This window comes from Perna viridis, chromosome 14 (genome assembly GCF_037379345.1).
Source record: "Perna viridis isolate PV_CMFRI_1.1 ecotype Kerala chromosome 14, ASM3737934v1, whole genome shotgun sequence".
Lineage (NCBI taxonomy): Eukaryota > Metazoa > Mollusca > Bivalvia > Mytilida > Mytilidae > Perna > Perna viridis.
In genome coordinates, this window is record NC_142458.1 from 12742684 (window position 1) to 12814772 (window position 72089).

The 72089-nt window shown below is 32.0% G+C and overlaps 1 protein-coding gene and 1 long non-coding RNA gene across 2 annotated transcripts; one reads left to right on the forward strand and one right to left on the reverse strand.

Moving 5' to 3' along the window:
- Window positions 1-7015: 7015 nt before the first annotated feature.
- On the reverse strand, window positions 7016-8794 carry LOC148598243 (uncharacterized). The gene is made up of 2 exons (XM_088561562.1): window positions 8635-8794; window positions 7016-8355 (listed from the first exon to the last, which is right to left on the reverse strand). The coding sequence occupies exons 1-2, from the start codon at window positions 8670-8672 to the stop codon at window positions 7770-7772; spliced, it is 624 nt and encodes a 207-aa protein (XP_088417688.1). The 5' UTR covers window positions 8673-8794; the 3' UTR covers window positions 7016-7769.
- Window positions 8795-42356: 33562 nt separating this feature from the next.
- On the forward strand, window positions 42357-48378 carry LOC148598244 (uncharacterized). The gene is made up of 4 exons (XR_015918504.1): window positions 42357-42471; window positions 43542-44643; window positions 46921-46995; window positions 47542-48378. It is a non-coding gene; the product is annotated as an uncharacterized LOC148598244 (long non-coding RNA).
- The last annotated feature ends 23711 nt before the right edge of the window (window positions 48379-72089 follow it).

Below are 72089 nucleotides of genomic sequence, written 5' to 3' on the forward strand. Positions count from 1 at the left end.
AAACGAAGTTTCTTTCATTTGTACATTTCTATCAATTATGTCCTTTGCTCTCCAACATAAAACTCCTCTCGCCCATTATTGAAAGATAGAAGTTATGTTGTAACTATAAACTTAGCCTTTGAAGTATATTAAAAGTAATGCAAAAAGCCAAAATGTATGAATTAACGACCGGCCAAAACACTTGTCCACTAAATGCAGACCAGGCGCACAACGCCGTGGGTAAGCCAACATTTAATCGGTAACGGCTAGGCGTTGTCTAGATAGAGTGGACAGTAGAACATATGTAAGAACTACTTAATTTATATTGGAAAGAGGTTGACCCTTACTCAGGTACTAAGAACAATTTACATTTGATAGACGTTGGCCCGAGTATACATATATTGCATGTGTTACATGTAGTTAAATATCAGCATACAATCAGCATAGCTACATGAATATGCCGATATTGGCCCAATATCGCGCCATTCATTAGGTATAATATCGGCCCGATGCCGTCGACCGACATCGAGCCAACCCGACTACCAAGCCTCGGCCAATATAAACCGATGCCTTACTGCCATCTGGGAACCACCTGCCTGAACACTTTTCTAAGGTACAATTATCAGAAAATCGTTCAGGGATATACATGTACACATGTTCAATCAGATGTACGTGTATCAAAGGGGGTATTCTAGAGATTTTTGACATCCCCTTTAGGTTGGAAAATTTCGTTATTTTTTTTTTCAAACATGATCGAGCAATCAGTTATCTGGAATCCCCTTTTACAAGTATTAGTTTCACTGTCGAGACAAACTAATGGGACAATGTTCTGCATTTGCCGCCGGTGTATTTAATTTTCAGAAACGTGTCTTGGAAAGATTGTCAGACTGGAATTCTTTACTAGCACAGTTTTTCTTGTTCGTTACCTCATAAGTTTTTTTTTGTTTTGTTTCCAAGATATTGTATGGACTTCAAATACCAACTCAGAGGGATGATCACTTACACGTATGTTTTTTCATCAAATTACCCAAAACTGAGATTTCCCTTACATATTTACTTTCCGGCCATCTGGTTGGTCGAATTTTCATTTGAAGAAGGATTTCAGGAAATTCTCCTACGGAGAGTTGTTTTAATACCCGGACTCTGCTTATTGTCAATATTCAAGTTCTTTTTTTATCTTTCTCAACACGTGTCTTTTTTCCTATGAACACTTTTTATGATATATTTCATTATTTGAAAGAATGATACGTGAAAATGAAAATGTACATGTATATACATCATACACGATAGAGTGTTGATGTACTCGAGTTTTAGTTCGATCTAATTTTTAAAACGGCGAGGTGTTATCTTTTATTTTATCATACAAGACATAGGTTTTCACAATACTTTTAAATGAAGCCTTTTTGGACAAGAAGCTCCGTGCGGTCTCTCGTATTGAATCTAGAAGTCTAAGTAAACTTTATTTGTTCTATATATAGTTAAACAGACCCACAGTGGAAAATCTATGATATTTTATATATTTATGTAGCAGGTGGTATCAATAAAGTTCAATGTAAGTTCGAACGTTACTTAAAGGTGTTAAGTAGCTGTCTTTGTAAGAATCATGCAAAATCTGAAAAATGTGATACACCCAAAAAAAGGCTACATATTTTTATTTTTGTAATTAAGTTGTTTTATGGGCCTATACTATGAAATGGGGTATTATTCATTCAAATCCGCCTGCTCTTAGGAGATAATCAACATTGAAAATCCAGTAGATTCTATTGTATTTGAGCGTCATTTACAGAGTTATCTCCCTTAATTTTGAAATATACTGTGCATTCTATATCATTTTTGTCTCCTAAGAGCACGGGTAATATGAAAAACCACATGTTATTTTCTGTTTACTATGACATTTCAAACAAAATATCAAAAATAAAAATATGTAGGCTTTTTACCCATGAATCACATTTTGCATGATTCTTAGCTGGAGTGCAACTTCATTCTAAAATCGACCCATTGAAGAAATTTAAAACCTAGCACCGTGTCCAAATATTATTTTATTTAATATGTTGAATGAGTGGGATGACGTATTGAAGGCTGGAAACAATTAGAGGAAATAACGACAGGGTAACGAATGCCTACAGCAGCAATATTGGATTCGTAAAACATTTGTTTTCTTAAGCACCATTCTGTGTAAGAATCAGGTCGCGGGTGTATACGAGGTATATATACTTGGATAATGCAAACAAATCTCTGCGTTTCTTTCTTAATGTGCCACACCTTATTCACACTTTGCCTGATTCTTAGACAGAGAAGTACTTATACATAAAGATATGTATTGCTTCTTTATAGGTACAATATAATACATGTATCACAGTTCTGGTATTTACAATCGTTTAACCACTTAACCATTTCAATTTTGTATAGGTCTCAACTTTACTTCGTCCTTGATTGAACTACGCCCTGCTGATGTCCTTAAGACAGAAAACAGACTGAGGTTATTACATGTACGTAATGTACATTGTAGTAGATTTCTGGAATTAACATTTCGTGTGGAGAAATAATGATTACCAAGATGGACGATGAACGACAATTTTTTTTCGGAATAATGTGTAAAATCAATTTGAAAAAAAAAGAAAGATTTGCTGCATTTTTTTTATAATTTTCCGAAGACGACCATTGTACAACGGATCTTCCAAATCCCCGTCTTTCCCATGTAGGCCTTTATTCCGCTGATTCAATAATTTCACTGGAAAAAATATAGATATACTAACCATGAAGCAAATTGTAATGAATGCATACATATATTTTGTCCTGACTTTGAACTTGCATAGAGGGACTGAGGGGGTAAAAAACGTAAATTCAGGAGAGGAATGATGTTGATGAAATTTCTTATCGTTTTCAAGTTTGAAAACTTGCTTTATTCCGAGCAAAATTTGCGCAATTACATTTGTACTACCCCGGAACACCCCCTTTCTTATTCAAAACTAGGGCTGGCTCCGCCCTGGGATAGTTTTGCTATATCCTTTTGCTGATTTGTGACTGAGGAATTATGATAACTACATTGTATATGTATAGTATATTTGTATATATATATATGTTATCATTCTACGCCCGTTGATATATTGCCATATTCTTGGTTTAATACTTTAAATGTCAAATGTACATGTACAAATTATTACAAAAAGGTGGTGGTATTTTTATTGCTTTTATATTGGAATCTTTTGTAAAATTCAGATTTTGTCTGCATATCATACATTATTAAGTTTCGTTGCGACAATTTATGGCAACTGCTCAAAGCTTTAATTATTCAAATACTCGTTAATGTCATTTAAAATGTGTTTACTATTGCATTTACAACCTCTCTACATTTAAGTGCAGTGGTTCATAACTGGGACACGATATACGCTTTAATACAAATAATAACTTTAACAAGCCATGATAGAAATTACAGTTCATTCCGTAATTATTCACCGACATGATTCTGTCAAATAGAATCTTTACAACAAATTTAAATGGTTGCAGCGTCGCATTGTCCGCACTCAAATGTAAACAAACCAAACTGTATTTATCAGTTTATTTTTGTAGCTGTATCAAATATCATTGGGGATAATTATTAAAAGTCGAAATCTTGTCTAAAATCGCTTAAATTGTTTTAATATATTTTAAAAGACAGTTCAAGTTCTTGTTCAAGTTAGCTTTGATCTCCGATCCGTCCTTTTTTACATGTTACAGCATTGTTGATCTTGCCGCCTTCTGATTTATAATTGCAATATTCATGCTCATTGCTGTTTTGTTTTTATACCCTGCTTGACAAATCATACTAACATAGGTGATTTAATGCGTTCGTTCGTCACTCGTGCATACATTTGTAACTATATCCTTTTTATACCTGTTGTTGACGATATAGTACAGAAAAAAATATAGTGTACATTGCATTTACTGCCCCGGAATTCTGGCCCGCAGTTTCGTGAAAAGAATCTTGACAATTCTTGAGTTGTTTTGTTTTAATTTTAAATTTCGAGTAATTTTGATGTTTAAAGTTTTGATTTGAGGAAGGATTGTAGGAAGATCCAAATTAGAAAGTGTTAATGAAAATGGGCCCTGGCTCGTCCTGTACAGATGAGATCAACTATAAACTATTATAAAACTGCCCTATAACTGTCAGAGGAACAGTTCTATGACAAATTTAGAACAGTCTGCGGACAGTTCTAGAGCCGGTTCTTATGGAAGCTCTGTTCTCTTAGAGCCGGTTCTCCTAGTAGAACTGTCCTAGAGCCGGCTCTTCTGACAGTTCCCCTGAGAGGTTAGGACTGTATGTCCAAAACATCGAATAAAAAATCTGGAGGATGCGGTATTTGATCACTAATTTGACTGTCTAGTTTAAAATTTGTGGATGGTACTCAGCATATCTCTGACATTGAGCATCTCGGATGCATATAAATCTTGTACGATCAGCCCCGTCCTTCACTGTACGAAATCTGTAGGGTAGAGAACTTACATCTAGTCTTAAAATTTACAATATAGTCATACTAGACCTACTATGTCAAACATAAAACAGTCGTCAGAGAAACAACGTGACGACAAGTATAACAAGGTGAGTTAAAAATGACGACATAAATTTCATCTGTTCGAATTATGTTAAATTATTGCTTTTTCTGCATATCTTAATACGAGTAGTAGGTCATACATCGCCTGATAACTTTGTACAGTCACTGTTCCAATTTTCGGACAAAACGTTAAAAATGGTGAAGAGATTAACTTGATTTAAGAACATCTTATTTTCAACTGTATTTACGTCAGTTGCAGCTTTAGTCCAAGGTCTTGTAAATATTCCATGCACAAATATACATGTCAAAGTCATTTATGTAATGCTTAAGAGACTCTCCACGGAAAAAAAAACATAAATATGGGCGACACAGGGAAACTTTACCTCAACTATTTGTTTGTTCCACTTTATTGTTAAACTTATTATGACATCAGGAAAAAAAAATGTTCTTGTATCAAATTCAGTGGACAACTCGGGATATAAGTTTCCTGACAAATCAACTTCTATGGTTGTATACCAATTACAAGTCAAATGGGATATGGGCGAAGAATGGTGGTTAATATGTTATGTGTTATGAGACTCAAGAAGAGTATTCAGTTTTTCTATAACCTATAACATGGCTTAGTCAACCTTGATCATGACGGTAAGCCGTCACGTTTCAAATATAGAAATATGAACATGTACAATGTACAGTGTACCATGATTTGTAGCAGCTTACATGTACACATGTACAATAGTAACGTACAACACATGTACGTGTATGCATCTATATATAGATAGAATGTACAATGTTGGTATAAGCACAGATTGCGTTTTATATGTACATGTACATGTGTGATTGATGTACTCATCTTTAAGACTAACCACTAACATCATTTAAGTTCTTCTCCGTCTAAGAATCTGGCAAAATGTATATAAGTTTTGCACATGAAGAAAAAAACGTAGAGATTTTATTTCATTAACCAATTAATTATACCTGATAACCACCAGAAATTAACAATAAAGGGTTTTTTTTTAAATTGCCTTTTTAAGATATTGATAGGTCAAATTTAGTTGAAATGTACTACGGAAAAATAGCGGGAAAATTTTCCGGCACTCTTTCCCTATATAAGTAGTAAAAAAAAATCTACGTCACTGATGCTTTAGGATAAACTTAAATAGCTTTTTGGTTGTTTTCTAGATGTACGGAATATATTTTAGGCAAAAATGACTAAATTAGGGGAAATGATGTGCCATCCATTGCCCGATTCTCACACAGAATGGTACTTAGAAATCTTAATATTAACGTTGTATGTCATGACACTTTGTATTGTATTTGTTAACTGAGACTCAAAGAGTCAATTTTATAAATTACTTCATCCAAGTAATAAGATTCCAATTGAAATATCTCACCACCAGTCTATATCATATTTCTAAAAAAAATCATTTCCATTAATTTTCATTTCTATCGAACCTTTAAAAATCAACCCTCTTGTTTTTCCATTTTACACAACGGTTATTTACATGCACATATACCACGAACGCGGCTGCTTCAACAGAGACATATAAAAAAGGAACCGTTTTACTCAATAAATAAATGACAGATTAAATGTAACTGATGCCGACGACAATGACGGCGACGAATACCATTATACATGTACGTCCGCATTTTGTGTGCAGCCATATAAATACCAATCAGTTCATCGTCCTCGTTTTTATACCAACATTCTTCTGTTAGTAAGTAAAAACAAAACAGTTACCAGGGAAATGATGCAATCTGTCTTGTCATACATCATACTTTCTACATATAACGGTGTACCGGTTTTCTATTTACAACCAAAGTGCACTGTAATAAATGTTCATAAATACGATCATGTTAAAATGAATCATGAGCAACGCCAAATGTCGCCCCGGTATTTAGGTCAGGAAGTAGGGATGTATATATGAATATGGATTTTTTTCGGCGTACAAACATAAGTAAATGTACATTTGTTTGTAGAGATGCAACATTCTTTGTAGTATCGATTCGCTGATTCTTTGTCTCGAGTGTTAGCTGACGCAACGGGATTTCAAGTAGACGGACTGAAATTAGTCCATATCAAGAACTTTTGAATTGTTGACCCGAGCTGATGTCTTCCCTCAATAAAGATCGTGGAAAAATATTTCCTCTAAAGTACCTGTGTTTAATTTATAAGTTACAAATATGAATATGTCTTAATAAGAAAGAAACGCTCCAACCCTAGCCAAATCTAGGGAACAAGAGAATTGATCGACAGACAGACGGACATACAAACTGAAATTTGTATACACCGAGCAAAGCAAACTCAAATATCTGCATTTAGTAAAGAAATATATTTCTTCAAGGTTATTGGTTATGGATTTTGCAAGGATGACTACAAAATAGACGGGTGTTTGTTGACTGAAGTGGGGGGAAGGGGGGATTACTTCATTGCTGTATCGTAATCAATGGGTTATCCTCAATCAATAAGCAGGGAATCAAAATTAAAACGATAAATTCATAGAAAGTAGTTTTAAACTTTTATTCATTCAATTGTAAAATGACATGTATTCATTCTCAATTGTAAAACACTTTGAAACTAGTACAAGTTTGTTTTTTTTTTGTCTATTGAGCATGTTTAATAAATGCTGTTGACTACATTTGAAGCAGATGTAAATATCAGCACATTTACATTTTAACTCGTTACTAAATGGCAAGTTTCAAATGGCAAAAACATAGTACCTAATTGTGTAGACTATCAAATAACAGCTATACATGTAATTTCGATCTTCCACTGACACTTATTTAATTTACATCTTTAAACTTAAAATGTCTCTAAAATCTTCCAATATCATGACAAACGTGCGAACGTTCTTCCACTGTCTATATACAAAAGTATGCGACTCACTCGGCAAACATTCTTCACTTTAAACACTATGAAAATTAAAATGTTATGCAATGTAGTACAAGGTCTACGTGACAAAAACGCATTCATTTACATTTTTTACAAAAATGGCACGATATGTTCTAATAGTGAACACAGCTGGAAACTCTTGTAAATAAAGCGTGGTATCTCTTTTTTATGCTGGTCTTCCATTGCTTGTTCCATGCATGTCTATGGCTATATCTTTTCGCTGCTTTGTACAAGTTCTGGATATCATTTCGTCTTCACGACTCAGTTCTATTTACCACCGGATGTTTCAGTGCACTGGCTTTCAAATAGTTTCAGTATAACTGAAAACTTCGCTTGATGAAGTTTGGCGATACTAAAAACAGTTTTGATCAGGTCCCCCTTTTTAAACCGTTCAACTCCTCTAAGTATTTGATGAAAATGATTGAGCTGATAATTTGTCCGTTGCACAATTTTCCACCAACCGGAAGCACTCCTACTTTCTGGAATCCTCCGATCTTTTCAAGGATTCTGATCATGCCTTTGTTACTACTGAAAGTGTCCAAATACATTCCTATATATCCCAAATGTTTTGCGAAGTCTACAGCAGTACGCAAGGAAAATTCTCCCAAACTTTGTTTTCGTTCCGTCCTTTTTACTATGATAAACGGATCCGCCATTTCGTTATGTCCACGATAAAATTTGCTAACTGCAAGAATGAAACTTGCCAAAAGTTCTCCCGATTCTTTGCAAGTAATAGCAAAACAGTCACTTTCCTTGATTTCCATTCGAAACTCATCTTCATTATCGAATTCGTCCACACCATACCCCTCCCCACATTGGGAGGCTTCCTGTATCATGCAAAAGGTTTCGGAAATTTGGTTTTCTGTCATGTAATCCACGATTACAGAACGCCCGGTTTTCAGTCGGGCGACCATTGGAACCTGGGGCAATTTTCCATTCAATGTATCGGGTATTCTGAAAACGTAAATATGCACAAAATAAGTAACTTAAAAATACTATTCTAAGTTCTAAATGTTGGCAACCGGTACAATGTGGTTTTACATGTTTTGCATTTTTACATTTAAAGCTGCATGCAGCAAAAATAGAAAAAAAGGTATGGAAAACAACTCTCAAGTAATTAACCTACATATCGTTGTAGTTGTTCAGTATGTTGTTTACATGAAGTATCTAACGGAAATATTTGCTTACAGTCTGCAAAAAATGTTTTTTGATAAACTAAAATAAAATACTTACATTTCCATGTCGGAATAACTTAAATCCAAGCAAGGCATTTTCCCTCCAAAACGTAAGAAGTCAGCGATAGTATTTCAACTACCACCAGACAACGCGTTTACAGTCTAAAAGAACTTAACGGAATGATTGTTTGTGTAGCGAACTGCCTTGTTTATATCCGCCTACCTCCGAGTTGATCGTTCGGCAACTGCCGAGAACACCCGAGATTATTTTTAGTGTCAAGGTCGTCGATTTTTGTTGTCACTAATTGTATTGATCGATGGTTCAGTTCGCCACGAGGTAAACACTCTGTTAAAGGTACAGGATTCAAATGTGCTATTTGAGAGGGTTAAGCAACCAGTTTCGTACGAAATTGTAATAGGCTTAACCAATAATATGAGTCATAAACAAGTTAATACATACTGATGTCAACAACCATGTATTATTTATTATGCCGATCAATAATATATTGTTTATTGCTCACCATTCGGAAGATCCTTCACATTTTTGTTTACAAGTGATTTACCGAATGATCAATTTATCTAGCGGTTTTCGTGATATGATAATTAAATCGGTGCGTTCTTTATTAATTTATGCCAGTGTAGTTTAACAGAGGAGTTCATTTATTTTGGTAGTATTGCTGGTTGTGTTAATTATTTGCAGTTATTTTGGATTTCTGGATTTTATCTTTGCCATGGCGTATAATCTTTTAATCATATGTAATCTATAGCCTCTGTTCCAAACAAAAACAGCCCTGACCTTCAAACATGTATGTGAACAATGAATAAGATTAAACAAGGACACTCGAGTACAGGCAAGCCGCGACCTCTGCCTGAGATAATTTACGTTAAAATTTCAGTGGAGGAACCAGGGGTCCCTTATTTCTGGACTTCCCCTTCCAACATTGTTGGATGCCCCGAAATTGATACAGCGTTGAAAAAATATCGGTTTAAACGGTAGTATAGGTGTTACAAATATACATTCATGTAAAGTCTAAAGATATATATAAATATATACATATATATATATATATATGTATATATTTATATATATATATATATATATATATATATATATATAAATATATATATTATATTTATTTATTATTTTTTACGAACATTAATAATATTGATAATGCGTATTCTTTGCTCTTACTACCACAATGGGTTGTCACAATTAATGATTATATTTTCCCATTTGACGTGTTTCTACTAAACTTCTTGACAAGTTTTGGAAGTGCATTATCGTTTTTAAAATTACACCAAAATATAAAATAAGACAGCTAAGTGGATTTGAAAAAATGTTTATGTTACAAATTTGCTATGTTAAGGCCTTAAGTACTACTCCAGCTAAGAATCATGGAAAATGTGATTCATGGCTGGAAAGCCTACATATTTTTTAATTTTGATATCTTGTTTAAAATGTGATAGTAAACAGAAAGTAACGTGTGGCTTTTCATATACATGTAACCCTAGTCCGTAGGAACTAAGACTGCTATTTCATTAATGTCACTATATCTTTACAGAAACGGGTCCTTACACTTCGAAAATGAGGGCTGCCAAGTCGGGGTTTCTCTGAAAAATGGGGGTCGCTAGGACAATATTTGACATTTTGTCAATTTTACACATAAAATGAGAAATTTTCCAATAAAATGTTGGTTGACAACCCCCTGCACCCCTCTGTATGCGTCACTATTTTAGCACTTTAACGCTTTGTACTTCCTTCGGGGCAGATTTTTTAAACAATCTGAAGTACTCTATCATTACATGAAAACAAAATAGGATGGGTCAATAAATTCAAAAGTTCCGGATGACATTTTTTTCACGACCAGTGCTGAAAGTTTAAATTTCTATAGGTAATTGCACGTATTTATATTTAGAAATTGATTCATACATGTAAATATACTGATGGAGGCGCCCATCGAACAAACAAAATGAATACATGTATAACCTAGCATATCGTATTAGTCATCACTTATCATACATTATACAACCAATAAGTCAATTCACTAAAATCAAAGTTAACGGTCTTTGTGTGTTGGGTTAACTAAAAAACTAAATAAGGTCATTTTCATTGTGTTCAACGTATGGTAGGACATAGACCTAACATAATTCGTCAAAGCGTAATGAAACGTGGAATTTGGTGACAATGTAGACTTAAGTTTAATTCTAAACTCGGACTCTTAACATCGCTTAATGAGGTGATTTAAAAACGTTCAAAAACTTGACAATACATATAGTTGTCATACTTAAGTTAAAATCAATTATTGACCTTTTAGCATGCGAAATTTCGGCCTTCAATACGGAGCATAGCAGTAATGTTTAATTATTTTTACGAATATCGAAAAAAAAAAAACTTATCCTGATTTATTGCAGATATGTGAAATTAATAGCTTTCGATCCCAAAACAAACCATCATTTTTGGTATAGTGATTGCCCGTTAATATTTGACGTTTCACAAGTTCTATAACGTCTCCCCCTCTTTTCTTACAAAATGTAAATAATAAACAAAGTTTCTATGGGAAGTACATAGTGAAAAAAAGTGGAAACAGGGAATGCACAAAGAAACAAACCATACCATACCGCCAAAAACTTAAATGAAAGATGTCTTGACTAAATTTGAATTCCATACTGATGTCTGTGGCAAATGTAATGCACTTCAGACTTTGACTTGTATTTTTTTTTATCCTTGGTCGATATTTCTTAACGCAATTCAATGTAATTTATATGAATTTGTATCTATGGTGAATTTGTTATTCCGTTATTCTTTTTTTTCTTGGTTTGATTTGGTTTTTGTTTTGTTTTTGTTTTGTTTTCTTATTTGTCACAAACACCTGTTAGTTTCTCTATCCCTACAAATAATTTGACATAAAAAATACCAAACTAAAAGATGATTTGTTGAATTTTCCAATCATTGAGTCACAGCTAGCCATGTACTAGGTGAATATCATTTGACCCTGCTCTGGGTCATCAACCTCATGCACCGTGTGAATGTACTTACACACATTATATCTTTTCCCTGACAGAACGTTCATGATATTTTTATTTTATTTTATTTTTTCAATAAACATAACTAATCTTTGATCACTAATGTTAAATGATTTATGTGTTAGTTAAGCATTTGCTTTGCATATGAAACATTTTACACGCATAATATCTACTAATAGAAAAAAATTGCATGTGTCTGATTTTGAAAACGCCAGAACGAGAATAAGCACTAGATCTCGAGATAAAATGATTTGCTACCAAGTCATTTCTGATTCCGATGTAGGAAGTCAAATTAAGGGAAACAAATTCGGAAAGCCTAAGCTGCTTGAAGTCTTCTTTATGCGCGAGATTTGTTATGAAATTGCTGTGAAAAATTAAATTGCGCCGCGGAATCTCGAAGCTAAAACGAATCGTCCATTTATGGCCATTTTATCACTCAAAGGGAAACAACTTGAAACTCAAACTGTCACTGAACATAAATGTAGGCGTATAAACATAGTATATACAAATAGTCAGTTTTTGTACGTTGAAATTTCCACTTTAGATTGCAGTCGAGTTTATACGGGTTGCGCATATATATACAGTTACAACTTAGTCAGGTTTGGTATTCGGAACCGTCAGTTTTATTGCACTCTTTTGTCAGTTGTGCATTGGTAGGCATGGCACAATTTTCTGCCTCTGTTAACATTTAACTACACGTATTGTTTTAGCGGTATTTATATTAAAACAGAAATTTAAGTGTTAACCAATGCAGAACTGTGGCGTTACTATTTAAAACTAGTTAGGATATATAGGCTAACTACGTACATGTATTATCCCGCGTTTAACAATGCATGAACAAAAATTGTGTTTTTTTTTTTCAACTGTTCGTGAGTGTATTTATGATTTTGTATTTATAAAAAAATGAGATTATTTAAGGATTATACACATTTCAAATGTACATGTACATGCACACATTCTTTGAGAGGGACTCAGCGTCAGCGACGTCCTATACTTGTATACATGTATGTAAAGGCTCTGAAATATATGCATTGTTCAAAACCGGTCTGCTAGAAAGACGTACATGTATACAATACGGTGATTGTTTGAACTATTAACCCAGGCACAGGCGGATGTTATAGGAAGTATCTCATTTCCCAGTTTTCGAGAGATACCTGTATCGCCTATAGCAACATGCCAGTACAACATAAAGAAATTCGTAATTTTATTACAAATAGCTTCGTCCATCATAGGAACAATATACAACCATACTATCATATTTACATTTTCAACGCGACTTTTTTATACTAGACATTTAAATGTTGAACAAAATTTCCAGGGGTTCTTTTAATTAGAGTGTTTAAATGAAATATACATCGTAATTGACATATATTTGTAACAGATGGGAGTGCCTTAATTACAAAATGCTACTAATAGGTTATATTAATATAAGAGTATGGTGCACATGTATGCTATTGAGAAAAGGGATTGGGATGTGGGTCTTAAGTAAAAAATGAGATTGTTCTGTTTTTGTATGGAAAAATCAGTTGAAACGAATGTTTAGGAATAAATTCTTAATTCTCACTGATAATAGGATAAATAATGAAACATCTAATTTAGCTACATAAAAACCCTTTTATTTTGTTCATGAATGCTATCTATAATGCTGTATGAAAAAAAAAATGGCTGCTTTGGAAACACGTGGTTGACCGTGTGTACCTTTTTTGAACACAGTACTGTGCCTGATTCGTTAGTTTAAAACGTAAGATAACCTTCATATTTTGATACGTTTGTCGTGCAAAAATGCCCATTTTTATTAAGTAGCACTCCAAATAAGAGTCATGCAAATTATGGTTCATGGTTAGAAAGCCTACATATTTAAAAAATATATTTTGTTTGAAATGTTATAGTAATCAGAAAGTATAATGTGGCTTTTCATATAATCCTTGTTCTTATGTGATAAAAAATCTATAATAAAATGTACAGTAGAATTTAAAAAAAGGGAGATATCTCTGTAAATGACAATATCATATAATATAATCTTTTGAATTTTCAATATGAAAAATATTTTAAGAGCGAACAGATTGAAATGAATAATTACACATTTTATCATATAGATCTGTAAAGGAGCTAAATTACAAAAATACAAATGTGTAGCTTTTGTTGGGTGTATCATATAAAAATTACGGAATTTGCTTGTTTCTTTTCTAGAAAAGCAGAGGATGCTTACCCTACCGGTGCACCTGGTCCATCCTTCCAGTTTTTAGTGGAGTCCGAGTTTTGCTTTCGTTACTTTCTATGTATGATTTTATTTACTTTATGTTCTTTGTTGTGTATGTCTGTTTTCCGTGTCTGGTCTTTGTACCGGGATTATTCTTTTGATTACCGCTATAACCTTGGTTCCCTTGATTATTCTTACAAAGACTACTTAATATTTTACTATTGCTTAATTTGGTGTCGATGCATATGCGATATATTACACAATAAAATGCCTCAAAGGTATAGATGATCATGAGTTCCAAATTTACTGTAAATTGTTGATGAAAAAAAGTCGACCTTGCTTCAAAGCATGTTTCAAACCTATTTGTCACAATTACATACCAGTTGTTACATAATATACACTATAATTTATCGCCTATTTAGAATGATATATTTAGTTGACATTCTATAGTTTATGAAAAAAAGTTCAGAGACATTTTTTTTCAAGAATCGACGATGAAACTTCACATTCAAATATTTTAAAATAGAAGATAAACAACAATAAAAACAAATAAACAAGGTAAACAGGGTACTTAATATACTGAAATGGTAAAATTGTATTAAAAACAGAGCGCAATTTATTTCATTTGGTGATTAAAAACTCAACACAAAATGGCTAAGTTCAGCCAGCTAAAAAGTAGGAAAAAATTGTTGATTCTTTTTTTTTAATCGACAACATATTTGTCCAGTGTGGTGGACGTCTTTTTCAACAAACGGTCGGTATTCCAATGGGAACAAATTGTGCTTCTTTACTTACTGATCTATTCCTTCACTCTTATGAAGCTGACTTTATAGCTGATCTGAGCAGAAAGAAAGAATATCGTTTGGCTAGATCCTTCAATCTCAGTTTCCGCTATATAGATGACGTATTATCTTTAAACAATCCTAATTTCGGGGATTTGATACATCACATCTACCCAAAAGAACTTGAGATAAAGGATACTACAGACACTGTGAAGTCAACCTCATATCTTGACCTACACTTAGAAATCGATGGTAAAGGAAAACTATTGGGAAAACTTTACTACAAACTTGATGACTTTTCATTCAGAATTGTCAAATTTCCTTTCATCTGTAGCAACATCCCTTCGGCCCCTGCGTATGGAGTGTTTATATCACAACTCATACGTTATGCCAGAGCTTGCCGAAACTACGCAGACTTTTTGTATCGCGCTAGAACTCTAACAAATAGGCTTCTGGAACAGGGTTACGTTGCTACGATTGAAGTCATCACAACAGAAGTTTTATGGTCGTCATCATGAACTTGTGGATCGTTATGGTGTATCCATCAGCATCATGAAAACTGATTTATTCAACGGGTCATAGTTTTCCTTTCCTCATTTGTCTACCCCGGACTTGACTTTGTATGAGCAACTCGGCGGGTGTTTATAGAAAAGCAGAGGACGCTTACCCTACCGGTGCACCTGGTCCATGCTCCCAGTTTTTAGTGGAGTCCGAGTTGCTCATTTACTTTTGTTACTTTGTATGTATGATTTTAGTTACTTTATGTTCTTTGTTGTGTATGTCTGTTTTCGGTCGAATTTGATATTACATGTAAATTTAAATTATAAGGAATGACTATTATATTTCTTTCGGTCTATTTGAAAGAACCTTTACGCAGGTTATTTAGTCACGTGTTTGAGGTTCTTTCTTCATGGTTACCGCTACAACCTTGGTTCCCTTGATTACTCTTACATATACCGAAAAAAAATATATTTCAGTCAATTCTAAAATAAGTTCGTGTTTTTTGTTCTTTCATATACTTATCTGTATTTGAAACTATCGGCGGTTTGTATTACTTTTACTCCCAGAGTCGACATCACGTAACTTTTATCCGGGGCTACTTGTGAAGTATAGCATATATCCCAAGACATGGGATTTGTTTATGCTCTGATTTTATCAAATCATGAGTGGTTCGGTCTACGATTTAAATCAAAAATCTTCTGTGACGTGTAATACGTGACTTTCTTCAGTTTCAAATTGTATAATTGAGATATTCGCGATTTATATTTGATTAAACAAGTTTTTGACATTATACAATAGAAATTAGACATAACAGAAAGAAATAAAAATAGAGTATAGAGATATATAAAAATGAACATGCTAAGTGTCTTTGTAAGAATTATGCAAAATCTGGAAAGTGATACACCCCAAAAAGGCTACATATTTTTATTTTTGTAATTAAGTTGTGTTATGGGTCTGTGCTATGAAATGTGTAATTATTCATTCAAATCTGCCTGCTCTTAGGAGATAATCGACATTGAAAATACAGTAGATTCTATTGTATTTGAGCGCCATTTACAGAGTTATCTCCCTTAATTTTGAAATCTACAGTGCATTATATATAATTTTTATCTCTTAAGAGCACGGGTTATATGAAAAACAACATGTTTATTTCTGTTTACTATGACATTTCAAACAAAATATCAAAAATAAAAATATGTAGGCTTTTTACCCATGAATCACATTTTGCATGATCCTTAGCTGAAGTTCTAGTTAAATGGGTAAGGATATTTTAAACAAAAAGGCGGTGGTTTCAGGTAAACGTCTTTAGTGTTGATCAGCATGATATTTAGTCTGCTTGGTAACAATAATGTGCAGAAAACTGAAAGGTAAATGCTGTACATTGGAAGTGTACAACACAAACATTTTTTGACTTGTTATCAGTTGTCACAATTTAATGATAGATATTTAAACAAAAATCCCCCCAAAGAAAAATAACTAAATAAAAATACACACACTGATATCTAACACAATAGTTTGTTGAAAACCAGAATAATTAAAGTAATGAAATGTAAGTGACTACATCTTCGAAACTGGCAATGACTTAAAACAAGCACTTTACCAATATTTTGCTCTTGGTATTTCTTTTTTTATTACATCAACATTTTAACACTTTAAATGCTAGTAATAGATACACAGAAAAAAAATAAAAACAAAAAACAAGTCAAAAGCACTGACGTAATTAAAGAAAAAAATGAAAATAAATATTTGTTCAGTTCTTTCTCGTCGCAAAAGTTTGAGTGGAAGGCAAACAAATCAATTTAAATGAACTGTCGAAAACGACATTGAACCGTTTTTTAGGTGAACAACAATCAATAACTTGAAGAAGATAACTCTCAATCCCGTTGACAATTGACGAGAGATTTAGACCGTCAATGTCGAACATACCCGCAATTTCAAGGCGAGTGGTTAAGTGGGTATTAAAAAAACACTACCAAAATCAAAACAAAACTATTGATTATCGTTCAATTATTCATATTAGGTAAGAATGGGGTGTTCTTAGTGGATAAAACATGGTCATGTGATATTCATTTATGTGCGTTCAAATGTCAAGAGGTCTTTACAGCATAATAATACCTGGGACAATTACTGACGGTTATGCCTGTGACAAAACCATCGTCAGGGTCTGAAGTAAAAGCAACACAATAGTTGCTTATGTAGAAGCCATTAGCGATTAATTGAAAGCCATTGAGAAATGGTATTACCTTAAACACGATGAGGCAATTCCAATGGCTCAGGTGAAATAGTTGCCTTAGCAGTCAATTAGTCATGATACTACCCTTACAGAAACATCTATTGTGTAATGATATTCCTTTTTTATAAGCACATGTGAAATATTAACTGCAAATACATGGACATGTAGATTGTTACATTCTATGGAAACACTGTCAAGTGTGTTGAAACGGTGCAGTTCTGATCCTGGTTTTTGTCTATTCATCTCATCTATCCGATCTCTGTTATTAGAATCGGTAAGATTGTGCTGACTTTAATTATGGGGAATAGATCACGTAATCGAGGAACATAATTTGTTGTATGATCCAGTTTAAAGATATAGCATTTTGTTTTTATTCTGACAACTCTATAATGAAAGAGCAGAATTGTACGGTATGCAGTGCTAAGAACATTAGCAATAGCAATATTAATAAAAATGCTGACATTAATGTCACTTGTGAAGTATTTCTGTCGTCTTGGCTTTCTTTCTCCAAACTTCAATGTAGATGAGATAAGCAGTGTTTCGTAGTCCAAAAAGAAAACGAATTATGTTTGTCTTTGATGCACCTCGGTTTATTTTATTGTCCACTAGAGTGTATACAATAACGTTACAAATTTTGTATCACCCACTTGTTAACGTTCAGAAAAGAACTGATTGCTATATATTGTTTTTTCACCACTTTTCCATTGTGACTTGAAAAACAATCCGAATTCACAATTAAAAGCGGGGTATTGAAGAAGGCACACTCTACGGCAAAAAAGTATGAAAACACAACAAAAAAGACAACACTTGAAAATACATAGGAACCAGCATCACGAACCCCAAATTAAAATAGGGGGGTTTACTGAAAAATGAGCAGTTATATGTTGTAAATATTTACAATCTCTTCGTTTTAGACTAAGTTCTTCTACTTTCACCAACATGGTTTACGTTTGTTTATCGCTCAATCATTTGAATGAATTCTGTGTTAGGCAAATATGTGTTCGTGTAAGGCAAATACATTTGTTTTATTTCACACAAATGAAAAAATATAAGGCCGTTGACGTAGTAAATAATCATATATAAACACTAATATTTTAATTTATATTATTATTGAGACAGTAAAAAACACGGGACGTAAAATCAATTTCACCAAATATTTATTTGAGTTACCTGATGTCAAAATAACACAGACAGAAGTCCAACGTGACCTTCCCAACCATTAGATAATAGAGTGAACTCAATGTCATACATGTAGTAGGGTAATCCACCAGACATACATCAGAATCATCCCAAAGTGCATTTTGAAAGGATGACTCCTTAAATGGGATACTTAGTAAATCTTTTAGCATGAAACGTTTGTATGTTTGAAATTATGTAAAACAAATAACATTTTGCGCTTCGCTCAGCGATTACTTTATTTTGTACTCCGACATAAAATGATGGATTCGCTCCTTTTAAACTATGTTGGATAAAACAGGATTTTTGAACGCACTTGCTTAATTATAGCAACTGCATAATGATATGAGAATAAGAACTATGTCAGGGGGGTGGGGGGGGGGGGGGTTCACCCAACATATACTCCAAAAAGTTAACAGTCAAATTTCGGGGAGGTTGAACAATGTATTCAGGGTCTACAGTTCAGCTTCAACATTTTACGGGTGCACGAAAGTAGACAATCCGCAATCCTTACTTATTATTAGCACCTTCACATTAATGAAACTTTTGCCGTTGTCTAAAACCATAGTCTATGTACTAATGTCTTTTTTCCGATACCTAATTGATATTTTTCCCTTTTTATAAATCCATTTTTATGATATATTTGCGCAAGTCTTAATGGGCTTTTCGTATCTTTTTTATCTTTCCAGATGCTTTAGAAATGGTTCGAGTTGAATAAGACTATCAACCATATGCTTATTTGATAATCACGGGTAAATATGCTGATGAAGTAAAAAATAAAAGCCATTTACGTGACTCCTGATATAGAACTGCTCCAGTGTTTGGAAATGCTTTTAATGATACATCCTTTTTTTTAGTTTCTATTGGACATTTTACGAAGGGTAAATCAATTGCTATGACGTAATATACTTAAACCTCTATAGTGTAAATATTTTTTATGATATATGTCCTTGTTATTCTGTAGATTGTTTGAAATTGGCTTTGTTACCCTTAGATTAAAATAATCATTTTATCACTTCCACGGTTCTCAACATGACGTAACTGAACGTTAATGAGTGAGTATTCTTTTCAAGTATGATCAGTCACTTCTAACTGTTACAGAGGTATTTCCACTATTCACCGGACTTGCCGTTCAACACAGAAAAAAAAACTAGTATGTCAGTTGTTTGTTAAACAATTGAAAGGTCTTTCCCTTGAAAACTATCACTTCGATACATAACATGCTACCTTCTACAAAGGTGTGTTTTGTTTTGTTTTGTTTTTTTTTTTTGCAAACCTAGTCAAATGCAATTGTCCCACGGAGTTCCTCATAAAAAAGTCAAGTCCACGGTAAACGAAAGAGGAAAGGAAAACTATGAAACATTCAAAAATCAGTTTTCATGCTGCAGATGGATACACCGTTCCGATACACGAGTTCATGATGACGACAATTAAACTTCAATCTGTTCCAAAAAGCATAATTAATAAAAGCGCAATCTAGCGCAATACAAAGCGTCTGTATATCTGACGCAAAGGATTTTCTCCGTGTTTGTGTCTTTGTATATGTGTATGTGTTCCTGATATTGTCTTGTCCAAGACTTTGTTCCTTCCTGAACTGAAGTGTTCTGTAGGTCAAGGAATTCACTAATCGTTACTCACAGTGTATCACCAGCTTAAATATCGAGCATGTATATATTTACTGTTCAAGCTTTTTATGTGTTCCTCTTCGATTAGCGAGAAGTTATATATAAGCAACATTTAATTGATATTTACACTTTTAATTTCGCGAATATTCGGAATAAAATTTTCTCCAGAAAATAATGTTCATCTAGTGAGTAATCCATATTTCCATGAAACTGTTTGCTATAGGTGTAAAACGACATGAGATTGATACATCTTTCCCCTTTATAATATTCTTCTAGGTATAGTTAAATTTCTAATTATCTAATCTTTGAACAACTTTTACGTTTTTAATTTATAATTTGTGCACCCAGTAAAAAAAAAACCAAATAATTAAAAAAATAAAGAAAAAAATAATCGAGCAGTAATCTTCAAAGCAAATAAAAAAAAAACAACTTTTAAATGACATTTTCTTTATTATTAAATTTTGGGAATAATTGTTCAAACTCTGTCCTCGTATTATTATTATTATTTTAATGAGCGATCTATAAACAAATCAGACTGAACATAACCCGTTTTATTTTTCTTCTGCTTGTTCTACTTTCGAGATAAAAATTGTAATGTAATTTGCTCTGTGCATAATTTGACTGACCTTTAAAGCGTGATGACGGTATAGTTTTCTAAAATCTGTCATGTAAATGTTAAAAGGCATTGCTATTTCAGTGGGTACTTCGAGATCAAGAATCACCTCTACCAAATGAGTATCAGAATTTGATATGGACTGGTACATGCCCTGAAATTGTATTTTAGCTATAACATTAAACATCGGATTAATCCATATGTAATTGCTGAACCCACTCCTCCTGTTTTGATGCTTTTGTATTTTTTCCAATAGTCTTATCATATCTCACTGAAACAGAATAATCAATACCACGAGACATCACGAAGATGTACATGATTTGTTTCTAGTTTATTCAAAATCTAAAGCAATAGGTTATGTTTCAAATGTACTGCTCGGTTGTTGGTATCTGGAGATTAATATTGAACAAAACTGATGACGTCATTATCATAAGTTCTAATTGGTATTGAGCGCAATAACAATAAATTCGAGTTATTTGATTACCTTTGTAAATGTTAGTTAATAAACAAGCTTTGTGCTTGTTTTTGTTTTTTAAATCGCGGTATTTGTTTTAAAGAATGAAATATACGTTCGAGAAATTCATTTACGCAGGATAAACATTAAACACATCAGTCTGATTTTGTTTCATCTAAGTCTAGTTTTGTACAATGCTTAACCAATTCAACAAATATCTAACTATTTTTGGATAACAATATTCTATTTTTTAGTTTGGTATGGTATTGTTGTACAGTACTTATGTAGGGAAAACATCCCATTCTATGTTATACTTGGGGGATGGGTAGGAGACTGAAGAATGGAGGGCTTGGGAATAGGGATGATGTATGAGGGGATGGTGATTTTGAATGGCAAAGATGGAAGAATTTCTATAAGTAAAAACGTGTCAAATTTCGTCAAATAACAGCTAAAATGGTGACGAATTTAAACATGAAAAACTTAAATTTAAATCTGATAATGTAAATATTTGATTAAAAACATGTAAAGGGGATTCTATGGGGATGGGGGATTTGTCTATGGTGAGTTGGGAATGGGGAATTTGGGATGGTATTTTGTGTAATGGGGAAGTTTATACCATCTAAGAGCTGTAAAAAGATCAACAGAAACTTGTAAGAAATCTGTCGGACAATGACCTCTTACTAATAGTTCATTTAGATCTTGGAGATTAAACACACATCGCTGGAATAGTAATAAGAATATTATTCTTTATTGGCAAGTGTTTTGCCAAACAATTTATATGATAATACAACATTTAGTTAGTAAGGAGCGCAAAGTCTGTTATTATTTCTTTAATATAGTTTGCATTATGTATACCAGTTGAATTGACCATTGTAAAAAACAATAACTATTATACTTTGCATTATGTCTGTGCATCATACTTCCAACTTCGATACTACTGTATGGTATAAACATGTCCTTACCAAAAATAACATGAAGATATAAGAAACGATATTGGTCTAGATCAAATACTTTTTTGCAACCGTGAACGTGATATGTCACATGGCAATTAATTTCTGAAATCAGATTGAAACATGAAACACAAATATAATGTTATTGTTGCCAAACTTTGCACTTGTTTCAAAGAGTAATCAAGGGAACCAGAATTCTTGTGGAAATTAAAAGAATGTAATCAAGGAACAAAGACAAGACAAGGAAAACATACAAAGTAACTGAAATAATGCATACAACGTACAAAAAGTAAATGAGTTACTCGGACTCCACAAAAAAAAAAAACAAAACAAAACAAAACAAAAAAAAACTGGGAACATGGGCCAGGTGCACCGGTAGAGTGCGTCCTCTGTTTTTCTAGACACCGACCGAGCTGCTCATAAAAAGTCTAGTTTGGGATTGACGGACGAGGTAATGAAAAATGTGACACGTTGAACAAATCAGTTTTCATGGTGCAGATAGATACAGCGTAACAAGCCAAGTGTTCATGATGAAGACCATAAAATGAAATTTCAGTTACATTCAAGGATTTTAAAGTTATATTTGTACTGCTAATTTTGAGAATATTACTTTTACTACATGTTTATCAATTTGATGTTTTTAACATCTCAATATTAAAGTTATTTCATTTACCTTCGGATGTTTCACCTGCATATTTTACAATGCTCACACTATACTAAATATATTTGTACGTGACTTTTTGCAAACACTTGCGCATTTTTAATGTATGTTTAACCAAGTCAATATTTCAATGTATGCAGTTTGGTGATGGAAAATTTCTATTTATTCAAATCTCCATTCAGTGAGTTAAATATTTTCCTATATGTACGAAACCGTATTGAGAACTAATGTAGGTCACCTGAAGATGTATTTATCTGCAAAATGAATGAATGGGGAATGAAATATAGAAATTTGTTTCATGAACGTCATACGTACTAATACATATGATACGTCGAAATCGAATTTTCCATTATCAAAAACATTTTTGTGAAAATGCATTTGAAATGTTGTAGCAAATTTCAATTAAATGATGTATTTGTAGTAAGTGGTCGACAGAAAACGTTATTTCATTAGTGTTTAAAGTAAGGTGTCAGTTTGTACTGGCAAAACATGGCAGACATGGCACCAGTGATCATATTTTGGTTATTCACGATAACCAATTGATTATCCTATTTATCATATATATTTCCTCCATTATACGCTGCTATTTTATTATAAATTACAAATTTTGTGAACGGCGGATTGATGTCCGTATTGTGATATTTTGGCAGGAGAAAGCCCGAAATGGAATTGAATTAAAGAATTTATTAAACAGCGCGAACTATCGAAAAGTTTTACACTGGGAACATTCAGTAAATCACTGCTATTTAGATAATAATTACATTTCTTCGTTTGATAAATTTTGCTTTTCCGACCAAGTTTCAATCGAAGCTATGTTAGACATTTCAGGGAGCGCTGGTTACTCAATAAAGAATCAACAACCTTTAGATGCATTGGATAAATTCATTGTTTCTAAGCCAAAAAGTATTTCAACTGTTTTGTTGTTTGCTAAATTGAAACAAACAAAAATAATAAAATAAAAAAAAAATATATAAAAAAAATATTTTAAAAAATTGCCCCGTGCTGGTCCGGGTGTTAAAAGAATAGGCCTGCAGCAGCGCTAAGCTTGTCGTAAAAGGCGACTAAATAGTGCTCAGAACCCTAGCCGGGGACTAGGGCGTTTTGCCCACAGAGCAACTGGGATGTGTGCCCCATGTGGTGGAATGGGGTACCCCTGGTGTGTTACATGCTTGGGTTGTCAGGCTATAATACGGAAAACCTGACCGCAAACCATAGTGGTGCACCGTGTTGGGAAAGATGCCACGTTCCTCGCACTTTAAAGAACCCTACTGTAGTATTCTATTGGAGAAGGAACCAAAAGGCTCCGCCACAGGAGGCTAAATTGCCCGACCCTACCCATCTCTCCCTATTTCCAGTGGCAATCAAAATTTGTCGACCCCGTTATCCTTGTGTCCCATCCCTTTTTTCATTTCATCATTTCATGTTCATTTTATCATCCATTTCATGTTCATCGTCTGAATATAGCTGAAATATTGCTGCTCGGACGTTAAACCCTAACAAACAAAGAAACAAAACAAAAAAAAAAAAATTCTATTTTAAACATTTATTTGCGTTGATGAGAACATCATATCATAAATACCCCTTTTTGTACTTGCACGGTTATAATTAAACATGTTCTATTGTAAACAGTTTTTAAATAGACATTGACATACGTGTAGTAAATATTTACTTACAATCCTTGTACAAATAAGTACGGAAACAGTGAGATAATGGTCTTACTAAATATTTTTTTACTTGAAAAAGATTCAATAAGAACATTGGTACTATTAATCATTAAATTGCTTGTTTGCAATATTGGGCTATTTAAAGAGGTGTTTAAAAATTTAAAGCTACTTGATCTTCTATAATGGGAATCATTATATCCTTGTTTTGATGATGAAAAACGATATAAGGTGATAAATCAATGATTTGTCACAAAACATGTTTACCACTGAAATACTTTATAACAGGTAGTGATGAAATATAATACAAGTATTGATACAAACAATATTGAGAGTACATTAAGGTCACACATACTTTTAATGATCTGATGTATAAGGATTTCTCCGTAATTGCCATGAACGATTTTTTTTAAATAACAGGGAAAGAGTTATTTCCCTTGGACCTTGAGCGATGTTTACGACTTTACAATGGTTTTATTAGAACAAGGTACATGTTAAATAAAAATATACTTAACAGATTAGGTCATCACAACTTTAGCATGATTTTAAGAGTATCAAAACTCCTTTGCAATGCATGCTATTTTCAGTTTGTGTGTTGGGGATTAACGCCCGAGCAGCAATATTTCAGTTATTTTCAGAAAGTTAAATTTTAATCTTAAAATCGTTAAGCATAAATGAATAATTTACGTCGTTATCAATAAAACATTTCTTTATCTTCATCCGTTTTTCAAGGTTTCCTTTGATTTAAGGGATCCTATCGTTGAACAGTTTTGGAATATTATTGATTTTGGTTATGGATAAAATTTAAGGTTCATGTGTCATGACACACTGCATACCTAACACTTGTGCAATATTATACGTGGAAACCATCAAGACACCTTTTTTTGTTTGTGGAAAATGTACAAAAACACTTTTAAGAAAAAGTTTTCTTGATTTCCCCTTAAAATACCACAACTAGCAAAGAAAAGGAATTAGATGTGGTTAATAAATGTTCATGATACGTTAACAATCTTGTAAAATGTACAAGAAAAAAGAAAAGTTAATTTAATTTATAGTGACATGTGCATTGCTTTGACTCTTACTTTCACATCAAAGTGTGAAAGAACGTTATATATGCGTCTCATGACATTTACCTCTGTCAAATTAGTCAGGAATTCCAAGGTTTATATACATGTTTGTATCTTTGATCTACAATTGTATGTCTATATATGACACGTTATTCAACCTGAAGTACCGTATTTAATCTGTCTATTACAGAGTTTATGCTATTTAAGCAGCTTTTATCATTTAACCACATGCCGTGGAATATAATTTAAGTTATATTCTACATGTACTACGTATATAGTTTTCTGTTTGTTTATGACCAGCTGGTGTTGGAGAAAATGAAAACAAAAATTAACTCACACAATCACTGCTTAACTCCACCCCTTTATGTCAAGTTGTAAAGTACACGGTTAGCAGCTTTACCTGTTTGTAAAGAGTAATGCTCATTCCGTGCTTTTCTACGGTGTATCCATCTGCGCCATGAAAACTGATTTGTTCAACGTGCTATAGTTTTCCTTTCTTCTTTCGTTTACCCCGGTCTTGAGTTTTTATGAGCAACTCGATGGGTGTTTCTAGAAAAGCAAAGAACGCTTACCCTACCAATGCACCTGGTCCATGCTCCCAGTTTTAAGTGGAGTCCGAGTTGCTTATTTTTCTTTGTTACTTTGTATGTATGATTTTAGTTATTTCATGTTCTTTGTTGTGTCTGTTTTCTATGACGGGTCTTTGTCCCTGGATTACATTCTTTGAATCCCCGCTATAACCTTGGTTCCCTTGGTTACTGGCATGTAAATAACCTATGGCATGACATAGAGTAAATTTTAAAATTTGAATAAACAGTTGAAATAACTAGCGAGAAATTAATCTACAGGGTAAAATATGGCAACTGAATTCGATGTTTATCGTCGTTATATTAAGTGCAAAATAATGTGGAGAATTGAATATGTTGTTTTTGAACCGGTTTCGTGTGTGTTGTTTCAGGAGCAACCATATAAAAATCCATTGTTTCACCTTAACTGTTGACCGAGCTATAATATGTATTATTTTGAAGTTGGTTGCCATAATTTATAAAACAACACACTACCTGAAGCAATTATAAACCTGAATTTTATCTTGACAAGTTACAAAAGCATTAGATGAATTGTGGTACTCAGAGGTAGACATTAGTTTTTTAAAACATCGACCTTGTTTGAAGGCATGTTTCAAAGCTGTCTGTTGCACATAAATCCCTTGTGTAACATAGCATACTATTTACTATTTACTATCAATGATTCCAAACAAGTGCCATAAATAGTAAGGGATGTAAGTCGGTCTTTTTTTGCCGACAGTTCTATTTCAAACGAATAATCAAATGACATTGGAAGATTTTTTGAAAGCCATACTGTTGAAAGAATGGTTAACGGGACAGACAAAAGATCGTTATACTAAACTTTAAAATTTCCTTGGTTTGTCAAATAAACGAAAACTGCAGATATTGTTTTTCCACTAACAACTATGCTTTGTTAAGTACTTTAGACGTCTACACACATCAGTAAACATATTATAGACAACGTTATGTGTATAAATCATGACGTCACCAAATAAAGACGCATATCAAGTTAACTGCAGTTGTTGCATTTCTTTCTGCTAACTTAGTCTTACACAACTGTTGCTTATGAACAACAAATACCGCATAAAATGTAAAGAACACAATGATATAAATGACATTAAGGCATGCGAATCAACATATGTTAAATTTAAGTACAATTGTGTCATTCTTTTCATGTAGAAGTTAATTAGTAATTTATTCTTATTTTCCCCGTTTGAGTTGCTGTTTAAAAAAGTTATTACAGACATGTGTATGTTTTTTTGCAACATTAAACATTTACGACTAAGCGGAAGTAAGCTGAAACTTTACATTTAGATATATACACTTTAGGAAGTCGGTATATTTACTACATATTTATTTTTGTCTTAACATAAAAGGTAACCCGATTTTACAGATCGTTGATAATGATCTCCATCACCTACACGCTTCTTCAAGTACCGATCATATTATTTACAGACAGTTGTTTTTTTATTCTTTGAAGGAAAGAGTAATCAAGGGAACGACTTCTGGAGCAAACAACAACATAATATATGCCAAGAATAAAGACTGGACAGGGAAAACATTCAAATTAGAAATAAATCATTATACAATTTATAGTGCGGATCCTGACTGCTGAACAATAATAATTATAATAATAATAATAATAAAAAGAAAAAAAACCAAACAAACAAACAAACAAAAAGCAAAAAAAAAACAAAAACAAAAACAAAAAAACAAAAAACAGAACAAAATAAAACAAACCATTACAAAAATTGATTGGAATGCTCTACATGCTTTCTAAAATTTATATATTTTATTTATATAAGGACGTTTAAGGTATGTTTCATAGAAGCTATAGTCAATTAAAGAAATAAAATTCGAAAAAAGAGACAGACAAAACACCTTTGACTGAAATATTACACTTAGGAACCAAGCTCCGAATTCACACTTACGCTACGGACAGCCCTCCTAGATAATCTAAGTATCGTAGGTTTCGATTTATATAAAGAATTTCTTTTTTAAATGATTTGTTAATACATTTGATTTAGTTTAAGCGAAATTGAATTTGATATATACATATATTCATGAATTGTACATTCTGAGTAATATGCATTGACATTTCAATCCATTCTGCATGAACTAAAATATGCAATCTACATTTTTTTTAAATGGTTTAGCAAGGAATTGCACTGTCAAATAAGACATTTTTAGCTCACCTGACCTAAAGGCCGTATGAATTATAGTCATCACTGTGCGTCCGGTATCTTCCGTCATCTGACGTTGTTTGCTGTTTTCAAATATCTCCCCCTTGAAATGCATGACCAATCAAAATAAAATTGGGCATGTATGTTCTTAAGGGTATCTTTGTATGAACTGATTATTTACAATATTTGAAATATTCGAAAAACGGCAATTTCCCATCTAATTGTTATACTTTCAACGATATTTGGATTATATAGTATGATCTCAGTTGAATTGGTATGATGAAAATTTTGTATAGCCATGCTTTATCTTCATCTTTTCTTTCTCAGCTTATGTATAATGGGCTAATACAACTAGTCAATAACAGGGAATAAGGGAACCCAAATTTCTAGAAACACTTTGAAGACATGTCCACCATTAAAAGGTGTTTTGGTACTCAGTGGAGCTTACAATATTCATAAATATATGCCTTTGCTGACTTAGTAGGGTATGGGGTTTACCTTAAGACTCATAAAGTGTACCTGGCTATGCACGGACAATTGTACTAGACAATCGTAAATTCACCAAACTCCTTTTAAAAGTTTTAACATTTTCAATTGTTGAATTTATTTCAGCAAATGAACGTAAAACTGTTAACTCCTCTAAAACACGAGTTATTTAGGTGTACACAAAAACGCGACAGAAGTTACGGTATAGACGTGTTTTGTTCCGGTTTTTATAATAAAATTGCATGTAATTTCTATTTGTTTCGTTTTTTGTTGTTTTTTTTTTACAATTTATAATGCATAACTGAATTTCCTACATTTTTAACTCATTTCACATTCCATGTTAAACATGCATCGAAACGATACGGTACTGATTTTCCAAAGCCAAGTCATTTACGTACATATTACAATGATTTTTGATATACACAATATATCACGTCAACACCATGCATTTTGTAACATGCATTGAATGTCTTGGCTTTCATTTTTTCACAATCAACGTTTAATAACTTATTTAAAATTAGATAAAGATTAGTTTTGTATCTGCCAAAATATTTGGTTTGATTGCAAACTATTCTTCTTTCTGCAGTCATAAGTAGTGTCTTCTTTCATAATGGTTTACTTTGAAAATAAAACCTCTCTCATTGACAGGTGTTACACGACTTCAGTTGCGTACTTCAAAGGTGAAAGATCAGTGATAAAGATCTTGTTACATAATTTGAAGACTAATTAGTTGAATATATGTTATCCGAATACGTTTTAATGTAATATATTGCAAGTATGGTATGAAGAAGTACTAGTGGAATGGTGGCAGGCTTATTAGCTGTTTCAGTTAATGTTAACTTTACATTTCAGGGGGATGTTTAAGGTCTTATAAAACTAGTATCCCCATCGCAGACATCTGCCTGTTCACAGTCAAGAGTACAAAGTAACTAAAATAATTCATGCAAAGAAACAAAAATAAATGGACCAGGTGAACCGGTATGGTAAGCGTCCTACCTGCTTTTTTAGAAACATCCTCCGAGTTGCTCATAAAAAATAAAGTCTAGGATAGAAGATAATCATCAATGTGTTACCTAGATGACTTATGTTGTTAGAGCCTTATACGCTGGCGTATTTGATAAGTTTCATCTTATCCGTTTTTTTTTTCGTTGTGTTGGAATGATTAATTGATTGGCGATTCGTCAATAATAGGTAGTGTATTCATAGATTTTTAAAATTGATATGGTGTGTCGAAAAAAAAGACTTGTAAGTTTCATAATGAAAGAAAGTTGAATATCGCAAAATATTAACTGAAGTCATTTAATTGGTGTATAATGTATATGGGAGGTTAAAGGTACATGTAAGTGGTGGATATAAAAAAGTGATGCTGAATGGTAGATTTGTAATGACCAAAATGACTTTGTAAAAGGTGTAATTCATTTTGAGTTTGCATGTTTTGGGTTTTTGAGTTTTGAGTCGCTGCATATGCAAATACGTCAACTTATATAATGGATGGACGATACAGTTGGGGGACTATTTAATGAAAAGAAGAGGTTGTCTATTTATGTTAGGTTAAATATTATGTTATGTACTTTAAATTTGTAATAAACAATCCAATGATTACTAATCAAAACCTATCTCTTTTTCACTCTTCCATTCCGTACGTAACACTTCCTATTTTATACACATTGATACAAGTAAAAATCTCTCCAGCTTTTAAACACGTAGAAGCATAACATTACTTCAACTACTGCTCATTGTTTGTTTTTTTGTTTTTTGTTGTTGTTTTTTTTGGGTTTTTTTTTTGTTTTTGTTTTTATTCTTATTCATTTCGATAATTTTGTTCGTTTTCGTTGACCTATCAAATAAGATTACATTCTGCAATGTTAACATAACATTCTGTATCTCCTTATAAAAATTCCAATGTCCACCTGCCAAATTTTTTCCTATCAAATACCCAGCAAACCTACTTTTCAACCAATATATCTCATATTGTTTAAAAATGTTTATTAAATATTTTCTATCTCGGCTTTGTTTAGATAATTAGCACGTGACATGCCTAAGCTAACAGATAAAATAAATCATCCGATCACATGACAAGCATTATCAATTATTCAAAATCTGCCGATTTAGCGAACCTACATTTAAGACACAAGTTATCCTACGGCGATCCAGTTTTAAAACTTGTTATGATTATTTTGTGGAAACTCCATATGATACATGTTCATGAAATGCATATTTATAAGTTTGCCGAATCATATATTGCACTACGAGTTTTTATGAGTAAATTGTATATTTTGTCAAATTAAATGGTAACTTTTACATTGTTTTAAAATTTCACATGGAGCTTGACAATCCCTCTATCGTCCAACTTTTGCGTTGGTAAAAGAAAATAAAATGGAAGATAAAAAAAATCACATTAAATACTGAAGTATGTTTTAAGCGCTTGTAGTTGATTTTAAATCAATGTTACCTGTTTCCATTATATATAATACAACCGTTTCAAATGTTAAAGGAAAACACATAAGGTACATCGCCGTTAAATGAAATGAAAATGTAACACTCGTTAATTTGATACGACTTTACGCGACGTGACCTCGCTTGATACGTCGTTCATCTCAACCAATAATTTGTATTGTCTTATTTTAATCAAAACACAATCGGATCTACTCGGCCATTTCCGCTACAATTAAAATAACCTCAGATGCAGGAAGAATAATGTCTTCCGGAAAAATGTGCCATGATTGTACTGTAACGCGAATCAAAGTAGTTCTATCCACCAGTTGGCGCTAACAAAATTGGTTGGAAAAAAATAGAAATAAATAACTTTTGAATATTGGCGCAAAGCGAGGAGCTAAGAAAAATGTAATGGTAAAAATTCAACCAGTTTAACCATATTTTTTTGCATTGGATCGGTCAAATTACGGACAGATCCACCCGCCTTATACCTCCGATGTATGAGATTTTCCGATTGATCAAACAATTGCCCGGATCACGAATTATGTGCATATTTCACTATTTGAGATATCAAATTTGATAACACATCACAGTTCTTTCTCCGTGAGCAAATATAAAAAAAAATCATACCAACATTACGCGTGTTTTAAAATTTCAAAATCCAAAAAGTTATTTTGTACTAAAAGTATTCGTAAGCAATAAGGACTATAGGTGGCAAGTGTTTTCTAAATAGAGGATGAAACATTCTTGTGAGATAAACATTCATAACATAGCAAAGTTTATGAAGTGGGCGATCAATTCTAAAAACATTCTCGCATCAATGATATACATATACTGTAGTACTTTACAAGAGTATTGTTATTATGATAAAGGGGAGGAGGGTTGAGCTTTTGATCCGTTCCCTTCTCCCCTTTTGGAGAATAAACATGGTCAAAATAATAAAACAAACAACAAAAATAAATAAATAAAAAAGAAAATTATAATAATAATAACAATAATAAACGTGAATTTCAAGGGAAACGGAACACTTTTTTTTTTTTTAAAATTACTTGGTCCGTTACTGTGTTATAGAAGATGAATTCAGCTGTTGATATATATAGTTCATCAAAAAGATCATTCCATTTCATGATCAATTCATATTTTTGTGCAAATTAACCATTCTTCCAAAATAAGATCTAATATAGTTTGTCTTTTCATAGTTTATTTTTATATAATGTGATATCGTTAGATATTTTCCAAAGATTTAACGCCAAATTGTGTAGATGAGTGATTTTAAAATTATCTATTGGCTATAAATGTTGAATTAATATCATACTAGTTTTTACACCCAAAACTATGGCTCACATTCGACGAGTATATTAAATTTTATATGCACTTTAGACAATCATAAAATTTAAAATATGAATTGGTGAAGAACTAAGCCACTGGAATAAGTCCTGTTTCATGAATCTGATACAGGCACTGAAAACAAATGCAAATTTTGGCAGATCCTGTATACACCTTAGCATCTACAATATTTGTTTCATATTGTGAGTAAGACGAACATTCAAAACCGAAGACTTGGCAAAAACGAGCTTTTTTTAAATTATGCCAAGTTTGAAGAAAATATAATTATTGTTAACATTTATCCCTTCCAATATTTGAAGACTATTCGGTGGTATTTCAATGTTTTTAACTTTACAAAATTTGCTGTTGGTTTCTATGCCATGGCGGGCAAGCATATGTAAACTTCCAACCCGGGGTATATTTTAGACGATCGATCAACTGAGGCAGATATAGTTCATTTATATGAAATTACACTATAAATCAACCAATCTACTATTTATTATGAATTAAAGTCAAGCATTTTACAAGAACATGAATCAACATATTCACAGAAACGATTTTCCTGGATAATAATCCAAGCAGGTAAAAAAACTGTATCTCTCATAAATCTATACACTGGCACAAACATCCAGAGTCTATACGCATGTTCTGAGTTTAACGCAACAGTCTATTACTTGTGTGACATTAAAACAAAAATAAATCCATATTATAAACTAAATACTGAGTGAAAACCAAAGGCCATTACTTCATGTTACGGTAAGCAATGCTGCTAAATGGCTGTGAACATAACCATAAAATATCCAGAGACTATAACATCCAAAAAACAGTCTCATAACACAACTCGACAACAAATTCGAATATTTCAGTGTCCATCGATAACCAAAGCTCACACCTTATATACTTTTCTCCTCCATCCTTTCTCCGTCGGCCCTCCATCAACCTAAATCTACCTCAAAATAGTCTCCAAAACATTAAAATTCCAAAACAAATTATAAATCACAAAAATGACTTTTCCAAGTGCCCAATAGGGAAATATGACCTACACTACTTATTATCTACATATCATATCTGCTATATCTTAGTTAAAGAAGTCAAATTTCTGATACTTTGACAAAAGATAATTATCAAAACAGAGCTGGAAATTGAAACTATATAATGCAATACAATATATTCTTCAAAACTGATAATGAAAATATCAACCTTACATTTAATTGACATTTGTTTACCGTATCATAGTTTTTTTTATTGTCTCGTCTATCCGGGGCATAAATGAGCAAATCGATGTGGGTTTTTGAACGAGCAGAGAATGTTTCCTCTTCCGGTGCACCTGGTCCATGCTCATATTTATTAACTTTTTTTTTCATTTTACGTGTTGTTTTGGTTATTTTTATTGTGTGTACCTTTTTCCGTGTTAATTCGTTATCCTTGGGTATTTTTCTTTTGATAACCTTCTAATCCTGGTTACCTAATCTGGTGCCCTTTTCTGCCATTGGAATTATTGTACATAGGAAATCACCAGCACTGTTTTCACGTCTGCAATGAATAAAAACATTTCTGAATGTCATAAAACATATTTCTTTGTCTGTTAAAAATCAAATGCAATAGTGTTTATATTTATTATTTTGTCAATTTTCTATCTTATTTTTGTATTAAATAAAACATGCTTTTAAATGTCTCTTTTTTTAATATGTTGAATACCGCTAGATAAATTATTCAGATCTTTATTTTAAGGGAACAATAAATTTTCAAAACGTGACTTCTGTATTTTAGTAGTAAAGTACAACGATCCTCTTATGAAAGTTTTTTTTCAAGAAAAATTACAAAATGCTTATGTAGGGCAGTAGGTTATGTGGTAGTTTTGACAAATGATGCGATTAACAAACTACATTTTTTTTCTTACTACACCACATGCATTCTTAATCATATATCACATCTGGCGTATAATTGCTGAACACAAAACTGTGATTTAAAAGCGGACATACAGTATTTGGCTAGTTAATTACATCAAATTTCGGCCTTGAAAAAAACAAAAACAAAAAAACAAACAAAAAACAAAAACAAAACAAAAACAAAAAATAAAAACAAAACAAAACAAAACATTTGCAGCATATCGAAATTTGCAATTTATATCACCGTTTTATTTCAGATTTAGTATCTTTTTTACTTGTCAGTTTAACCAACAACTCGAGTGCAACTTTTTTATCACAATGTATTTAAAAGGTTCATTCAAGAATTTCTGCCGAGACATTTGAATTATATCGTTGTTGAGAGAGCTTGCTATGGAATAGCAGCTTACTATTTGTTATTCTCATTTCTCACAAATGAAAGTCAGTAGCTAATTTCTGCAAGTGCAGCAGTGATATTTATGATGAAATCGATAATTCGGGTCCAAATGTTCTTACCTTAGTGTACTTGAAACAGCTTTTATATTATGAAAATATGTCTGCCAAAACATTTTGTTTTTTGGGTTTTTTTTGTGTTAATATATTGCATTTGACAGAACCTTGCATGGAATGACTTACGATATGTTATTCTAATGTATATAACATACAATAAACGTTTTCTGAAAGCATTCCAGTGATTTTAATTATCAAATCGTATTCTCATATTATTTTCTAATAGTTTTGGAAAACTCGGTCAGCGGCCATATCACTATACGTTTTGGTTTTCATTTTGTGCATACATGTATTCTTAAGGCTAAACCTTGATTTATTGAAATCGGATTGGATCTCAAAATAATATAATAAATTTTGTAAACTTTACGTCTAATACTTAATTACTGTATAAAACATTTAGTACTAAAAAATGCAGGTGACATTCTCTGTAAAAATCAGTCAGCGGATGATACATGGTATGAAAAAATCCACAGTTTTGAAAGTGTTATTTATTATATTTGTACCATCAGAGCAAGAAAAAGATACAAGATTTTATATTCCATTTTGGTAAATTGAGTTATGTGCAACTTAACTAAAATGACTGAACATGATCATTTCAAGGCAAACTTACTCTGTTAAAAGTCTTATTTTTCTAACAGTATATTTTCTGAGCAACTCCAGTTATACAGAGATCAAATAATGATCTTTCCAAATAGAGAGTGCATCGTTGAGTGAAATAAAATCTTATAATATTTGGAGTCTAATTCTATTGCTCTCTAGCTTTTTGTTAAAAAGTAAATATCGAAGATCTAAGTAATTTAGTTTGAAACTTAAACGATGTTATAGCGAGGATAGATATAGTGAATATATCAAAGATAAAACATCTCAATTGTAAGCATTAGTTGCATGTCTAGATAAGTATATTTTGATTTAGTCATTGTACCGTTAGTCTTATATCCAGAACTTTATTTTTATTATGAGTTTAAGTAGTTTGCAATAGGAAAGGTGATGAAATACAGAATTATGTTACCCTTGCTGTTTTAAGTAGTTTTAAGTTTTTGATTTATTGGAAATTGGTGTTAATTTGGTGTTGAATTGGTTCTTAATTTAGGTCATTTATGTAGGATATGATAATTTAAATAGTTGGTGCATAGTTGGTGTTAAATTGGTGTAACAATATATAAGGGCTTTGATTTTTAGTTTTTGTAGGATTGGAGATTGACATTAAGTAGTGGATAAAATGGTATAGTTGGTTAATTAAAACAGAAATTGAAGATTGAAATTAAGTAGTGGAATAGAATAGAGGATTGAGACTTGGCATATTTGGCAGTACAAACTTGATGTTCATTGATATACGGTGGCAGACTAAATGTAAGATGGTTATCGTGATCCGGACAATGGTCCGTGGTTCCGGACAGTGATCCGAGGTTATAGATTGTATATTGTTGACGATAGTATAACTTGCTTTAACAGGAAGTTATCACTATATGAAGAATTCCTCGCTTGTTGATGTCTGTTGTGTGGTTCCCTGTGCTATGTGGAACCAATCCGTATTAAGGACTTTGAAAAACTTGATTGAGCACACCGTATATGTGAGTTGCCGTAATTTCCTGATGTCAAAATAACTTTTCATCCTACAACATGAATTTTCTGTATAATCGTAATAAATCGTAGATCAGTGATAATTTACTTTGAACCCGCCTTGATTGTGAGCAAGTTGGCTTCTGTGGTTAAAACATACCAGCCAAGAGCTTTGCACATATTCGGCCGCCAGCGGGATGAAAGAATGTTAGTTCATTGACACCCATGGGTCTTCAATGAATGATTAGGAAATCCTCACACCACATGGTAGTCTGTAGTTGGTCACAAAACTACATACATTAAATACAGGTACAGCGAAATTGTTGCCAAATATCATCCACCAACATTAAAGTAAACAAAAAGTGAACACGAAACAATATCCACAGGAACCAGAAATTTGTGACTTGGGGGATTCTGGTTTATGCAGTATTTAACCAAACAGATTAACTTGTAGTGTACATTTCGTGCGACATTTGTGGCTAACATCATATATTAAAAACGTCATTATATTATCATGTTAATCACTTACAGTGAACAAAAACGCATCATTTCACAAGTTATTGTCAAATTCGTTTTACATATATCCGTTAAGGCCGACCTTCATATGATCTAGTTATACTTAGTAACTGAATTTAATACATTGTCACCTTCAACTTGGTAACTTAGATTAATTCTTGCTCTTTCACAATAAGAAACCCCATCTGACCCTACTTGAAGTACAGTTGAAATGCATGATGTATATAAATGATAAGTATAATTAGGCCACATTGAAGTATTAAGCTCTAAGTCAGTGGCATGATGCCGACCGGTGATAACCTAACATTTGTAGATCCACTAGATGAATAAATCGATTCAATGAGCTTTTCAAAATGTATTCTGTTATTACTATTATCAGAATACTCTTATCTCCCCCTTCTCCCATTCCCATTCCAAATCTCCCCATGTCCCACCATAGTGAAAGGCGTTATAATGTCATTGAATTGTCTACTAAAGAACAATTCCGAGGCAAATTACTCTGACTTAAACCTTAAATTTCTAATGTATTAATGAATGAGTCCATACAACTCCATTAATGCAGAGATCAAAAAGTGGCCATTAGTTATACAAAAGACTTCTTTAGGTAGAACATATTGTCAAATATGTTGGTGTGTTTCATATTTATCACATTTTGTCGTATTCTTTTAAGTAGTTGTATATCAATATTCATTTTATTTAAATACAGGACATGTCCTTAATCTATTAACGCGACAATCCTAAGATCATTACCCTGAAAATGTATCTACAAGTTAAAGATTAGAAGTTAACTCCACCAGAGTTCACTTATAATGTGCCCCAAAAGTACATGATTATTTAGGCATGTCAACCAACAGCTTGATTTTCAATGAATTTTATTACCTATTCACAATGCACTTAAAACATCTTGAGAATGCACAGTGAAACATGTCATTCTTTCAGTTCAAATGCATTTTGGACCTTGGAAAATTAAATGACTGTCTAAACTATGTAAAGTCTGGTTTCCAGAAAAACGTTCGGCGCATTGTGTCTGTGACATAATATGTTTGCATATGTAAATGGTCATAAATATCTCATTAAACAGAATTTTTGAAAAACAAAAAAAAAAAAATACCTACATAGTGTACCAATTTGTAAAATACTCTAATAATGCTTATAGTAAAAGAATATTGTAACTCTCGATTGACTTATAGCTTATGACATCGGACAGTTAACATGATAATTTATGTTCAGGAGTTTAATCCTCATTTGTAAATATTAGTAATCTAAAGGCGGATCTTGTTAGTTCACGGCCTTTAACTAAATTAATAAACTGAATCACCTAGGTCACTAATAATGTTGCTGTGCGAAGTTACCTCATAACAGTTATTTAAAATACAACTTATTTTTTATGAATAAAAACAAAAACGATGACCCTTCCTCCGCCTTTCGAAAATTTGCTCATGCTTTTTGTTCCACACTACTGAATACCGATTTAATTATGTACATGGTATTCATCTAATGATTATTTCGTTTTTACTGATTTTTATACCCCCGCTCCGTATCAAACTTCTCGACTCCTAAAAATCCCTGACTGTTTGGACTACTTTACACAAAACTTGGTTTTACCGTCTACTATTGCAACAAATACAATGTTCGTCACATATTTCACGGTAACACAGGGTACTGATATGTTGTACACAGCTTCCTGAGGGAATGTTGTATTGTTGGATGCGTCTTCTGTGTCGTATAAAATAAACTTTCTATTAAGTAAAAATTATATATTGATATAAAGTAGGGGTGTCATTAATGAGCCAAAGCTCAAACATTACTTGTTTTGTACTGTGCCGTCTATGTTAGTACAAGTTAGTACTAACTTGAATGTAAATGATCACATCGGTTATTTTTCTTTAAAAGTGAACTAACACACACCCTTTTATAAGTGATTGTAAAGCCCTTCTTATAACATATACATCTGAACAGGAAGACATATAAATGGAACAGGAAAATCTAATTGTTATTGAATCTATTAAAACAGAGTTGTTAACTCCAGCGCTCGTTTTATTGCAATCACGAACTCCTCACCTCGCCCTATACTTGACGTAAATCCGAAGTATAAGAGAATGGGATGTAAGAAAGTAAGGTCACCTTGAAGTAACAAGACAAATCTCTGGTACTTGATGTGACCGTTGATAGCCGGACTTACACGTATGTTATTCGACTATAGTAGAAAAACCGGATCAATAGACAAATTTCTCGGAATATTACTTTTTTTATGAAATCTTTGCTGCCCAATTGGTACAGGTCTTTAACATATTCTAAGTGCAAAGAAGGCCAGACGGTGGTTCACTTCTGTGAAACATATATCCACTACACTTTAAAATCCTTTTATGTTATTGTTATTGCCTTCAATTTCTTGGTCATCTCAATAAAATTGTTTATATATATTTGCGATGAAAGTCTCAATTATCATATGAAAATAGTAGGTTTCTATGAATTCACCTGACATTTAAGTTCGATATCTGCACAATATGCCATGATTGTATGCATTTTTTTTTATATTGGTGACATTTCTTTCTCTAGATATAAATCATATATGTTTCATATAGTTTTGGTTACAGTCAATACCCACAGGGGACATTTTAAGGTAGGGTCTGGAAAATATCACAATGATATTTTTCAACAAGCTGCATTCTACACGACACAGTTGTAAACGAAAAAATATACGTTCTTTGTGTTTGTACATGTACCCATATTCCCAACATATCAACGGTTGTGCACTTGATATAGTTTTTCAAGCAACACAATTACAATGTACTTGGCGTTATCTAGAATTGTTAAACTTACACATAATTCAATTGGCAAAAGTACCTAACTAAGGATTAAGTTCATTCATTTTATTTGGTTAATTTCAGTGCTTGAACTGTGATTGTTAAGTTGATGACAGGTCAAAATTATGACAATAAGGAAGTTGTAAAATATGCCGATTACTGCCATTACAGTTTACGACCTTTCCATACCGCATCGGTGTTGTTAACTTCAAAATTGACAAATATGGTAAATGATAGAATTCGGGGTCAGACAAATCAGCCTACTGGCTTTGTAAATATCTTTTTGGGACGTTAGGTCCACCTTTAGCAGTATCGTCCTAGTGATTTTAACTATTAAAAAGAAATACTGCTCTAATTTCTTCAACCGTGAGGGTACGGAAATCTTTGGCACTATCTCATATCTATCATTTAATAACTTACTTTATAATCAGAGGTTAAAGTATTTTTACATATACTATAAATAATTTATGAAACAAAACTATTATAGATTTACATACATTCGTCGAATAAAAATATCTTCAAGGTTAAAATATTCTAGATATGGAGCTAGATAGCCGGCCTCTATGAGATTAAATAAACTGATATTTCTATATTTAGATGTTGCTGTAGTTTTTGATAGAAAAATATGTACTCATACCGTAAAAGATTGTTTAAGACCTATAACTAATTTATCTTTTCAATTGGTTTTAAACTTATCTGTTGGCTATCCTTTGGAATTTAAACGATACTAGTTTATAACCCATTAGAATATTAGATATAAAGGTTAATTAATAACGAAAAAGATAAAAAGGATAAATATATTCAAAATCATTTTGTGGCAAATTTTCTTTTTTTTAGGATAAATTCTAACATTGTAGCTACTTTTAATTGAACGACATATACGTCACATATATAATAAGTGAAAGTTAATTAATGCAAAATATCAAATCAACGAGCTTCCACGAATGTGTTACGATATAGAACTTACTTAACGACAGTTGATATTTTGAGATATTAAACTTTCATTAGTTATTAAGCTTTTTTTCTCTATGAAAGATTTTGGCCGCTTGACATGTACACACGTCACCTGTCATGTGGCTTTTCTAGCGATCGTCTTTCTATTACGTCACCAATGGTGTCCGGAGAACAGCGTAAGAAATATCATAAGCCGTCAAAGAAGTAGATAAAACAACAGCATCATATATATCTAAATTAAAGGTTGTCGATTGGAAAGTGGTAACGTTGAAATTCAACCAATGTCTTGATCGAAATATTGATGTCATAGACTTTTTTTTTCAAAAGCCATTCGTTTCCTTAGTCTCGAAACACTGTGCAATTGGACGGGCCATTTTTCTTACCGCGTATGTATTCACTAGGAAAACAGGTTGAAATTCTATTTGTTGGGTACTGAAAACGTATAAATTTCTACAGTTGCTATTTTTTGCTGTTTCTGTCAATTGAACACAATTTATTCGCGATTATCAATTTTTGCATTTTGAAAAATGATAAACGTTTCAGAGTTATTATTCAGTGTGGTAATAGCAAAAATAAATACGTTTACAGTATCGGTTTTTTGTAGTTTTATGATTCGTACTAATTACAAATTAAAAAAAAAACAAAAAAAAAAAAAAACGACGAATTATAGGATTTCTACTTTAACCTATGTTCTCCTATATTTGAATGAAATCCACAGAATCTCTGGAATACGGAATTGTGTTGTACCAAGAATAAAATAACTGAACACTAATTCTTATAACATTACATTCCTGAAGGGCTGATGACCCTGACTATACTGGTGCATCTGGTATCTACTTTTATCTCGTAATGTAACGAAATTTCTGGTAGTGAAATGTACAAAAATAACAGGACAATAAAGTTTGAAAATTTGAACTATTCTAATAGTTTCCTTTTTTAGGTTCAGATAAAAAAGCCGAGATTTCGCATGTAGTAGTATCTAAACATATAATAATTTATGGATATCCGCTAGTATTCCTTGTGTGAAGAAACAACGGAAAGTTTTTTTCAATGTTGATATGTACAAAACATTTATTTAAAATCACAGTATAGTTTGTGCGCATTGTCAAAACTATATCAACTCTATATCATAATGTACTATATGTATATGTCCTTTTCGTTTTTCATGTAGTTTGTTTCCTGAATTAAACCACTGTAATACTTGAATTTTCCGAGTTGAATCGAAATCTGCTTACATTCAAATTAAAGGACACGCATTTAAAAGAAGAACTCATGAATATGCTCGTTTTGTAAAACTCTCGAATTCATTGTTTTCACAATTATATTTAATATCATATACTACAAATTCTGCAATGGTTCCTTATTTTAGACGACTGCATGCACTATAATTTTTTGTCATAAAACATCTATACTTTGTCCGTACTAATTTGTCTATATATTAAAATCGTCACCCAAGCTGGCAATACCTACTTTGTAATACAAAAGCCAAGCCGTCATTAAGAAATATTGATTTTATTTTAGTTCAATACCAATTCAGGGTCCTTGGATCATAATGTGGTGTGTTTTTGGGGCAATTATAGTTTTAAGGAAGGTAGTATATGCACTTGAAAAGAGTTAAACCTTTGATTTGGATAGAGATATGGCGTATGGCTCTTATTTCTATACGGTACACATTCGTTCAGTTCGTGTGAAAAAGTGTAACAAGTATGATTAATATGGTAAGTATAACATTATAACATTGACCTCTGCCGATATGTCAAAGACTCGCGAAATTGGTCAATACAAGCTGTTGAATTTGTGTCTATTTAATTATAATATATGGGAAAATGACAAAATAATATTTTTTTTTTATTATTTAAATGGTAAACTTATATGCAATTTTTTTTTTTTTTTTGATAATAGGCAATGCATTGACCTTATTTGATTGAACTGTTCGCAACTATCAAAAGGGCGATTAATTGTAAATTATTGTTTTAGCCTACATATTTGTTTTTGTAGATATTGCTCCAAAAATAGAGTTTGTTATGCAAGTTAATTTGTTTTATCTCAATGGATACAAAATATTGACACGCCCCTATTCAGTTTAGTTCGCAGCTTCCTTTCTCATGTTTAAAGATAAAAATATGTTTTAAAATTAATCTATAAGTATTAGCAATAACAAAAAATTTGTCTATTGAAAAATAGCATGAATTTTCCATGTGCATATTGTTTATTGCGCGAAGTGCACATGGAAAATAATTATAAGTGATGAACAAAGTTCAACATGTAATAAGAGCAAGTAGGTCACGATGAAGTGGAAATCCCTTTTGGTATACAGGATACTGATCTACTTGGCCTCAGATATGTAGGTTATTCACATATGGTAGATCAATATCACATCTCTTTTTATTAAGAAATCTTTTATAGGAAATGTGTTACCGCACCAATTTATATGAATGCAAAATCCTTATCCCTTTTTGTTATCTATATACTTATCGACCTAAACATGATTAATTGGATTGCCCCCTTTTGGTGATTGACTAGATAAGATTTAGGATATTTTCTGCACTATTAACAGTCGGTTATTGACATCGATTTGATCAGGCATCCCAGCTATAAAAGTTCCTTCATGGGGTAAACGTGCATTTAATTGAGTAATGAGTTGGGTCATGGCGGGGGTATGGTGCCATGGAACATGCAGGATTTTTAAATGGGCCTAGGAGGTGCGGAATCATATTGTTACTTTGATTATAAAATTAAAATCCTTTGTTGAATCAAGATTAACTTGATAAACTTTCTTCTTTTCCAGCATAATCCCTGCTATATACGTATAAGACGATGTTGAATATGACTACAGATCAAGACATTTGGAATGGGGCGTGACGAATAAAGGGCAATGGCAATGGGGTCAGTGCAAAGGTTGCACCATCGTACAACTACACACTGGACTTGCAAAACACGTATTGATGAAGTAAGGTTCATCAGTACACAATTGATTCGTGCAACATTTCATGCATTTATTATTATTTTAAGTCAAGGTGTAACCAACAGTAATTTTTGCATGCATGATGTACCATTTACATAAACGGGTCATAGTCTCATTATGATTCGACTTACAACACGGATTGCCTTTAAAATGTCATGTTTCAATGATTTAAAAGTCATATATGTATAAATATGTATATGTCCAAAAAAACTTGAGATTTTTAATTTTAATTTTAAAAATTGCACTTATCTACAATTCTTCGCTGATCAAATGCAGTACGAAAATATTTGAATTGGTGTTAACTCTTAATTATTCTTACTATAGTGTAAGAACGTTATTTCTTCTCAATACCCAGCTTGCCGTTTTTCTTTCTTTTTCTTTTTCCTTTTTTTTTGTTACACAATGAATCCCGTAACTGCAGGGTTGCAAATTTAGTTTTCAAATATCAAACAGTTTCCTTTGACGTCAATTGATGTTACTTTGAAACAAAACAGAAACAATTGGTTTGCACTATTTAAGTTAACGTGGATGAATCTCAATACTATGTTTGTAAGTGTCCGATGGAACACCACTGTGTATTTAATCACGTTACAATATGCATCAAAACGTACTTAAATGGATATTACATTTCCATTTCCAAAATATAGGCTACATCGTTTGCACTGAAGTAGCTGAATGGTATATACCCCTCCTTACAGGGGTAGAACAATGAGGTATGGGCCATAAGTAAATGGGGCATGGGTAAAATAAATATTGGGCATGGGGCACGGGATTAACAATTACTAGGCAGAGTAAGAAAATAAACGGTTTTGCTTGTTTGTTTTTAAGTAAGAAATAAGTTAATTTATGTTTATTACATATTGAGTAATATTGAATATGAATGGGAAAATGGAAGAAGCGAAAATGGACAAGGTACATGAACGGAGTAAGTCTAAATATATCTACTTAACATGTCGTTAAATGTATTGTGTAATAGAAATGAATGTATTTTGTAACCATCATATATCGTGAAATACAAGAATAACATTGAAGGCCTTCAGTTGATACTGTTACAAATATTATACTTCCGTAACATAAATTTTAACACTTAGATCTACAATATCTGAAGTGGATCACTGCTGTAAACTATAAACAAACAATACCAAGTTGACATACTTTTAAAGTTGTTATTTATAAGTGATGAAATTTATTTGTGTTTTATAACTTATAGTTGTTATATTGTGTAAGTTTGATGGGGATATGTCGGGATAAGTCACCAAGAGTATTAGGTCCACACACCAAAACAACTATTTATGGTCATTGGAATAACATTAGTCGAAGATTATTGCAATTTTCTATTTCAAATATAATGTTCAATCTCTGTCTGTCATGACATTCCTCCTATTACAAATATCTACATAAAAAATCCCCTTTTTGTAGATTGTCTAAACCCTATATTGTTTACACTATATCTTATACCCGATACTACACCCCTAGACCTATATCGCATACCTTTTATCACACCCCTACTTTGAACACACTTATATAGTTGAAATGTAATGATCCCGACATCCCGAAATCTGTATCACATACGGTATCAACTCTGGCCATTTGGATAATATAGGAGTCTTGGTTTAAGCGCAGTGTGATACAGATTTTGGCATGTAATATTCTGAACTTCTTATACTTCCTGTCAATTTGCTGAAATTTGATTGGTTAAATCAGTAATATTTCGCTCTTTCACATGTCTCAGAGTTTGATATTTTTTTTTCTAATACCCTTGTGAAGAGATAAGCTGGTTCCAGTAAACTGTCACAGTCAATTTTATATTTGAACGAACTAAAATGCGCAACGTCCATATTAAAAACTGATCTAACAGATTGATAATGGAACATTCAGTGTAGAAATAAATAACAAATAAATTTGAGGGTGAGAAAGAGTTTGTTACCCTTCAAAATACAGTGGCACGCTCGGCTAAACGTCGGAATAATAACGATTTTCTCAGATAAAAAAAACTGCTCTACTACCCTCTTAGCTATATGTTATTTACACACCTATACATATACATTTATATCGCATACTTTATATGGCACTCCTATATGGGAACACTTTGCCATATTAGAATTGTAAAATATGATACACTGAATATGACACGTCTTAACCTATACCACATGCCGCATCTACCCGATACATAACCCCCTCCCTTTTGGGCCCGTAGCCCATGGGTATGATATAAGAATTTCGGGTTGACATTCCAAATGATTATCATTCAGTACAAATTATGATGAGTTATTAGTTGAGTTAGGGAAATTCAAACTGGTTTACCAATGACAGAAAAAAATTTAAGGTGTAATAGCATTGACGTCAATAAGAACTGTCTCCGGTCCATTTACATTGATATATCGGTTGATTTATATTTAGTTGTCATTTAATTGTGTGAAACGAACTTAACTAATCGATTAATAGAACATTGTGAATAATATTAATAATTTCTTAATTATTGATTGATATCAGCCATGACTAGTTTATCGTTCCTCAATTCAAATGAATTTTGCTGGTAAAAAAGATGAAATAAATAGTCATATTGAAGTTTTTAAAAGGATAAGGTACGATAAGGTCCATATAGGTCCCCCTATTTAAAGAAAAAAATCTTATAATATTGTTTAAAAATGGTTGTACATGTAAATTGTCACAATTATCGATTGTCAATTCTATGGAAACTTAAAATTTGACAGAAACAATAAAATTGCAAATTCCCGATGCTACTTATAACATTTTAAAATTTGAAGACACTCAACATTTACTTCAATGTTGTTTATGTATTTCACGATATATGATAGTTACAAAATATATTCATTCCTATTACATTTAAAAAAATATATATAAAGTGTCCAATTACGGCAAATGTTGATAAAAATACGCAGATTTTCATAAGTGTGGTAACAATTATATCATTGTCATAATCTGCTTAAATGACTAAATAAATGACTTTTGATTTATAATACATCCGTACATGTAGGTTTCTAAATAATATAATTTTTAAAACTTAAATTGTTAGTACCTGTCTGTTTTGGTGCTGGGAAAAAATTCTGCCACAAATCAATTATTTACCAGAATAACATTCAAGAATATTTGCACTCAATACTCTAAATTATATCCAGATATTTATAATACACACTAATCAGTGTAGTACAGATATGAATTGAGTACTTTATTTATCCAGTGGTTGGTGATGGTACGCATAATTAGAAAATCAACGAGTAAAAAGGAGATCAAGAATATAGGTAGAATATATATTGTAAGTACCAATCCAAATAATATTCAGATACTACTAATAGTATAAACCCATCAAACATTCGATGCTTTATCAGTATGTACGTGCTACATTTGACATAACAATAGTCATTTCGTTTATAGATCTGTATTGTCAGAAAACCATGTATTCACTACCTAATAAAATCAACCAAACCAAACAAAACATAGGACCTATTTTCATGCACATTGCCAATTAATACATAATCTGTGAACCGAATGAAATACATATAGTAGTCATATGGTCTGTAAATTTTTCTGAACGATAAATAAAAGGGAATTTTGTGCGCTCGCATATGTACATGTATGTATCACATCCTGTCTGGTTAAAACAAAAGTGCTTCTGAAAATAATGATAGCGTTGTCTCGAGCTTTTGACAGATATAAAACCTGTGTTAAATTGATTTGTCAATAAAAGAATTTTCATTTTCTTTTTACAACATGTAATTAAAAAAAAAGAATAATGGGCTATGCGAGTGTTAATCGATATTTCCGCACAGTTTATTTAACTTTTAAATGCTTTATCTTACAGGAAAATCAAAGAAGAGTTGATTTCAATTTTTGTAATTATATGAAGCAAGTAAAACTTGGAATACCGTCGTAGGATTGCAGGCAATAAAGAGATGCATCGGTGTTGAAATAGTATTATGAGGTTTCTACACCCATTTCCTCTAGCAAATGAAATGAAAATACTGTTGTGAAAAATGGTTTTGTTCAGTACAATATTAATTTTGTATTAAATTTCAATCCTATTCTGACATAACATTGACTGATTAGGCAATTTGGCGGTCAATAACATTGCCGTCACAGGTAATTATCTCTGGTTTATTTACTTTGATATATTGACTCGTATTTGGTCAATTTCCTTGAAATTGGTAGAAAGAACTTTAAATAACCCATTACGAGAGGAAGACAACAAAATATCAATAATAATGAATAATGGTTCATTTGATAGTCCCTTAATAGTACTTACAGTAATGTTCCGGACATTTCTATAATTTTAAAGGTTATTGACATCATTCGTTCGATATCAGTGATAATGCTGGTCTTTACGAAAATATGCAACTTTTTTTTAATTTTGAAATTCGGAATACAACAAACAATTCCTATTTATAGTTTAATGATGAATAATTTGATAGAGGATATCAAGAACAAAGAAAATGAAAACAAATAAAAACAAAAACAAAACAAAAACAAAAAAAAAAAAAACAAATCATTAGTAATGCATCAGTGTGCGTTTAATTCGATACACCATATTCTACCATTCAACCACCGCTTGGAAAATAGTTGATATGAATAATAGGGACTATCTTTGTGCCAATTGAAAAAAATGGAAACGTTTCCTTGGAGAACAAAAACAAAAACAAAACAAATCAATGACTTTGTCGTGGCAGCGTTTTCCTGATTTGTACTCTACAATGATTAGTGGTGTGTACTATTCTGATAGTTCATGATGGAATACCGCGAACAAACATTGTCTAGCTAACAAAATATGTATTCATGCAGTTAAATAAATGGAATTGACACTTTTATTTATGTTTTTATTTGACAAATACTCGTGTTAAGAGTGTCTCATATGTGCATCTAGATGTGCAATACTCTCAGATGCATGCATGCACTTACTGATTATCAAGCTATGTTTTTTGTAGCTGATCGTGTTTTAGTCAATAAACTGTAGATAGTCATTCCAATGTATGGATGATTAAGTTTACGTCATAATACCAAGGTTTATTGTCAAAGAACTGCAGCATGTCAAAATTCCACTTCAATGTAAAGTAATTCCGCTAATATGAAGCATTAAGTAATGGGTATTGTAGTTATTTCACCATTCCATTCTGCAAATATTTGTAGCTTGCATAGTACACGCAACTCCAATTTAATTCTTTGAACTTCATGACGTCATAAAAAGTAAATATTGTTCTCAAAACTAATAAGTTGTGTACCAACAGGAGCTAGAATACTATTTTTTTTGTATTTGCTATGGTTGTTTTGTAATTATAGATTGGTAACCGTGATATTATATACCAAAGATGTACTTGTTTTATAACCTAAGAACAGGAAATAAATGAAAACGTAGGTGGGGTTTTGCAGTATCATAACACAGTAAAAGTACAATAAAGTGTTACCACAAATTGCGGTTCTCCATTAAGTACATTTGACCAATAAATTGTATGTGGCAACCCATGTGTTAAAACCTATACAGGGTCACGTTTCCACTGTCTAAAGAACGGGTAAAGATTAACAAGGATTTCCAAAGGAAATGGAGGAAACGGAAATTCTAAATAAACAGTAGATCACAGTACAAACAATTCGATTAGTAGTATTTCTCAAATAGCTGAAATGTATTAAACATTTTATTTATTCCTCTTATTGTTGAAATGCATTAAATATTGTACAAATATCTTTAACGCAGACATTACGATTCATTTAGTTTCGAGTTAAACATTACCATAAGCAAAATACAGATAATAATAAGCTTATAGTCCAAGAAAGGTCATTTTCAGAATTTTGTTTTAGAATAATTTCTCAAATAACCATATCCTTCTTCAAAAACGTTTATGATCATTTTTTGAAAAAAAATGTACAAAACCATTGTTCTATTGGTAATTTGAACTGTATCTTCTGTTATCAACAGTACAAAGTTAAAGTGATTTGTTTTAGTTAAATGACAAAAAGAATTTTTTCCTAATTAAATTATTTGATCCCTTCAACATCACATCAGCACCTGCGTATGGAGTGTTCATATCACAACTCATACGTTATGTCACAGCTTGCCGAAACTACGCAGACGTTTTGTATCTCACTAGAACTCTAACAAATGGGCTTCTAGAACAGGGTTATGTTGCTACAAGATTGAAGTCATCACTACAGACGTTTTATGGTCCTCATCATGAACTCGTGGATCGTTATGGTGTATCCATCTGCACCATGGAAACTGGGTTATTATACTAGTCATAGTTTTCCTTACCTCGTTTGTCTACCTCGGACTTCACTTTTTATAAGCAATTCGACGGGGGTTTCTAGAAAAGCAGAGGTTGCATCCCCTACCGGTGCACCTGGTCCATGTTCCCGGTTTTTAGTAAATGCATATTTGCTCATTTGCTTTTGTTACTTTCTATGTATGATTTTAATTACCTTATGTCCTTTATTGTGTATGTCTCTTTTCCATGTCTGGTCTTTGTCCCTGGATTACATTCTTTTAATTATCGCTATAACTTTGGTTCCCTTGATTACTCTGATATCTATTTCAATGCAATATTCAAAAGTAGATATGAACCTTTGACGACAGTATGTTAGGCCTCAAGTGCAACATAAGTGTTTTATCGTAGCTATTTCTATTAAATTAAACGAAATATTGTCATGCATATTTGTTTGTGCGGTAATATTCTACATTTATATGAAAAATACACAAGTAATAAACTATGTTTTGTATTTATTTTATTATAATGTACTACTCGGTGCAACTATAAGTGCTATCGTTCACTGATCAGTTTCCGATCAGTCATCGATTCGTCGAACCGATTCCTTAAACCTGTGATCTCATCACGTGACCATTGAACAGTAAAAATATTATACGGAATCCATTGTTTCATTTGCCTTTTTTTCCTCATTTTTATTATATGCAATAGATTTAAGCAACAATTAATTACTTTTATTTTATATTTATCTTTTTTTTTTGGGGGGGGGAGGGGGGGGTGTGGGAATTTGATATCTGAAATTCTAGATCAATCTTGATTGGATTCGTTCCAATGATTTTTTTTTAAATCACATTAACCGATCATCGGTCATTTAACGTAACAAAACTGAAATCAGATCAGTCACCGGTCATCAACTATCGATCCGTCAGCGATCATTCAATCTAGGGTTATCAAATTGTTACTAATCGGTTCATATCATCATACTTTTAATTTCTATAAATTATACATTTTGAAGTTTGATATATATTATCAACAATTCACATAATTTTTTTTTCAAGTACTACTCTTGAAATGTGTAATCATCCCATAAACAAAACCAGAGACCCACCTGTATAAAAATACTTCCACTTATAATTATTGGTATTGCGTAATGTTACTTTCAAAATCCTTTTTGATTTTGATTTTGATTTTTTTTATTTTCCAGTTGTTTCTTTTGCCCTGCAGAAGAATTCATTTCACTATTTATTGCTTTGTGATATCAAGTTCAAGATGAAATTCAAAACTTTCGACAAATTAATGATAAATTATTGATAAATGATGCATGTTTTATAGTAATTATTCGTTGCCTTCATTGAATTTTGTCGATGTTTCTCCACTATTTTCAAGTTTTCTTCTGCGCTTGCATAATGATACTCGACTAGAAATAAATGACTTTGCTTAATGTCAATAGTGTTCAATAAGAATTGTCATTAATGTCTCTCCATGTCGTTATTTAACAATTTTGTTTATTTTGTAGAAGTTATTATTTGTGATCGTTCTGTCATCATGAATTTTACAACTTTTGATGTATGGACTTTCATAGCTTACTTGAAATAGTAATCAAGGGAAACAAGGTTATAGCGGTAATCATAGGAATGTAATCCAGGGACAAAGACCCGACATGGAAAACAGACATACACAACAAAGAACATAAAGTAACTAAAATCATACATTCAAACTAACAAAAGCAAATGAGCAACTCGGACTCCACTAAAAACTGGGAGCATGGACCAGGTGCACCGGTAGGGTAAGATGTTGATATTGAAGACCTCAGTAAGTATTTCTTATAAAGGCTGACCGATAGTTCAGATTTGTGTTTAGCCATATATCTTCCTTTTTTCTTGTTAAACATAAACAAAACGGTCAATGTGCAGGAAACAAATGTAAAATTAAAATCTACGAATTCCGTCTTGCACACAATTGTATCCTGAATATTAGTTTGGTGATCTTCAAAACCGGATCTAGAACGGCATTTTTTCTTTTTGTTGTGCTACTGCCCCAAATACAGTTGATATAGTAAGTGTTTTACCGACAGAACAACACCATGTAATAATAACTTCTACATTTAAGAAATATAAAGAGATTACAATGATTGGTGACTCTTTATCGTTTCCGATACGGGTTAACCGAATAATGACTCGGTATGTATTTCACTGTATGGAGATTGCTTTTAACCACGACTCATATATAAAATGTAAGATTATGACTTGGACTAATATGCTTTCTGGACGCATTGTTTGTGCTGTTTACACCATCTATTTGAATTTATTAGCTCAATGAAACATTCTTTTTTTTTTTGTATCTTAAGTGGTGTTTAACTTATTATACTTTTAACTGTAGAAATGATCTTCCTTTCTGTGAACGTATCTGTTGTATTTATCATATACGAAATCTGAGGTAAAAAATTCAAATGAAAAAGTTAGCGTTCGTTCTATGGTTTTAAAGATGAAATCATTTATTGACCTTGTTTTGTTTTAAATCATCCTAGCCTCACTAATTTGGAAAGTTAATTTTATCAATATAATTTTCATTTGTAGCCTTCCGTTATTGGACATTTACTTACTCATGAGTAAAAAGCCTACATATTTTTTTTTATTTTTGATATTTTGTTTGAAATGTCATAGTAAGCAGAAAATGTGTTTTTTTTTTCATATAACCTGTGCTCTTAGGAGATGAAAATCATATAGAATGCACTGTAGATTTCAGAATTAAGGGAGATAACCCTGTAAATGACGCTGAAATACAATAGAGTCTTCTGGATTTTCAATGTTGATTATCTCCTAAGAGCAGGCAGATTTAAATGAATAGTTACACATTTCATAGTATAGACCCAAAAACAACATAATTACAAAAATAAAAATATGTAGCCTTTTTGGGGTGTATCACATTTTTCAGATTTTGCATGATTCGTACAAAGACAGCAACTTAATTGTTTCTAGAAAAATAGCGAACGCTTACCCAACTACTGCGATAAGTCTACACTTAACTTTTTAGTGTATTACTCATTTACTTGGTTTATGTGCGTATTATTTTAGTTACCCCATTTTCTTTTATGTGTATATCCTTCGATTATATACTTTTTGATTCCCGTTCGAATCTAGATTTACTTGAGCTTTTTTTTTGCACTTCAGAATAAATTATGTCAAATAAACAGGTAGTCAAAATGATGATAGGACTTCACTGTAAATTAATAATGAACTTTTTTCTTACATACCCAAAAGAGGAATTCAGTTATCAAATGCTCGATTATGGTGTTGGTAAATATATTGTCCAAATGGTTGTTGTGTTTCCTCGTCATTCATTGAAGACCACCGGATGACCTTGAGCTGACACATTTCGTCCCGGTGGGGTTGTTGTCTCTTTGCTTCAACTTCAACTTGCTGCTTGAGCAATTAAAACAAAAATAAAATATGTTTTGTGACACATTCTTTCTCCTATGAAAAAAAACATAACATAAAACAGGTTTCCTTATCAGCTCCTATGGCCACCGTGATGTTAATTTAGGATCATAAATGTACAGCTACCTACTGCTTCAATAACTATCATAACCTTGTCTAAGAGCAATTTTCAGCTTTTGCGTTTGGTTTGTTTTCGTTTTTGTATATACGTATTTTTAGTTTTTGTTTTGTTTTGATTTGTTTTGTTTTATATTTTGTTTTGTTATGTTTTGTTATATTTTTTTGATTGTTTTTTGTTTTTTTTTTTGCTTTGTTTCGTATTGTTTTGTTACAACTAAATCTTCTTTGAAGACGTCATAACTAATGACTAAGCCTATACATAGTTTAAACCCATCGCAAAATGTAAGAGTAGGCCTTTTATCCTAAACAAGTATTTGGAACAACGATTAATTGCATGTACATGAAAGTAACTCTGATCTATTATGACGTCAAAATTATTGTAAAAAAAAGTCATACATTTCGTTTTAGAGCAATTACTAGACTTTTTCAAAAATAATGCTTTGAATACTTAACAAACTTTGCAATTAATTATTGTTTTTGGTATAAAATGTAAATTGGCTATGAACGAGTATGAGTCTTTTTTATTGCTGCAGTAATCGCTGTGTATAATGCCGTCTTAATACGTTGATGCAACACAAATTAAACATCAAACGTGTTTTGACTTCAGTTTTTTTTTTAAATTTAAAAATATCTCCACTAGTCGTATTATTACACAGCTAATTACTTATTATAAAAGAAAAATCATTGACTAGAAATTACACCGCCAAGCCTTCCATTCTACGTGTCTCAATCCAAATGTTTGTGCTTCATTGCCCATATGTAATATATTTGTGATACATGTTACTAATTTTATTCATTTATGAAATATAATATTTAAATTGATAATGCAAAACAAAATGTGTCCAACGTGAATGTAATCACAAGTTTATACCTTTTACCCTACCGGTGAACCTGGTCCATGCTCCCAGTGTTTAGTGGAGTCCGAGTTGCTCATTTGCTTTTGTTACTTTGTATGTATGATTTTAGTTACTGTATGTTATTTGTTGTGTATGTCTGTTTTCCATGTCGGGTCTTTGTCCCTGGATTAAATTCTTTTGATTACCGCTATAACCTTGGTTCCATTGATTACTCTTTCCCATCTCTCCTCCTCAATGCCCAAATCCCCCGAACCTCATTCCTTCTTGTCCAATATCCCATTAAATTAGATTTTATCTCATTCATGTACTGTAGATGAGAGCTGATCGCCGATTTTTGTTTTCTCTTTTTGTTGTGATTCTTACGTCTATACTTTAAAAAGTAATCACAAAAAAAGTCCAGACAAAAGTCAAAAGAAATAGTCAAAGAGGAAGTCTATATAATAAATGACAAAAGACATCATCGCACTTGCGGAAGCCTTTGTGGAAAAAATAATATATATGCTCCTGTTGTTTTTACTCTGAACTTTCCTTCAACTGTTGATATTTCTGTGACGTCAACAGGTTATTTAGAGGCTTATATGGGGTCATTTGAAGCAAAATGACAAGTATGAACTCATGAATATAAAGGCATTTGGAGAGTAATTACAATGGTCCTGGCTTTGAACATGTTGAGGGAAATAGTCGATTCATCCATGATTAATAGCGTGCAGGCATACCCTGTTTTCATTACAACCCGTGTCACATACACGAAGATTTCTTACTGATTTCCAAAATTTTCGACATTCATAAAACAAACACGAAACTTAACGAAAAAGCCACCTTTTCAACTGATTGGAGAGTGCTTTACGAGTTTGAACAATCACTTAAAGAATTACTAGAAATGTATGCGATGCATTAACGATCACAGTCAACGAGTCTTCGCGGTAAAATTCGACCATTGTAAAAATGCATACGATATTGTTTAAAAAGTTATTGCAAGTACAATGCAAATTGCTACTTTTTAGTCCAAGTTTGTTTTGGGTGATAATTAATATGACTGTTTACGAATACTAGCGATTAACGTACGCATTTATAACGAATGGTAAAAAATTGTCAATGGGGTTACCCAGCCTCGTACATTCTTTAATTTAACATTCAAAAATACACTGTACTTGACATCTTTTACAAGACGAACAGGTTAATTATATCTAATCTTCTTTTGACTTCTTTTCCAACTGGCATGGCAATCTTACCATGATTGTATTTTCACAAAACGCTCGTGTGAATTCATGTTTATCGTTATCTACTCGCAATCTTTCGTAAATGAACAGTAAAACAAATGTATAAAATAGCAAACCAAAAAGCTTTTGTAAATGCTTTCGAGTTCAGTTCGTGCGTTCGATTATTGATACCGTACGAATTTGTGAGAGTGTAATGCGACTTCTTTACGAATGAGAAAATGAACAAAGTCATGTGATATGGTTGACATGTAAAATTATTTCGAAAGTCTGCGAATGTATACTCGTTGTAGTGAGTTATTTACGAATTCTGTCGAATTGAATACACATGCACGCAAATGACTACATTGATTATTCATTAAGATTCGTAGGAAAAATTATTGAAAGTGAAGCGGGTATTACGGTTAATTGATAAAGAAATATTTCGAAACAAACATGCGCAATAAAATTGCTATCGGATAAATGTGGTAAAATAAGAAGTCAAAACAATAAAAATGAAATATCAAAGTTGTCAACGCAGGACATGTCGTAGTATGATGCATTGGTTCCTTACTTGATGTTCGCGTGCATCAACATATTGATTTATGGCAGTCGATGATTTTTACAATAACCCCCTGACAATTGGTCAGATCTAGTTTACAAAAACAAACTATTACGAAAAGCGTTTTTGGTTCTGTTTTATTTTGCTTTGACATTTTTGAGACTGTAAATTGCTTGCATTGACGTAAGTTTCCTTTAGTAAATATGTTTACCAGTGAGCTGTAATGTCTACAATACTCCTCTGGAGTATATTATAGAAAAAAAAAACAACTTTCAAGTGTTTTCAATGTGGAATCTGCAAATATATGCCTTGAGATCGTAGATACAGATGCATGTAACAGTATGACAAAACAGTTAGCTGCTAAATACATATCGATTTAATGGAGTTTTACATGTTTTAGGTACAAACGCATCTTGGGAATATGACAAGGGTAATAAAGTCCATATCTTTGACAAAATTTACAAGAAGTAAATTTCACTTAGTATGTTAGTGATTTTGTAGCTTGTATACTATGATGAACTCCTTTTGTGTATTTATATAGTTATATTGTATATTTCATTCATATAATAAAAGGTAATGAGTTGATTATATTATTATTGTTAAGTACATTGTGTGATTTGGTGGTGCTGTTACTATAATTAAGAATGGATCTAAACAGTGTAATTTTTTGTCAGGTACATGTACAAGTTAAAATACATAGCTTTCACTACTACTTTAAGTTTTATTGTTATCAAAGATTATTAAACTTAACTAGTTGTTGTTACGTTTTTATGAACTGTTCTTTCCAAACATAAAGGTACGTGTCCCAAGTCAGGAATTTCCGACATTTTCATCAAGGTGAAGTTGTTATCTCTTTGTCATATTCACCATAACTATTCCTGTTATATCATAGAAATGTGATTGGAAATAAGGAAATTGTTAATGATACGGTGTAACCCTTAGCAAGAACCGAAAACTAGTTAGTAAATCTGAAATTTAGGTTTTGTAATTCTAAGTATAAAGAGATGATATACGTTCATTGAAACAAAGCCTGTCAGTGTGGTATTGTTCATAAAGTTATATTAAATAAATATGGTAAAATGTATCGCATTCGTCGGTCGTGTTGATTGGAACGATTTAACCAATAGAATGTATTAAATGTTCGGAATAGCAGTTTGAACAACAATGCATGTATTTAAAAAAGGTATCAGAAAATTTTCACCGATATTCACTATGTCCGCTCATTAGAAAGGCAATCCTTTTAGCAATTTTGTGTCCCTTTAATCATCCAATAGAAATTCAGGATGCTAGATGTTTTCCTATAACTACATGCATTGGGATTAAAACACTGTTCTTATTCTTTCTATATGTCCTCAAAGATTCCAAAATACATCATGACTAATGAAATCGACTAATTTCATATCTAATGGTAATACTTGGTTAAATCCAAGTAAAATGTACTTCGGAAAATTGGTAAGACCTAACACTAAAATAGTATAAAAAATATAATGAATTGGGTAGAACGCTCTTTGGATAAGCCACGCATGTCTAAGGAAAAGTTCATAATAATCCTTTTAGAAGGAGAAATAAGTGTGGAAATAATAGCTAGAAATGTGAAGTGAAAGTGGTATAGTACCTGAACCGATCCATGCAACAAAAATTGCGATCGGTCATCGATCACTGATCAGTTTCCAATCAGTCATCGATCCGTTAAACCGATCTATCAAACCGGTTATCGCATCACGTGATAACAGAGCGGTCAATATATTTCATGGTTTCCGGTGTTTATGCAATAAATTTGAACATCAATCTATACTATTGTTTTACATTTGTTTTATTTTTAACAAATCATTCGTCATTTTACATAACAAATCTGCGGTCAGATCGATTACCGGTCATCGGCCATCGATCTGTCAAACCGATGCACGGATCGGTACAGGGACTGTATAAAATTTTGACTTTGGGTTAGAAATATGAAATATAATTGGTGTAAATATTTGACTAAGGGTTAACCATGCATGCATGGCTAAGGTTTAGACACATGAAACATGATTCAATTTGCTCCAGTAAAGTTCAGTATTTAAAATTAATTTAAATTCAGTGTTTTTTAGTATGTATGTCAACAATGATGAGTTACCGATAAAATTTACGTTTCGTTCCGCTTCTGTGATTTTGTCTGAGTAATGGACCTTGAGTTAACCGAAATTTATGTTTTCCGCATGCACTTTTTTCTAAACGCCTGCAGATATTGAGCTGATTATTGGCACGTGATTCTAATCTGTCCAATTGTCAGCGCATACAACTTAGCAAATCTGCATCGTTTAAATGGAATTGAACACCTTTCTTGTCGTTGTCCATATCCCATCTTCTGTTCAAAATCAATGTCATTTCTTTAGTCTGTCAATCATAATGGATGATCCAAGGTAGTATTTGGGTCAGTGATATAAACACCCGGAAAGGGACTATATATATTGTTTTGCAATACTCTCAGTAGGCTTGTTTATTTTGTTTTCATTTTGTTCTGTTTTGTTGTGTTTTGTTTTTTGTTTGTTTATTTTTTCATCCGAAATATTTTAAATACAAAACATATTGCCTCAAAAATATGCTAATTAGGAGTATCATCACACCATGTGTTTTACATTACTACGATAAAATTTAAGATCTACCGGCGAAACGGATATAGATGTTGAATTACTTATATTGATATCGTCAGTTTGACATGTAGTGAAATGGTCGGAAATGATTTCAACAAATAAAATGTATCAGTATTTTTTCTTAACAAAATATCAGATATTTCTGCTGATATGAATTCCAGAATATGTTAAATCAAATAAGTTTCTTTAACTGCGCAAACTACTATGCATTGATACACAAATAAAGTCATAAAGGTTTGAAAGAATAATTGTTTAAGGCACAATAAACGTTGTAAGAACACACTTTGGTCCTGATTTGTAATAATGCAATCAGTATTCTCACTTATTTGTTGTCAGAGGTAACTGACCTTAAAGACCTATATAATGGAATGATGGAAAAGTTCGAGTCATTTGTTTTGAGCTTTACCCAACCTATTTATTATTCAAAGAGTTCAGTTGAAATAAACAAACATCTGTGCACAAAGCAACTCTGGTATCAGTGCACTACATTCAGTTGTTTTTGTGCAAAAATCTTTTCATTACTGTAATATTATTCAATTCAAGATCTCACACAAGAAATTGTTTATATTGCTCGTTCGGCATTTCTCTTGATTTATTTTGATGTCATTCTTCCACGTATAATTTTACTAATGCGTGCATATACTTAGGATATGCTGCTAGGGTTGATGTTAATTACCTAACAGTCAATGAACTGCCCACATTACTTTACATGTATGACTTTTTTTACAATAATTTTGACGTCATAATAGATCAGAGTTATTTTCATGTACATGCAATTAATCGTTGTTCTAAATTCGAGTCCTATTGCTAATTATAGATGCATAATGCATTAAAAGATATGTCAAATTGTCTTTTGTCGAAAAAGTATTCAACTTATATTTCATTACTGCTGGTATAATAATCAAATAATTTCTAACGTAGTTAAATGAAGAGGAACTATCCTACATCAAACTGCGAACATCTCAATTTGAAGATAATGAAGTGTCATTCCCAGCAGAAAAACAAAATCAACTTCTCGCTATATATTACATGCGTCTGAGTGTTTAAAAAATACTCTCTTAATTGTATGTATATATATATATTTGGTATGTGCTATTAGACCGAAAATAGTTGTTCTATTGTATAGCGTTTCGACAATCATCTCAATAAACTCCTGTAATTTGACTATAATGTAATTTATTTTTCTCGGTGACTTTTTATTCAATTGCCTTTAATGACTATTTAATGGTTTTGTCTACTTCGTAGGTTATTCAGGGAGCACCGTGTGATTTAAGATATGTTGTCATAGACTCAAACATAATACTCTCTTAATTGTATGTATATATATATATATTTGGTATGTGCTATTAGACCGAAAATAGTTGTTCTATTGTATAGCGTTTCGACAATCATCTCAATAAACTCCTGTAATTTGACTATAATGTAATTTATTTTTCTCGGTGACTTTTTATTTAATTGCCTTTAATGACTATTTAATGGTTCTGTCTACTTCGTAGGTTATTCAGGGAGCACCGTGTGATTTAAGATATGTTGTCATAGACTCAAACATAATGAAAAACTGTAAGCAAAGTTCACCCTGTGATATTCCTTGCTCCCCTATCTAGACACCATAAAAAAAACAAAATAACAATTAGATTAATTTACAAACCATGAGGTTAATGATGACAGTACATAATAAAAATGTGTAAAATTTCATCAAATTCCATTCAGCTGTTTATAATCAGTTGCGAAGTAAAACTTTAGACTGACGGACGAACGGATATCATGATAACATGTACTATACTAATATAGCAGTCATTCCTATAATGTCTAAATAAATAGTCAAATACCGCCCTCATTATCTCATATCTCTATTACACATTGTGCAATTTATGTAATGATGCCATCTCTGCATTGTTTGTATACAGAAATATTTTCTCACCCTGATTTTCTCATATTATGCAACTTCTCTAAATGAAGTGGGTAAAGAAGCATACCACAGCCTTGTGTTTTGGGGATTGTTTTTTATGTTATTTATTTATTTATTTATTTATTTATTTATTTATTTATTTATTTTTATATTTAATTATTTTTTTTTACAAATACACTGTACAAGAAGTATGCAGATAACAAACGTAGATACAATGAACCATATCTCAACTGAACCATGAATAATCCGGAAACCCAACTTAATAAGATTATTTTTAAGGAGGTAGACCTAGGCTTACGAACATTACTCTTAAAATAAGTGATATTTGTATTTTTTATTTGTATTTGCCATTTCAGAAAAGTCTATCAAACTTTAATTTGAAACAGAATGAAAATATTGAAAGATTCATGCAAAAACAAACGTTCCAATGATTTGTAAGAGTTGTGTCCCTTATCCTAGGTCTATATCCTCACATCCATCTTTATCGATCTAGATGTATATTTTATCTTGTTTAACTGAACACCTATTTAAACCGACACATTTTAAAGCCCAGAAGACATTCTGTTTAGACGGAATTTACTGCTGTACTTTTTGTCACAATCAATGCGATTTATATGAGATGGTAAACAAATACTTTATAAGAAATAAACACTACTAATTGTTTGAAATATAAAAGAGGTATTGGAAGATTTCAAAAAGTATTAAAACCTGATTTTCTTATTTTGCCATCTTTTTGCCTCTTCGGATGCAAAAACAAAGATATAAGAATATGAAGTTGTCATTATTAATGATTCACAAAATATTATCAAAAATTCTTTTATTCATACGATTATCAATCAGCATACCGGAGAATAAATACATTATATCTTATATTTTGATTAATATCAAGTTGCACTATTGTCTAGTCTATATTTCTTAGACAGTTTTCAAACACACTAAATTCCGTATTTTCCGCAAAATATCATTTACGTCATTACACTGAGACTCCTTACGGCAGATTCGGTCATGTTTCCACTCACTCGCATTTGTATGTAAATGCAATACAAAACACTCTCTCTAATCTCTGATATACCGCCTTTTACAAATATGTACACACAACTTTTGTATTGAAAGCTGAATTAGTGGATATAAAGGAGTAAACAATCTGGCAGTCAGTGACCTTTGACATTGTATTCCTCCTTTATTTATTTTCATTTAAACGTTGATTCGTTTTCAAAAACAATGTCATCATCTATTGTTCATTAAGGACTTTCTTTAAACAAATAAATGATTAATTTCAATATGTTCAAGTCAGTTTACGAATTTGATTGTTAGAGAGTAATCAAGGGAACCAACGTTATAGCGGTAATCAGTATGGTAAGCGTCCTCTGCTGTTCTAGAAACACCCGCCGAGTTGCTCATAAAAAGTCAAGTACACACAGAGGGAAGGAGAACTATGACTCGTTGCATAAATCATTTTTCAAACAGATGTCAAAATCAGTGGTCAATGACTAAAAAATTCAAAGATGAATGCCAACGTTAGCGTGTGGCATAAATCATTATCCTAGTCTTAAGGACGCTTACCCTACCGGTGCACCTGGTCCATGCACCCAGTTTTTAGTGGGGTCTGAGTTGCTCATTTGCTTTTGTCACTTTGTATGTATGATTTTAGTTGCTATATGTTCTTTGTTGTGTATGTCTGTTTTTCATGTCTGGTCTTTGTCCCTGGATTACATTATTTTAATTTCCGCTATAACCTTGGTTCCCTTGATTACTGTTTGATATCTATATCAATGCAATATTCAATAGTAGATATGAACCTTTGACGACAGTATGTTAGGCCTCAAGAGCAACGTAAGCGTTTTATCGTAGCTGGATTACATTCTTTTGATTACTGCTAGAATCTTGGTTCCCTTAATTACTCTTAATAATATAAATATGTACATCTACATGTACATTACTTTCGATACAATACTTGATTGGCACGCAAAAGTAGTGAAACGTTTGTCATAAAAGTTAAAAGTATTGGCAGAGAAAATGAATATCTGATAAATATATGTAAAACGTCAATCTGACATACCATTCATCTTACAGAAGTCTGTTTGAAATGACAACTCTGTCATCTTTGCATCAATGGGTAAGTATTTGGATTATGAATTGTACGCATATCAGTATATTACGGTATTTAACATTGTTATCTATCCCTGAAATGTTCATTTTTTACATTTACAGTATATTCAAATTGAAAAAAAAAAACTATAGCAAAATGATATTGAGAAATATCGTCTTTGTTCCTTGCTGCTTCTGATAGCACATATAATCAATTTAAACTGTCAAAGTGGTGGATTAACTTATATATGTTTCACCAGATACCTGATTCTTACAGAGACTGATATACAATTATGTATTTTTACATAACATTCTTTAGCGTTATTGTAACTATTTACGTTAGGTCTTACATAATACGAATTGCAATAAATTGTGTTAAGTCAATCAGCTGTTGATATAGCTACACGTAGATAACTGGTGGAATCGTCTCATTATAGTCCTAAAGCTCACTGTTTGGTATAGGGCTGCGAGCAGGTTCTGGAAAATTATCTTTGAAAAGTGATGTTTTATTTTCTAAAGTCTTGTTTTACGTTTGTCCTTAAATACGACGTTTTACCGTGTTTAATCTTTGTTATACATAAGAGCCTCTAGCAAAAGTGCATAATAATCAAGTATTTTGGTATTTTCCCAACGACTTTTCTCTTAAACAAATGTGCTAGTGACAGGAAGGGACGGAGGGAAAATATCTTACATAGTTATTATCACAAGCATCCTTGCAGGCAACAGTAAATATTTGAACTACTGCACTTGATTATTCTACTTAAAATTAAAAATTGTAAACATAAAGAAATCGGTCAACCAACAAAACCCTTATTTGGTGATTTAGTCCATTTCAAACAAATATTTACATCATACAACGTACTCATCGTGTATAGCGGATCTTGCATGTGCTTGATGTCTAACTATAGCAACGATGTATGTACTTTATATGTTTTCGATAGAGTTAATTTGTTAGATCATTCTTAAAACTTGAATATATTTAAATCAATTCTTGATATTTTCAGCGTTTTAGCGTAGTTTTATCTACATTTATCCCATCCTCTTCTTTAGTTTTCTAATTATATTTGATAAACAGTTACAATGGTAACATATGTATGGCCTCTTCACCCCTCCATAATAGACTGAAGCTCACATTAATTTCTGAAACAGTTATGCCAATTTAAGAAAACAACATATCCAGTATGAGTCAAATTAGTTTGATCATGTGATAAAATATATAAACCCTGTTGTAGGGATTAATATGTGATTGCTACTTTACTACCTAACCTTAGAAAGATGTATGTACGCAACTAAGTACTGATATTTAGTTACCATGACCTTTATCGCCAGTAACAACTAAAAAACTAAGTAAATGGGTCGATGGCAGCTGTTGAATATATATATATTATAGATATTTTTAAAATATGTGAATAATTGCATCACAGGCATTGTATGACTAATGTGTACTTTCCCACTTTTATAACCTCTTCAGAACGGTAGAAATGTGTGAAAAAAAATAATTAAGCTTTAGATAGTTTAAAAGGAGTTTACAGCAAGATATTTGAAACTTGTTTACTTAGGGACCTATCTGTTCATTGTCGTGGGGCTAACTTTCTTAAAATGAAATACGTGTACCAAAATCTATAATATCATATTCCTCTATACACATGATATAGATGACGACTTTTCTTTAAACAATACTATTCGATTTCGGCAATTCTATGCATCGCATCTACCCTAAAAAAACTGAAGTCAGTCTAATAACTCAGAGTTATATGGATTAGGAAAACTTTTGACTAAATATTCTAATTCTCATTTCTTATCGACAATTTTCCGTTCATCTGTGGCAACATCCTTTCAGGATCTGCGTATATACCTTAGATATCACAACTCATGTGTGATACAAGAGCTTGTCAAAACTATGCAGACTATTTTGTACCGTGCTAGACATCTTTCAGTTGTGTCTTCTTGAAAAGGGTTTTAATATTACATTAGATTAAAGTCATCATGACAAAGTTTTCTGATCTTTATTATAAACTCGTGAATTGTTATTGTGTATCCAGTGGTACCACGAGAGATAATGTGTTCACCGTGTCAAAGTTTTCCTTTCCTCTTTTGTCTATTCCGGACTTGAAAACTTTCAGCATTTCGGTGAATTTTTCTGTAAAGTCAGGGGAAAGCAGAGGAAGATTACCCTACCGGTGTAAATAGTTCATGCTCCCAGTTGTAGTGGAGTCCTAGTCTGTTGTTTACATTTATTTCTTGTTACGTGTTATTTTTGGTGATTTCATGTTCTTTGCTATGTTTATGTGCCTATATTTCTTGTGTAATCGTTATGCTAGGACAATTTTTAAATACCAAAATTGTGTCGATTTTTGATTCTTATTTTTTGTTTTTTGTTTTGTTTTTTTTTCTACACAACATTTGAAATAAAAGTAGGTTTTTTTATATATTAGTGTGTATAAAACATGCTTAGCTCTTCCTGGCAATGACCCAAAACAACTTCCACGGATTGAAAAAATGGGTCGATATAAGAATTTACGGAAGAAAATTACAAATTGATACAGTAATCAAGGGAACCAAAGTAATAGCGGTAATGAAAAGAATGTAATTCAGGGACAAGGTTAGACATGGAAAACAGACATACACAAAAAACATAAAGTAACTAAAATCATACATACAAAGTAACAAAAGCAAATGAGCATGATAAATAATGGAAAAAAAAAAACTGACTGGCTCTTTTTTTTTTTTTTTTTTTTGATTTTGTGTTTTGTGTTTTGTGTTTTGTTTTTTTTTTAATGACCATTAGGGGAATGGACGGTTCTTATGCATATATTCAGGAACATTAATACTTCTCTGATGACATATTGTTGAGGGGTGTAGTACTTACATGGTAAAATAATTGTGTGGACGTTTATAATTCTGCCACTGCGTGTTGATGACAAAACCTTAACCGTTGTTGTCATTCAACCAACTTCAGATAATACAAAAAAGTTGATCTCTTTGCAATTGATTAGTTATTTTCTGATAATTTATTTTGTCATTGAAAAAACAATATTTCAAAATTCAGAAGATTTATTTTGAAATATCTCCGTATATTAAAAGTGGCATTTTGTCGTTGGTATAAACTCGTCGCTATCATAATTGATCATACATAAAATTGTGAATTTATTTATCTATTATCATCGTACCTGAATTCGGGGTGAGCTCCCAATTATAAGGTATATTTGGGATAGCAAAATGAGAATGTTTAAGGGGAAATGGGGATTTTGAATGGAAAGAATCGTGAAATCAGTACATTTATATGTATTCAAACATTATTTTTTTAATTTCTGATTTAGAACATTTTTATCTAATACTACCATTTTATACTAATTAATGAGAACAAATTAACCTTAGTTCTCCTATCTTTGCATATATTTACATGTCAACAATCAATTTATTTGCACTGCATCATTATGTTACAATGGAAGCTGTTTCGGCAATTATAATTAACGAAGTTGTACTGTCGCCAATTTCTGAAAAAAAAGCTAATGACTAAAAAGCATTACTGATCTAATTCTGCAAAGCAAAGGTTTATGTTACATAATGAGGGTTGTAAATAACTCGTGTACTCTTATCTAATAACAAAAGAAGACCAGATGTAAAGTTTTCAACAGGCAATATATATCTGTAGACTTATTTTGGAACACAGGCGTTCTGAAAAATGCGTTATTCGATCAAAGCTTCTGTATACATGCATATTTTTTTTTAATTTCTTGTCTAAATCAATGTCATTTATTCTTTTAAATGATCATATGATGGGCTAGGATAATTATCAAATTTTAATTTATTCTAATCGTACATTTTGAATTTTATTTAGATCACCGTTTCGTCTTTCAAGTGTTTTTATACTAAGGTTATTTTCCCATTAGCTGGTTTCATTTACCAGTATCAAGAACTACCGTTACACCTGTCTCAAACGAATATCTAAACGAGAGCAAAATCCTGCTCACATAAGACAGGTGGTCCTTATAAATAAACAAATTCATGATATTGCTTAACATACTTGGTCACTGATGTTGGTTTGACTGTAGAATGAACAGACGCAGAACAACTTGAAATACAACTAACAAAAATAAATATATAAATAAAATAACTAACCTAGAATGCAAAGGGGAACTCAAGTGGTTTTTAAGCCGTTGTACAATGGAATATCTTGTTAATCTATAACATTTGTCTTTGTAAAAGCAACACCGGAAAAAATCTACTTTTCATATTTATCGAGGATCAATATTTTCAGCAAGGTGTTAATATACCGTATTTGACTCAGAAATTAACGTATTCCGACAATAAAAGAGGAGGTAAAATGCTTAAAATAGTTCATTGTTCCTATCAAACGCACCAACTGAACTGGTGTTTATCCGATATATTCTAATCACACGACTTTCATTTGAAATCATGTTATGTTTCGAAGGGTAATCATGGAAACTAATATTCTAGTAGAAATCAAAAGAATCAAATACAGGAACAAAGGCCAGACATGGAAAACTGAAACACACAACAAAGAATATAAACTAACCAAAATAATAAATACAAAGTTACAAAAGTAAATAAGCAACTCGTACTCCACTAGAAGCTAGATGCATGGACCAGAGGTAGGGTAAGCGTTCTCTGCTTTTATAGAAAAACCCGCCGAAAAAAAAAGAACAATAGTGTACAGGCAATTTGCCCCAATAAATGCATTTATATATCAATTGGAACAAAAATAACAATATGAAGTATTCAGGTTTCATTCATGTAAGATATAATTTCGCTGATTAGTCATAATGGTCATGAATTGTTATAGTTTATATTACTAACTGTCCAGAACGTTTGATTTATTGAATTTAATTCATTTTGCTTGTTGTTAAGGCAAACAAGGAATCATTTTATATCAGAGTTAAAAGATGTATGAAAATATCAAATTGCAAGTGTGATATTTTTTTGTACTACTGCTGGCTTAGTTTGCAAAATTTAATATTATTCAAATTATTATTGAAAGTTTTAGACAAGTCATTAGTTGTTTTGTATTTTTGTTAGTCTTTAGAAAAAAACGTAGAACATAATGTTTATATGTATTTTATTACACTTCTGGGGTGAATGGGCTTCTAGAGATTGTTAAAAACACGCACTTGTAGATTGTCAAATATTTAAAACTACCAATGGAAATTTGCTATCATAATATCGTAAAGAAACGCAAAAGACTTATCTTGACTCCTTTGATCTGATGCAAATTGAAACAAAAGTTAACCCGAAGTTTTGTGAAACAGACTTACAATCAATTTTGTAACTTAAGTATAAAGTAATCAAGACGATATTTGGAATGGACAATAAGTTATTTTTCACTTTCAGTTGTTTAATTTGGTCATAAATAACTGTGCTGTTAACAAATTATTTTGGATGAAATATTGAGGGAGAAAAAGGGGGGTAGCCATTGATGAAAAGAGGCAAACCACGAAAAATACACGTAGTGCTTTATAACTTATTTGTTGATGTTAATCGGAAACCGTCATGGTTATATCATTTGATCGACGAAAGCGCGATAACTCCATTTCTTTTTCGTGAGTATTGGCACTGCTGAAGCAGCTATAAGATTGGCTAGTAAAGCTTTTCGTTGTATACTTATTACTTTATTCCTTTATCACCTTAGAATCACATTACAATGCAGATGAAGCCAGATAGCTATTTTGACTTTGAATTTACTGACCAGGTACTCGAACTCAATCAATGGGTAATTAGAACATATGTAAACGGTTTAAAGTGTATCGTGTAAAACCATTATAACCAAATGTGTAGTAGTTGACACTTTTCGGGCACAGAATCATATTTCCTTTATTTGTTCTCAGATCATTTACTCTACCTCAATGGGTTTTATTTATTTCATTATTCCTGTACGAAACTTTTTATTTTTTTCTTAATGTAATAAAGAAATCCCCATCTATTGTATACCATTGACTTTTGAAAAATGAATTGCTACATCATTGCAAGACACTTCACTTCATGTATGTATGTTATTCTGCCAGAGCCGTTACGGTAGCATTGATACGAAACAGCTAAGTATCAACCCATGTGCACTTCAGACACTACCAATGGTAAAAGTGATTCTATGTACAGGAATAACCCAACAAACGATGCTTTTACCCAGCTACATTGTACCTACGCAATACAGGTATGCTTTTAGTCAATTATTTAAACATATCTTTATTTTGGACATAAACTTTCATTAATTTTATACTTAAATCAGCCATATCAATGATAATATCTCTTGCAAAGAGCCAATTTGTGATTTACATCATAACTTTCTAATATTTCTTTTTTTGTTAAAAAGTAATGTCTCAGGCTACACCAAATTTGCTAAAATTTTATATTTTGTCCTTGAAAATGCGTTTTTTTTTAAATGCCGTTTTACTCGGTTCTTTTAATCAACGTCTTTTTTATAGTAACTCGACAATATGTTAATGAATAATTTTTTAAACTTTGTCAGTTTAAATTTAATTCACCATTTGTTTTCACTTTGAAAAGCAAACACACGCCATATATACTGCGTTTTTGTTTTTGTTTTTGTTTTGTTTTTTTTTTTTTTGTTGTTTTTTTTTGTGTACGGACATGATAGCATTTATTATTTGAGGATATCACAATTTTTCAGAAATCAAACAGATATAAGATACAGTATTGATTCAAAAACTGACATCTACGGTTCAGTGCAGTTTTTGTTAACTAAGTCATGAACATATCATTGTTTAAAAGCCCCATTTTTTACAAGGTCTTCTACCAATATTCGTAGATTTAAGCGTATTTAAGTTACAGTTAGAAACTTCTATATTTTGTTCTAAACAAGATACCTTTAAAAGATGTAGCTCCTAGTATTTTACATTCGAGAGTAAATAAACATTAATATTTAAAAAAAAAGACAATACATAAGTTATAAATGGAGACATTAACCAGGCAGTCAAGGCATCATTATTCGTTATATAGAATTTATGGCCTATCACATCATGTTATAGAAGGCGTTGTTTTTTATATGAAACCAGTAATTAAGAGAAAACATGTTCGGTACATTTAAGTCGAAGTTAATATCCTTATCGTTTGAATCAATATGCTAGTGCGCTTCAGTGAATGTATGTTTTTTTGTGGAATACCTCTTGCTTACGCTACAAGTATAGTAATTAATGTCTTTGTTTTCAAATATTTAAGTATTTCTCAGACTATTTACTTCTTTGTAACGAAATTTTTTTTATATCTTTAGTTGGAGCTAGCATTTGCGCTTGTCTGCTTGTTTATGGTCGCAATGAAATGCCACCGTGGAGTTTGACTAGTTTCACCCGTAACTGTGAGATATGCCTATTACTGTATCTTTTATTAGGCTCAGATCATTTTAAAACTTCTTAACTCCGATGAACAGTTGAATATCTGGAGCGATATTTTTCATGAGATCAATTTTTTGTCGATTTTGATGAACTTTTGGTAGTGTTTTCCCAAGCATTCGGCACTTTTGTTTATACTGTCCTTAGACTTTCTATACATTTCATCTATTTCCTTTAATACTTGGGAATCAACATCATAGAGATTCTTATTGAACTTCATTCTTACTTCCTTAACAATCTTCTAACATTCAACAAATTGATCATAGAAATCATTTAAATTTGTTGACAGATTATTTTTCAGGGTGTAGACCTAGGGTAAGGGACATAACTCTTGTAAATCATAAGAACGTTTAATTTCTGCATATTATGTCAATCTCATGTAAGCATTAAAGTAAAAATAATTGATTTCATTCTGTTTCAAATAAAAGCTTGATAGACTTTGGTGAAATTGAATATGATACAAACATTTCAATGATTTCAAAAGATATGTTCCTTACCTTAGGTTACCTCCTTAAGTTGGGTTGTGATAGCTCTCAAACTTGAAACTGACTGCTTGAGCTCAACAATAATAGCTGATTCTGGCGTTGCTTTAAAATTCCGGATTGAGCAAAAATGACCGCATTGTTTATGGTTAGATGTACACCGAATACAAAATGGAGCATCGTGTTTAGGGCAGAAAAACACAATCTTTATATGATGGGTGTCACATTCGGTTTTCAGATCTAGCAAGATCGGTCTTAAATCCTTTGCAATTTCTATTTTAACAAGTATATGCCTCTTGCTGAGTTTTGAAGATTTATAGTGACTTGTACACCAGGCATATAAATATTCATCACATTCGGGACACCAATTATCTGCATTGGTTATCACGTGCAATTTTTGTTTTGGCGCTTGCAAATGGAACAGCTTTCTTTTGACAATGTTGCCCTCTTTTAAATGAAAATAGAACTACCCATTTTTTTTTTAATAATGATAATAACGATTGTGCAATTTCTTTACGTTTTTTGTTTGCACGTACTTACAATTGAATTTCTCTTAAACTTGATTATGTTTTATTGGACCCTAATTAGACTACCTTTTGTAGTTTACAATTATTTCTTTTTTAAATATATAAAGCATGTTTAGTTCACGATCACAACACATGAATATTTTGAAGAATGAATTGAATTTCACAAGAAGGGTTAGTCCCATCTTAGGAAAATATCGGCATTTTAAGAGCCTGTTTATTAGATAACCATGCAAAATCGTCCAAAGGTGATGTTGGCAATTACATATAAATTTTAGTGCATCTGGCAGGACCCCCTTAGAAACTTATAATTGCAAAATATTGTTTTTTTTCAAATTGAAGATGACGGAGATATGATCAAAATATGAAATTGCCAGTTTTTCACCTCCTCTGTTTGTACTTGTTTTATTTTATCTATCTTTTAGCATTAAGGGTAAAAGAACATTCTTTGGAGAAGGTAATATCATAATATAAAGCTGAAAAAATCATAATTAGTGCCCACCTCAAAGTATAGTGGATGCATTATAACAATGAATCTGTCTGTGTGCACACATGTCTCCTACAAATCGTGTCAACGTTTTTTCTCGTTAACTTGTCTCTCATTCAAGATAGGCTTTTGTGATTCTGTGTGCACACATGTCTCCTACAAATCGTGTCAACGTTTTTTCTCGTTAACTTGTCTCTCATTCAAGATAGGCTTTTGTGATTGGGCATATTGGAAGGTACAACCTCGCGATGATGTATTGAATATCAGGATTGGCGACATTTGGCCTTGAAATATGATCTTAAAAAATGTGTTCATTGTGGCTGTTTCTAAAGCTACAAATTGCGTCTATGCTATAAATTTTATAATTCTGTTACCTTTTGACATGCATGAGGGTCTGGATATTGTTCTTTTTTTTTGTTCAGATCGAGGATGACGGAGATATGGTCGCCTTTTTTTAATGGATATTCCCTTGAAAATTGCATGACTGAGAAATGCAAAAAAGA

Excerpts from the sequence above, each read along its gene's own strand:
- LOC148598243 (XM_088561562.1), bottom strand. The coding sequence starts at position 8,672 with ATGCCTTGCTTGGATTTAAGTTATTCCGACATGGAAAT. Across the intron at positions 8,356-8,634 it reads AGTTATTCCGACATGGAAAT|AATACCCGATACATTGAATG; the intron begins GTAAGTATTTTA and ends TTACGTTTTCAG.